The sequence below is a fragment of the Ptychodera flava genome, chromosome 8 (assembly GCF_041260155.1).
Source record: "Ptychodera flava strain L36383 chromosome 8, AS_Pfla_20210202, whole genome shotgun sequence".
Classification (NCBI taxonomy): Eukaryota; Metazoa; Hemichordata; class Enteropneusta; family Ptychoderidae; genus Ptychodera; species Ptychodera flava.
The window spans coordinates 1,906,810-1,978,898 of NC_091935.1; the positions used below are offsets into that span (position 1 = coordinate 1,906,810).

The 72,089-nt window shown below is 37.5% G+C and overlaps 1 protein-coding gene across 2 annotated transcripts; it reads left to right on the plus strand.

The window, feature by feature from the left end:
• Window positions 1-13,550: 13,550 nt before the first annotated feature.
• Window positions 13,551-52,710, plus strand: LOC139138166 (histone acetyltransferase KAT6B-like). Of its 2 annotated transcripts, none has more exons than XM_070706415.1 (8): window positions 13,551-14,196; window positions 24,499-24,679; window positions 24,991-25,103; window positions 27,653-27,734; window positions 31,764-31,895; window positions 33,874-34,096; window positions 44,327-44,507; window positions 49,579-52,710. In XM_070706415.1, the coding sequence occupies exons 1-8, from the start codon at window positions 13,678-13,680 to the stop codon at window positions 49,720-49,722; spliced, it is 1,575 nt and encodes a 524-aa protein (XP_070562516.1). In that variant the 5' UTR covers window positions 13,551-13,677; the 3' UTR covers window positions 49,723-52,710. The 2 variants fall into 2 exon arrangements, with proteins under 2 accessions (XP_070562516.1, XP_070562517.1); XM_070706416.1 differs by lacking the exon at window positions 13,551-14,196 and adding an exon at window positions 23,531-23,627.
• Window positions 52,711-72,089: the final 19,379 nt, after the last annotated feature.

The following is a 72,089-nucleotide window of genomic DNA, read 5'->3' on the forward strand; positions in this document are numbered from 1 at the left end:
ATGACCAATTCAAGGTGTCCTGCTTGCCAACACAGCCTGTGTATGTGAAATGACCATTGTTATTGTTGATTAATGTATTCTAGTCCGGACCTGAATACAAAATTTAAACAATAACAATGCAGATTATATTTTGAACTTTTGTTTATGATAACAAAAATATTTGTTGGATAATTGGCATGCCTTTAACAGCTGCCTATGTCAGGTTTTACGTCACTATACCCAGAGACGGAATTGTGATGCTGACATTGGATGTCACCGTCATGAAATTTGCGCAAATGATCTGTCAGTATTTTTGGGAAAATAACTGTCTGTAACATTTTATAACATTTCATTATTTATGTGATGTAGAGCAAATATATATTCTGCTTTCTGATGTATATTTAAATATAAAATACTATCTTTAGTGTGTATTGTATGTAATATTGTGTTGATAAATAAATTCCAGTCCGTATCAGAATTCAGATGTTAACAAGAACATTCGCCATTACTCACATACATGCATTCCGACATGATCTTTGGAGTTGAACGAGAAAACATACTTTATAAAAAGGGCAAAAACACGGAAAAATTCATGACAAGTGACAGGTTTAAGCGCTTGACTGCTAACAAGTGAAGAACATTTTGAACCTTTAGACAGAGTACACTTTGAATACTAAATCTTGAAGAGCCGTATCTTAAAAACATTATTTTCCGCTGATGTTAATGTTAACACTAATTATATTCATTTACTGGTATTGGCCGTTGTCAGCGTTCAAAACACTGCCTATCGCAATAAACTATAAATAACATGACAAACTATCTATAATAGAGTCATTAAGTTTACTCTAGCAATGGTGCAGGGGTTTATTAAATATGTATCATCTTCTATCTTCGAAGAGTGCCACCAATGTTTCAATTGGGTATCTTCGTAAGGGTTCTACTGATTTTCACAGAGGCACAAGATATATTTTCCGGTCAACCCTCGATCATAAGAACCGAACGCTAGCTAAGATAGGATAAGATAGGATAGGATAAATAATTTATATAGCGCCTAGTATCCATCAGCAATGTTCACTGGCGCTTTACACTAGGTCACAGGTTAGCTTTCTTGAAGAAATGAGTCTTAAGCATAGATCTGAAGGTGCGAATCATCCGGGGCTGATCGAATAGGAGCTGGCACTTAAAGTTTAAAATGTCCATAAAAACTAGATTTGGTTCAAGTCCGTGACATTGCAAAATAGAGTAAGTTTTGCAAGTTATTATGTATTAGTTTTACTTTTCATGTAAAAGCCTTTGACCTAGATGACGGCAATACGAGTGCACGCTGTCTTTACAGAGTCGCATGAAAACGAAGCATCTGCAGTGCGCATGTGTGGTGTGAACGCATGGGAGATTGTCAGCCGTAATCTCGCGACAACTCCACTGTTGTGAGAACTCTACTACATCGCATTAAAAAAGTTTTTTTTACTCACAAACTAGCACCAAGTCGAATTAATGCACAAAAAACCAGCAATAGCCGTCATAAAAGTCTATGTAATGAAAACCCAAACAAACAAACAAACAAAGGTGGATAAACTTGGGATTCATATTAGGACTCTGTGTTTGGCCTACTTTGCAATCAAATTGCACTGTCTTACTTTATACATTTGACTCAAACGCTACTAAAGTGCAACTCTTCCAACCAAATGACCACAGTTTGAGTTAAAAAAGATACACAGATTGAGCAAAAAAGAATTCAAATTTGAATCATCAAGTTTATGGTGGAGAAAGACTTTTCAAATATTCTATGGGATATCACTTCACTGTATAATATGTCAGTGAAAAGGTAGCGGGTTTACTGCTACTGCCACTGGCAAACGCCGCTGGCACCTTTGGAGAATTGTGCACCCATTCAAAGTATGTTTTCTCCCAAAGGGTGAGACGTTACATACAGATGCCGTCTAAATATTTGTTACTGTCAAGCACTTCATAACGAAAGTGTTCACAACAGTCTACAATATCGTAAGCAGCAAAATTCATTTATCAAGGACTCCATTGGTATTAGATATTACCGTGGCTCAACTACAGCGTTCGGCTATTCCGAGTTTCCAACATTTTTCTATTTCCAATCCCGAGTCATTCATGTTTTGAAATGGAAACTCCGCCTCGAAAAGCATGTTTGTCTTTTGTTACAATTCCAATAGTGTTCCACTGTAACAGAAAATGCATGAATTCTGATCTAAAAGTGTTAAAAGGTAGAACGCGCCTCTGGGAAAGATATTCAGGCTTTCAAATTTTATCAATTCTCTTCTGATATACATCTTGTGATGGCATCGATGACATGGGGCCTTAGTTAGTGACCACTACCTATCTGACTTATAGATTGATATATGGCGGGTGCCACATGTGGGGCAGGATGCGCTTACTATTTTCGAAACACCTGACATCACTTCTTGGTCTTCTGGCCAGAGGTCCATATATCTTTCTTTCATAAATATGACTTTGTTTGTGTACCGTCTATTTACTGTCTGTTCTGTGCTGTTTTGTGTCTATGTTTACAACTATTGTCTTGCGAATTCTGACCTAATGTCATTGGATTATGGATTGGTATGATTGTGATTATACATCTTGTGGGGGCTTATTTTAAAGTTCTTGGTGTAAGAAAAGTTTTCACCGTCTTAGTTTTTTGAAAGTCGAAAATTTTATTTTCCCCCATGAAGTTAAAACAGGGATCATGGCGGCCATTTTGAGTTTAAAATATCGAAAAATCATTGGTAATTTGTCTCTCTTGTACCAAATTTTGCGCGCGGTGACCCCTGATTTTTGTTCTTGTTTTGGTGAATGAATGATCGAAAGTTTCATTGAAGTAAGTTTGAGCAAAAGTTTAAGTCTTTCACTGTAGAGGCGCATATCATCTTAGTAAATTTCAATGTTTTGTGTCAAAGTGTTTGTCTGATCTGTTACTAACTTATGTAGGCTTATATTTATCACATTCCAGTGCTTGTCACATTTCAATTCATGAATTCTATCAAACGCCACCATGTAATGTGTTAGTGCGCGCCTCTGAACTGAAAGATTTAAACTTTTGCTCACACTTACTTTACGGAAACTTTAAATCATCCCTTTTCTAAATCAAGAATACAAATCAGCGGTGACCTGCCCGTGCGAAGTTTTGGTATCAGGGAAACAAATTACTCAATATTTACTGACACTTGAGATTCAGAATGGCCATCAGCCTTGCGTTAAATCTACGGGGAAAATATATTTTAGATTTTCACAGAAACGAACAATGCAAAACTTTAGTTTATCCATCGGCCCACTTGCGGTAGACTAGAACAATATGGTAAATGTTTGAGAGTTCGAATATCCAGTCATTGAGTCGCATTTTACCTCAAAGTAGAACGCGCCCCGGGGACAGATATTCGGACTTTCAAAAATTGTCAATTCTCTTCTGATCAACCACTTGTTGGGGTTTATTTTAAAGCTTTTGGTGTAAGAAAGGTTTTCATCGTCATAGTTTTTTGAAAATCGAAAATTTTATTTTTCCCCATAGAGTTGATACAGGGATGGCGGCCAATTTGAATTCCAAATATCGGGAAATCTTAGATAATTTGTCTCTCTAGTAACAAATTTTACACGGTGACCCCTAATTTTTATTCTTTTTTTGGGGGGGTAAGAGAATAATCGAAAGTTTCATTGAGGAAAGTTTGAGCAAAAGTTTAAGTCTTTCACTTTCGAGGCGCATACTACCTTAACAGAAACTTCCGATGAAAAGAAGGCTTTGAGTAATTTTCAGGGATACATTTTCACTACATTTTGACTCTCCTCCTGAAAATCTATGAGGATATATTCAGTGTGGCTGCATGAAACTGAATTGAATATACCAACCGTTCGAAATGTTTTTGTGCCAGCCTGTCATCCTGAGCCACAAACAGACAGCAGTTGTATTTTAGCGATTTTGTTCGTTGTTTTTGTTCTGTATATAAACTGCCGTATCATCAGCGCGACTGTCAGCTGAAGTATATCGCTTCACTTTACTCTATTTGATATCTATAAGCCCACACTGAGACTGGGGCAAGTTTTATAATCATGTTATAATCATAATCATCTAACCATGCCTTTCGAGTGGAAGAAGAAATTGTAGTTTATATCAAGAGGCAAAAATGGTGAAAAATATCAAAATGATAGCTACTATTACAGGTTATCTGCTTGTTATTGTTCATGTTATGTTGCCGTTCATTGTCGCTGTTGTTTCAATCATTGCAAATATATGTAAAGTAAAACCGCAATAACCAAGGGATATCCATGGCCGTATTTATCTGGAAGGTACCGATCGGGATGCCACGTACAGGGCCCACCGTTACAATCCTCCTTATATTTACACAGGGGTTATATAAGTCGAAACCCTTTCAGTATGACAAACTTTTGAAGCAATAAACAATGCCCTGCGCACCATACCAACCGATTCAAAAGTGCGATGCAGCATTACAGTAACATTTCATATCTATTTAAGGCTCCAGACTAGCAAACCGATGGAACAACAGCGATTTTAATATCGTATGCGGACATATTCTAATTCTAAATAATTCTGCTGAAATACAATTTATTCAAGTGCACTGCACTGAGCGCGTTGAATTTTCGTTCTGTGCGCTTACCGAGTGCGCTGAACGCGTTCCCCGTCTCCGTGCGACCGCGCGACTCAGTGTAAGCAAGGGCATTATGAAAACGCTATACTTTCGAAATTACCTGTATAATTCAATTTAAAATATATGTATTATAATAAGGTTATTTATAGAATAAATGTACCGGGATTTATGTCTTCTTACATCGTACGCATTGCTATTGTACTAGACGCTACTTGACGCGTTTCGGACAATACCTCCGCGGTACGATATAGTCGTAGGTACACATAAATCCCCGACACAAATCCCGAAATAAATCCCCGCATTGTGTGGATAACTTTATTGTGTGTAGACACAAATGAACTCAAAAACATAATTCTATTCTAGACGAGATGATCATTGAAATCTAGATCAACATGCGGCACTACTTAAGCAACGTTCCCTTGACGAAATAAACTCGAAGTGGCCAAAGCAATGTTATGTAATTAATTGTTACGATTCTGACCGAGTGTGAGAAAGTAGATATCTGTTTTGATATATGCGTACGACTGCGAACGCTGAAGCGAAACTTCATTTTCGTCCTTTTTGTTTTTTTGGCCGATAAATCTTCAAATTGGCAGTATTATTTATTCTTCAAGTCCACTTCTTAGCCTCTCAATATTTTCAAGTTCCCCGGAGCTTTCGGTTTATATGAGGTGTGTTCGGACTGATTCGGGACCTTTCCTTAATGTAATACCCCTTCCTACGGCATGACCCTGTGATCCCGGTTTTTTCCAATTAACTCGTAAAACAGACCTACCTGCTTTTGAATTTCGAAATGCGTGTATGACTTTAATAGTTAACTAGATACAGAAGTGATCAGATATCACAAATTGAGGCACTTCCCTCTACTTGGCATGAGCCGGTCGAGGGGAACGAACATCATGATAAGTAACGATAGGAGAGGGAAAATGGTGTTACCGGTAAGAGGGATCCGAAAATTTCAGAGAACAGTGAGGGGGCCTCTGTTTTTTATGCAAACATACAGATATCACACCAAGTGGGACCGAAATCAATCTTTCATAAGCCTGTTTTCCCAAGCTTTCAAAAAAAACAGGCCATATTTTAATGATTGACTGTCATAATTATGCGATAAAGGATCACTTCATCGCATCTCTCCATGAATCACTATCAGCATTGACCACAATTTGTACTTTGAGATCACTAACCATGAATCACTATCAGCATTGGCCACAATTTGTACTTCGAGATCACTAACCCTGACCATGAATCACCATCAGCATTGACCACAATTTGTACTTCGAGATCACTAACCCTGACCATGAATCACCATCAGCATTGACCACAATTTGTACTTTGAGATCACTAACCAGACTATCGATGTGTGTGTATGAGAAATGACGGCAACACTGTCTATCATGGCCGTTTGGGAGCACTGGAAAGGTAGACAATGGGCGGTAAAAAAAATCCATGCAAGATAATTCAATTCATATTCTCATGTATACCTTATGTTGGCACGCTCTTTGTTTGTTTCCACGTGACTTGGTTATTCTTCGGAATTTGCCATAATTCTTCTATTTATAACAGTTTCTTTCAAAAATAGGTACTACTATATGAATTAACCTATATTTGGAGCACTACCTACGTATGTGTATGTATACCCTACAGACTCCCATGTATGGTGAATTTCTAGTTTTAGGTGAAATAAAATGTCAGTCTCATATTTCTTGTACATGCATACAACTTCTAACCATCACTCTTTTTAAATAAATAACATTTACATCAATTGTCTTAAACACATACAAATTGATATAGCTAGTTTTGTATGAGAGAAAAGTTAGCAGCTTACTTCATAGACTCCCATGTATAGTGACTGATATTGGTGAAATTCAAAAATAAATTTGTTCTACATTATGCACTTCCAGTCACCCTATTTGAGTCAACCGTGACTACACTCATATTAATAGTCAAATATATAAATATACAGATATTGCTAGTTTGCGTAGGTTGGATTGTTTTAATAGTTTGCTCGTTAGGCTCCCTTGTATGGTGAATTGATATTAACGATTAATTCTAAAAACCTAATTCCTTGTACTCATATGCATTTTGAACCATCCTATTCCACTCAAGTACATTTGTTTTTTAAATTAGATATGCATAGTGGCTTGTTTCATTTGTGTGTATGGCCTTTATCAGTTCCCGCTGGGTGTGCATGTGTGGTGTACAAATGCAACATGTAACCACCCCCGGGAACCACACCCATCCCCCACTTGGGCTAAATTTGTAGCATGTCACCCTCCCCAGGGGGAAAGTTTGTGTTAATTGATCCCCCATGATTCCTCTGATCAACACTCCCGATATAAATGAAAGCTTCCCAATGTACGGATTTGATCAAAATTGGATTTTTCAGGGGGAAAGCGAAAGCCGTTCGCAACTACCCTCCTGCTTACGTTTTTAAACTTCCCTTCCGCTCACTACTGTTCCTCTCTCCGTCAGCTCAAGGCCCCCTCCTGAACCTGCTCCCCTTTTTATGTAGGATGTACTAAATACGTAATTAGTGCAACCCTAAAGCAAACCCTAACCCTAATTCTGAACCCTTTCAAGGTTGCGCCTGATATGCCCTCAGAAAAAGTCAACATTACAGTGATTTCAGGTATAAGGTAGCGAAAAGGAAGTCTGCCGGTAAACTCCTAGTAGGCTCTCTCCGATTACAAAATCTGCCAACCTAATGATATTGCCTTCCAACTCCAGGTCAAGTCGCTGTTCTAAGACAGCCGTCATTATTTACGGCCTTGAGGTCGGAGGAATTTCATCCGAAACTCCGAAATTTCGAGTAGACCCAATGCCAACCAGGATGAATTTGAGTAACACATCTCTCTAATTCAGAAATTTTTACTGACACCCCACTTAGAAAAGTTAATGCCGGTACATGTGTTCGTAAAATTTACATAATACAGCAATAGTAAAGACCTTCCAAATCCAAATGTACCCTGCTACATTAGCATCGGTTATCTCACGGCGATTGAAAAAGGTGAAACCAACAAAATAAAATTCAAAGTGACAACAAAATACAGATATAAAAGCTCACGCTATAACCAGTATCCAACCATAATAGTATTGTTTAACTTGGACGGGTATCATGACAGGGTTTTCACTAGGATGCTTGACTGGGCAGAATTTGAAAGTACAGGGGGAGAACACGCGAGAGGCTGATGGGAAAAGTGTCAGAGGAGGCAGTCCCCTATCTAAAAATTTTGAGAAATTAGTGTGCAATGGTGCATTTGGTGCAATCTGAGAGGTGTATTTAATTTACTTTAATTTAATTAAGATGTCTTTAATTTTTTTATTGAGTAAAACTGTTAGCACACCCCAGGAGGAGAGCACGAGAGGGGTCCCTCTCTCATATCGGACATTTTGAAAAATTGATGTGTGATAAGTTGCAATCTGAGAGGTGTTTCAATTTATTTTGCACTCGGTAAAATTGTTTTAAAATTACATTGAACACTGATATTTTATTACATTTTTTGCATGATCAGTGTTTAAGTCACAATATACAACCAAACAATGACAACGCATTTTGTAAAAGCAGTTCTCAGTTTGCCAGAGACTGAATACCAAAGAATATGCAGGAATGGAAAATCTGTGAACTTCTTGTGTCATTTCTCCTGCTGCCAGCTTCTAATCAAAGGCTGTATACGGCATGGTTAAATGTCAAAATGGTTATTGAACTGAAGTCAATGAAAATATATGTTTCTGTGATAATAAAGATGAATTCACAACAGTTCAGCTTTGTCCTAGATCCTGTGAAAAAATTGAGAAATTGATGTTTGCAATGGTGCAGTCTGCGTTTTCAATTTGTCTTTTACTTTTGAAACTGGTTGAATACCCCAAGGGGAGAGCACGGGAGGGGGTGTCCCCCCTCTCGCATCGAAAATTTTGAGAAATTGATGTGGGGAATGGTGCAATCTGAGAGGTGTTTCAATTTATTTCGCCAAAAAATATGAGTAATCCCCTTATTCCTCTCCACATTTTGAGCAACCCCCCTTTAAGTTTATAATTTTTTGAGTGACCCCCTCACATTCCTCCGACCCCCAGGCCGTGAATAATTACGGCTCCCTAAAGTGTCAGCTGAGCGCAATTTGGCAGTACAATGCCCCGCAGGTGCCGTCAACTGGTAAATTTCATCAATTTCGCAAAATCATCACAAAACATGTTTTGAAGGCTGATATACAGATTTTACTTATTTTTGACCTTGACATAAAATTTGGAGGGGAAACTAGAGCCGTTCGTAACTGCCCTCACACTGGTATACACGGAAAATATGCCCTCCCACTGAATTTTGATGCCCACTGCCCCCCAGTATCTAGGTCTGCCCGCTCCCCACTCCCCACAACATTTCAAGCTCCCCACTGTCCTCTCCTCACTACTGAAATTTCCCATTGCCCATCAGATGCCCACTAGGCAACCCAGAACAACGCAAAACATTGCTCCCCTCTGAGTTAGGCGCTTAATCTCCTCTGAGTTATTAGGCGCTTAATAATAGTCTTCCCTCAAATTCTGTCAACCACAGCTTTCCGCTTCCTCTACGTATTTCAGCTACCCACTGTAAAAAATTTTCTCCCGCCCACTGAAAAAAATGAAATTTCTTCCCCTCCCAAAGTGGATATCGATTTTTTTTTCTGATTAGTTTTGAAATTTGCCCGCCCTCTGAAAAACTGCGCAAGAACACCTTTTTTCACATCAGCTTAGTTGGCGGCACCTGTCCCTGCTCGCTGTTGAATAAAAAAGTGCTCGTCCGTCCTTTCCCGTTAGCTGGTATCATAGGCACAGCGCTCTTAGTGTAGTAGTACACTACTATATACAGGTACTACACAAAGCTCATGACAACAACAACAAAATTATGTGCCTGCATGCTTGGCGGATAGGTGTGCCAGGGCCTCCCCTTAGCCTTGATAAAGCTAATTCTTGCAGCATAAAACAAAGTAGATATGCTGTTGACAGTGCATGAAAAAGGACTGAAAATTATATCATTTCTTTACTTCAATCAGACGAACTCTCGGGGAACCACACTCGCTGCTGCTACTGCGACACATTGCGCGTTCGATTCTTTCTGCCTCCATGGTATAACCAGATCACTTGCAACTGTGTTACGCAAGACCGGAGTCGCTACTTGAGCAGTTGCCGTAAAGAGGTGATCGTGTTACGACGATTGCCCTTATGATACACAATGTACAGCGTTGAATTGTTAGGTTTTATACGGCATGTGTCTGATCATGCCATGGTTTGAACCCCGAAGCGATTAAGCTAGTAGGCGCAGTTCACGCAATAATGCATCCGACGAAAGAGGTGTGTGTCGGCGAAATTTATTATAAACGCGTTCATTCCTCAGTGACTGGCGAGCAATGTACATTCTCCAACAGCAACCCGGAACTAGCTAGCGGCAAACCTTTGATTGTAAAATGGGCCCGACATCCGTCTATGATGTTCGCATTCACCATGCTGTAAGGAATTCGGTCGGGCCTTCAACGGCCCATTTTTCTTGCATAGCTAATTGGTAACTCGGTTTTCATAGGGTTACTTTGTTTGCCGTCGTCAAATTTTCCGAGTGCGAAAACCTACCCTCTCGCTGAGGTTAAAAAAACTGACACAGAAATAAAACACAGCATAAATATATACCGGTTTCGCTTGATTTCTTTGTCAGGATGTAGGAAAGAATTATAATTTTTGATTTATATTACCTCAAACATGGTGATTGTTTTTCTTCATTTTACATGAAAACCTACCTATCAGTGGACGTGAAAAAACCTATCAGTCAGCTGACTGTGAACAAAGAATTTTATTATTTTAGTAAAGGCTCCCTAATCGATTGTACACAGGCCACTTACACATGGCTTTTGAAAAGGGAAATGTTAAAAAACCTCATCGCGCAATCGACCCGATAATTTTATCTTGGTTTAAATGTGTCTTTGGGAAAAGAAAACTCGACGACACTATAATCAGTGTCATTATAACACTTATTTCTACCTTGATTGAGCGCATGCCTCGTCAAGGTCAACAACGATGGCAATTAAAAGCATTACGCACATTATAGTAATCGAGACCTTCATCGACAGACCACCACAACTTTCATTGTCGTAATCAAATGCCATCCCCTTCATCATTAAGTTGATTCCAACCGAACACATTATCATCATCATCATCATCATCATCATCATCATCATCATCATCATCATCATCATCATGAGTTTTGACTGTGACATGAAAAGAGTGCAGGTAGATTATTAATCATTTTCTTTTCTATATATTTCAGGCATGCAAATTTCGGCACGATTTATCCCATTCAGCGGCTAAGTCTGGAGAAATGAATTAGTTTGATCGGGTTGCCGTAGAGAGAGGCGTATGTTTTGTTCGAAGCAGCCACGTCGCTTCCGTCACAAAAATAGCTGACCATAGTCGTTGTCGTCGTCGTCGTCGTCGTCGTCATCATCATCATCATCATCATCATCATCATCATCATCGCCGTGATTGTCGTCGTCATCCTCCTCTTCGTCATCATCATCGCAATCGAATCATCATCATTGCATCGTAATTTTGACCAGTAGCAACAGACTACAGACTAGCGCATGAATCCCACTAAGGCAGTGATGACGTCATGATGGCCAACCTCATGAGGTAAAGGTATTTTCTGGGGATCATTCGCAGATAGGAAAACAGTTAACATCAGAACAGAGGTAAAACCAAGTTGTTTATTGCAGACAGTGTCTGAAAGTTTGCATTGACCTTCCAACGTTCTGTTTTACCACGACCCCTCCCAGCGCAGTTTCCACCACTGCAAACGGACGAACATCCCCTATGCTATTACATATTCCTCCCTCTAGATGTAAAAAAAAGAATGGTTCACCGAAATGAATGTTCAGTAAAATACTAACGGTGGAAGGCAGCTAGCGAGATACTAATGCCAAAGGGAGTGCCACCGTCGTTGAGAGCATTTCCAACGATGTGAGAGCTTCATCCGTTGGTGAATACCATTCTAATTACACCATGATTAGACAGCGGACAAACACAACAACTGTAACTTCCTGTAATTTATTATTTTTAGTCAGAAAAATAAATACAAAATCTTTATTCTTCTCCTTAAATAATGTTTACAAAGTGTTAGCCTCTCGAGGCATTGTGTTCAATATCCGGTGTTATTGTTGACAAATTAATTCTGGTCCGGACTAAAATTCAGTAGTAAGCAATATCATTGTTGACATTCTCTTGATAACTCCAACACTGTACTTCACAGACGGAACAAAACATCTGAGTGAGAAATAATATTCAAAACAAAATTAATTTTAAAGTGAACCGCACATTTTCTTTTTGTCACCTCGGGATAATAGTTAGATCGCTCTATATATTATCACTACACTTAATATCAGTGTTATGTTGAAATTATATTGATTTGCATGTATTATTTTGTTTAAGCCTTCCGCGACGTCCTTATAGTTTGAGGTTGAGAAATATGGAGAGAGAGAGAGAGAGAGAGAGAGAGAGAGAGAGGCGGGGCAGGTAGACAGGGACATAGAGAGACAATATTTGTGACTATCGTTATTTTATTGTTTTTGTCGTCAGACATACAACTGGTCACTTTACACATAGGTATTTTGAAATTTTGACCTGCCCGCCAAATTGCGGCCATTACATCGACGCCCGCACATTAATACGTCACAACAGCTATTTACATGTTGGCGCGCTAAAATGAAGAGAGCGCTGTGAAACACCCGACGAGTCGCGGCGAAGAGCGTGTCCATGAAACAAGCTGAGGACTGCGGCTTGCGATCACCAAACAAACGCCTCGACGCTCTGTCAGCAAGGCATTCTGTTAACGACTGAACACGCCTCCGCGACAGTTCTACAATCTACGACAGTTTCCATTTCCCAAACATACAAGTATGACTGCCCACGGCAAGACAAAATGTTGCCGTCAGTTTACACCGACCCATTTACACACTTCCTCGAGTTTCATAGTACCAGTGTGCATGGCCTTCGTTAGATTTTGTACAACCGGAAAAGGGCATGACCATGCGCGACATGGCATCACGGACGAACGACCTTGTTTATCGAGTTCAGCGATAGACCGCACTGCGTGAACAAGCGGATTTTGTTGATTTTGGCAGGAGAAAAACGGATGTTTCAACATTTTCTGTCGTAGACTTTTTTCCGGGGAAACATGCGCATTTTGGTTTCGACGGACAAAGGGACATTATAGCGTTGCGCGTGCGCCAAAACACGTAATTTCAAACTGACCTGTCTGACTTTAGACGCAGCAAAATGACTGAGGTTCAGAGTGATGACGTCATCATACGTGATACGCTAAAGTCCACACTCGAACGAAAAGTTAATTTAAGGAGAAAAAGACTGTGCCAACATGTTTATTTGTTATATTACTGTTGACAAGTCACTTTGCGTATGGGATTTATTCGGCGAATGTACAAGTTGCATTCACGAAATGGACCGCGCCGATTTTCCGTCTCTCGTAGAAGCACTGAAAATTTCCCACAAAGACCTGGAGATGCCTTTTGTTGCGCGATCACCGTTCGCTTTGTCGCCCGGCTTTAATGAGTCGTTTTAAAAAGGATTGCAGACACATTCGAACAAAGTTAAGAGTGTGTTCAGAAGAGATATGACGCTCACTTTCATGGGGCCATGGCGGACAGGCGCATGTTGTTGAGAGCGCAAAACGGTCATTGAAAAGCCCGCACCCTCCGTCGCAGTACATATTCAACATTTTACAAGGTTTCATTTTACCGCCTTTGGCTGGATAACAAAAGAAAAATATTAGCCGATCTTGAGAAAATTTAGTTTTTCGAGGAAAGGAGTAATTATCTTTAATTTTCTGTGATTAAAGTTTTCGTAAATTCCCCCAATTTAGTAAACTCCCAGAGAGCACCGCGTATCAGTGCCGCTACGCATGCGTAGTAACGCGAAACCGCCTAATTAACTATTCGCGTTTTGCGCTGAAATTTCAGAGACTGGCCTTCGCCGAAAACCACCGCAAAATAAGGCGAGTTTTGCGTCGGGAATACAAGACGAGCTCTTCAATCGGGTACCAAAGATGGCTAACGCCAAGTACAAGGATTGGATTCTTGAGACAATCGACTCTCTTCGCAAGCGAAAAGCGCGACCCGACATCGAGCGTATCTGCCACATGGTCAAGCGCAAACATGGAGTAGCGGCCGCTGAAACTGAAGCAGAGTTGGAGCGCTTGGTCGACTCAGAGATCGTCATAAAAGTAGACTACAAAGGAAGTACAAGTTACCGCAATGCGGCTAAGTGGAGAAAAAGCCACCTCAGTGGCAATGTTCTGAACTCGGCTGAAGCGACGCGCATTTTGAAGAACGCCGTTAAGAAATTGACCGAGGAAGATGGCCGCAATTCGGGTATCGGGATTAGGGAAATTGAAAAGTTTTTGACTGCGCAGGATCACGGTACGAAATTTGTGAAGTCACATCTACAAGTAGCACTACAACGGGAAGTTGGAGCGTCTAGACTTCTTCGGTTGAAAAATGGAAACTACAGCCTATCGAAAGAGAGTGAATCGCCGAAAAAGGCCGGCCGGCCTGCCAAACGGAAGGTAAAGCTAGACTTCATTTGGGTTTGAAATATACAACCACGGTTTATTTGCATAGCCGTTGATTCGAGCTGCGCTTCAACCTTCAGCGAGGGCACGGCAGGCCGCGTAATCGCAAGTTTGATCCTGAAAAACTTGCTCCATTTTTCCGCCGCCTTCACAAAATTCTTAGTGAACAAGAAGGAGGGCTGGGTCTTAAGGACAGGCAGCTACTAGAATCTAATGTACCGTGGAAATGCGGTGTAATGAGAGAAAGGATAGCTGCAGTCCTTCTGCGCAAAAAAAAAAAAAATGCGACAGGCGGACGGTCGCACGACATTGAAAATACGTGTCGCGTGAATATACGGTTACTATTTGCATATAACTTGGGAGACAAATTTCCATGAAGACATATTTCCTAATTTCCCATCATACGAGAAGAATTCCCTCGCCCGTGTGAAATTCTGTCGAGTCTTTAATATTGTATGACCCCACACACAATTATCTCTACAGGGGTTCTTCGGCATGGAAATTTCCGGCAGAAAAAAAAAATTATGCGCGTCGCGTAACACTATAACAGTCTCTGTTTACGGTGTTGTCGACATTCGGGACGTCCATGTACAGTAGTCTGTGACTTTTGTGTGGCATCTAAATCGAAGGAAAGCGCACATATTTGTTACGTTCAGTCGCTTTGTGAACAGTCTTCTTCTCATTTATCTTGAAGCATTCGACAAAGACTCGTGCAGTGTGTGTAGTGTGGCTCAACAATGTTCGTACGTCTTTTTTTAACGCGTGGCTATGGCCCCATGGGGAGGGGTGACTTCAGGATAGCGAACGTCGACCATTATGCTTTGCGGGGGGTAGGGGAGTCGCGAGGAACTGAAGTGAGCGCAAAAGAGCGCGGCGCGTTTGACAGACCGACGCGTCAGTTTGCTCGTCGTTTTTGTGGATGACTTAGGCCAGGTTGATGTTGACAGCTTCACTTTTTATGTACGCTATCAGCCAGAGCATCTCGATTAGTTCTAAAATAGCGCTCACAGAAGATGAAGAAATTTTCTCTCAGTAGTCGAGAAATTTCCCGATAACATTATCAAATAGCATCTAATTAGAAGGACGATGCACGCGTCAAGTCAGCCGCAAATATTCCCCACTGTATCTACCTCTCGCTAATCCATTTTTGAACAATCAAACGTCCTTACGTCTGGCTTGTCGGAAGCGTGAAAATTTGCTATCGCATATTTTATGCCGCAGAATGTAGGCCCTTGCTATATGTGCGTGGGGAAAGGTGAGTCTCAACGAAGAATTCGTGGCGTGCGCACAATATCACACGCAGTCGGGTATCAGCCGCCTTTGAAAGTAGCTTTTGCGTACGTATGACCTTGACCCCAAAATTTTAGATCATGTGTTCAGACCGCTTGGTTGAATTACAATGAAGAGCAAACTGCGTGTTAAATTCAATAGCGCCCAACCCTTAATAAACCCCTAATAAGTAAATCCTCGCTAAAATATTCATTTTGGGAAGTTCACACGCGTTTTATCCGGGTATTTTCAAGCAGGCAAAGCGTTTCTTTTCTTCTCTTTTTTATGTCGTTCTGATGTGGATTTTCTTTCTGCTACTACCATGGTGGATAAGATGATGGAGAATTTTTTTCTTGTATGGCTGCAGTGATGACAATCGGGACCAAACTGATTAGCAGTTTAATCTTTAGATGTTGACGTTCTTGACAAGCATTTAGGAAATCCTGGAGCAGTTTTGACAGGGTGAATTACTTTCCACACATGTAATATCACTGGTAATCATGATCAAATATAGCGCCAGCAGCTAATTCTTAATAAAAAGTTTCATAGTACAAAACTTGTAAACTGCCTTTAGATCCTATAGTATGTTGTTCAGGTGAAAAATTGCTCAGCTTACCATAAATGCAGAGTCACAGAAAAATAAACATTTCAAGGTAAAAAAGTAAATTTTCAATTGCTGATCTGACATTTGACAGTTTGTAAGATACGATAAGCTTTTCTAATTTCCAGATAAACCTTTTTCCAATGGTTATAGAAGAGAAAGAAATTTTTGGCATACAAATTGATTCCTGAATTTTCAACAGTTTGAAAAGTCTGTACCATTTCCCAGTAGTTTTGAGTCAGAACAAATAGAATCAAAACCCTTCGGTTAATAATACTGTTCTAACCTCATTCAAGAGTTCGTTGACGTGAACAAACACTTGATCATTGCATACATGTAAATTTTAACTACATGTACACTATATAAGTATAGGTGGGTTGTCTTTCTGTCATTTCAAAAAGTTGTGAATAAACAAGCAATGAATCCAGTACTCAGTACCCTGAACAAGTATATACTGTAGTTGTTTTTTGATTTGGAGGAGGAGGAGGAGGGTGGGGTTTTTGCTATTTTCAATTTTCCAATCTGTAAATTGACAAATGCTGGCATTAAAAATTCATACGTATTAGCTTTGATGAGTGTTGTAACTTTGAAGGAAGTGCAATGTGGATCTCAATGTGTAAGTAGGTAGATGTGCAGAAAGTTGTAAATGTTACAGATGGATTGTAATGAAGAACAGTATGTATGCAACCGTCCCATGCTTCCATCTTGTGAGCAATTTTAGCCACCTTGTAAGACATGCATTATGAGAACCTGTGACCCCATCGCTCTGCAACTTAGTAGTGAGATTGGTGTATCAAATGTGCCTTCCTTGTTAGTTCATAATAAAGAGTGCATAGAACAATAATGCATGTGATTGTGACATATTTCAACAGTCTTGTGGGTCAGAAGTTGTTTGGGTCAAAGTTCACTGCAAGGGGCGTTGTGCAACATACTGGTAGTGCTGTCGTAGTGTATTGAACTTGAAGGGATGTTTTGAAGTGGCGTATTTAAAACTTAGCTTAGCTCATTTTAAAGAGTAATTGTAGAGAATTTGTTGACGTTGATATTGTTTTCTATATTATAAGTTGACAGCCTATACCACCAAGGGTATTGTTGAGTTCTTTTGTTGCTTCTGTCCATTTTGTCTCATAGAAAATTTGGCATTGGGTGAAAATTTATGTACCTTGAAGTTCATTGTTGTACTACGAACAGTCTGGGCAGTGACAGAACAATTGTCAGATTAAGGTAGATAGTGCAGATCGATGGGTACTGTAAGGTTGAAGTTTTGAATACCTGCCATTATCCTGTGTGCACTTTTCAGTTGAGGTGTGTTTGGCTTTGCTGCTTGGTATGTGTCCATGCAAGGCGTGGTATTCAAATGTGCTTCCAAAGTAGCAGACGTGCAGTACACAATAAAACAACAAGGCACACATGTATGTACGTGCTAGACCAAATGGGAGAAAGACTTCCGATCAGGAAGCGCCACCCTGAAATGTTACAGGTATCATTTGATACATCTGTCCTGATTTTGATTTTCTCTCTTGAAGAATCTTTTGATTGGGAGAACTTATCTTAGAAGCAAGCATGGAAAAAATAGCCAGCAGCCGGCAAAGACAACCAGCCGTTAGCTAAAAATTTGCCAGCTGTGAAAATCATTAGTTTAGTAAAAGATAAGGACATTTTGCACAATGTAATGTGCTTACACACTTGTAACTGACTATACTTTCATTTTTGCCACCAGTAACCAAATTTTCTACCAAAATTTTCCACAACACTGACATGTGTAATGTTAAATTTAATTCCCAGACATGAATTTGACGGTTGATCAACGCAGCTGAAATATACATTTCTTGTAAGCGAAAAGTTACTTTATCTCTTTTCTACAGGAGATATAATTGAGAAATATGCAAAGAAAGTTATGGTGAACTTTTTCAGAACAATGGTAAATTCACTTTCAAATTTGATAATGAACATGCTGGTAGACTTTTTCTAAATGAGCAGATATCCAGTAAATTGCACAGAACCATTCTTGTCAAAAGTCTCTGTATCAGGAGAAATTCTTGTGATTTCTGTAGAGAAAGGATGTTGTTTTTTCTTTTGATCAGGAGAAATTTCCAGATAGGGTGATTTTCTCCCATTTGGTCCAGTATGCCATAATTGCAGTAAAATTTCTGATTTTGTCATTACAACTTTGATGATGGAGATCAAGGTCAGTCTGACAATCTGTACAAGTATGTCTTTCAGAAGGGTGTTGTCATAGCAACATGGCAGAGTTTCCTCATTGCACTGCTAATAATCTTTTACCTTTTCTTTGAAAGATCCAGGGCATTCCCTCCCACTCCCCATGGAAAGATTTATGTGGGGTCACACTCCTAGATTATAACATTTCCAAGTATTGTCTGTGTTACACTGTGCAACATCCCTTGACAAAATGTTCCAATGTTAGGTTATGCAAATAGTTTGTGTTCCTGAATTCTTTCTGTAGCACAGCTAGAACCGGCTAGAACCGAACGTTGTGAGGTCAAGACATTATGATTATTTCTTGAGCTTTGCTGTCAATCCATTTTGTGCAAAACTGTAAAATGACTGCTTGATCTGTGGTTTTTCTAAAAATCTCCATACAGTTTTACACAGGCTATGGAGTTTGTAACCCAGATTTTCATCATTTACATAGATATTTTTACCCATGATGCACTGAACATGTTTACCCAGGGTACATTTCTGTAGCATGCAGTAGCATGTTAAATTATTCAAATACTTGCACCATGTAAAGTGCCGTTCAGTTTTTACGGCCGGGGGGGGGGCCGGCAAAATCCAGGGGGGGGTCATCAAAATTTTGGAATCCGCAAAGGGGGGGTCATCGCTTTTTCACTGGTAAGAAAGGGGGGGTCACCACATTTTCAAAAACATAATACCAACAATAAAGTTCACTTTATGCCATTGCCATGATCGACCCTCTTTACCGGCGGGCCGCCGTCGGCGGCCCACTACAATAAATATACATTATGTATTACCCATGACCCTCTTAACAGCCAGACGCCTTTGGTGGCCCACTCCAATTAGGTTTACTTCATGCAATGGCCATGATCGACCCTCTTTACCGGCGGGCCGCCTATGGCGGCCCACTCCAATAAATTGACTTTATGTAATACCCACGGCAATCTTAATGGCCGTGCGCCTTCGGCGGCCCTGTCCAGTAAAGTCTACTTTATGCAATAGCCATGATCGACCCTCTTTACCGGTGGTACCAGTGGCCCACTAGAATAAAGTTGACTTTACGTAATGGCCCATGACCCTCTTAACCGGAGGGCTGCCTTTGGCGAACCACTCCAATAAAGTTTACTTTATACAATGTCCATGGACATGAGTTGTCTATTGAAATGAAGTTAAAAATTGCCTTACAGTCGTCCTAATTAACAGACGTTTCAATGGATGTGGCTGAGAAGTTTGTGCACTGGCATCTCTGCTACACGAATAAAGTGCGCGGCGTACCGGAGTTCAAATCCAAACCATGCGGGTAAATTTGACGTATGGGTTTTAGTTATTTTTAAGCGGGGGGGTTTTAGTTATTTTTAAGCGGGGGGGGGGGGGGGGGGTCATCAATTTTTTCGTCTGACAAAGGGGGGGTCATCTTTTTTTCACGAAAAATGCAGGGGGGTCTATATTTTTTTGAACACCGGCGACAAGATTTTGCCGGCCCCCCCCAGCCGTAAAAACTGAACGCTCCCTAATTAGTGTCAATCGTTTGTTTATGTTTGTGGAAAACGTCAGACAACCAATTCAAACAGGATAACCAGACCAAGAAAATTCCATAGTGTTCATGTTGCAATGAAAATTCAACGAATATTCCAGTAATATCTCAAACTGTGCCAGGAATAGATACATCAACTCCTGTATCAGATTTGTCTATGCTTCTGTGCAATGACTTCTGTTTTGATTACTAAAAGTATTGTTGGTTTGAAATGAAAGCCAAACTCAGGGTGTGTTGATTTCATATTCAACTTGTGCTGTGTGGTCCCGAACTGTTCACGTTGTAGATCTCAAGTTACACTACTGAAAAGGATTTGACTGTTTTTACATCGTAAAGTGTGATCAACCATTATTTTTGCAAGTTACAAGCTCCAAAATGAAAAGTTTTCAATGCAGTTAAATGTACAGTAGAGCTTGGTAGATATATAAATTGTTATCGCAAACGGCAAACCTAGATCATCCAATCGAAAAAGGAACAACTCTAGCTACACTTATCAATATCAGTGTCATGCACTTTTCGACAGTTTTCTGTCAGACAGGTAATTCGCTATGGAAGTGTTGGAATAGTAGTGTCCTTTGACGATGTGTACACTATGTCAAGGTAGCCTGCACTTTAACTTGCTCTGTCAGTGTCATTGTATACAACCATTGGGAAAAATCCAGTGTCATTTAAATGAGTGTGCTATACATGGTATGCAAAACCACTGTTCCTGTGTATTTAAAGTATTGTGCACTTTCATATAGAAGTTCATTTACTACGGCAAGTTCAGCAACATAATTCCACCTTAACTCCTAACCTCCCTTCACCTTTTTTGTCTCCTTTTGAAATTTTCTGAAATTCCAAACTTTTCACTGCAGATGCAAAGAAAAGTGACAATCTACCTCTCTGTAAGACTCAGTGTAACCCTTTAACCACCAATGTTCACTTAGACTGTGCTGTTTTCAGTTGCCTGTTTGAATAGAGGATAGCATTGGGCAATTTTGCAAGAGCAGTCAAAGTATGTCTATGTGGGTGTAATACTCATGCGTGTGTGGCCACTGCCACAATCCTTCCAAATGCCAGGAAAAAAAACAGTTGCAGATTTTACAAGATGTAGTATATGTGTCTGATATTTTGACAAAAATCTTTGTCTGAATGATCACAAACAAAACTCACTGCTTTTAGGGGGGTGCAGTTTTAAACTCTATTTTGCTAAATTATGGACAAATTCTAACTAGTTAGCCACATCCATGTGCCAAAGCCATCGTCATTGAGAGAGCAAAGCTGCATTGATATTCGTTAATCATTCCTGTTATGTTGTGCAATGTTCGTTGCTAAGAGACCTTTCATCAGTTTAAATTTCAAACAATTCATGTCAGCATTTAGTATGTTACCTAGGGAAGTTAAAGTCATAATTTTGTGGTTAGATTTTGCACCCCCAATCTGTTGTTCAGGTGAGTGGACTAGATGTTGAAGATGCAAGAGGTCTTGTTTGTTGTGTGTTTGTTTTAATTTATGCACGATCCGGCAGTCCCTAAGTACATATGTATGGAATGAGACTACTGACCATGCCGGAGATTGGCTGTTATGTCTAGCCAGAATCTTCATCAGGGAAATTTTCATTTGTATGCAGTATTATGTAAATATTCAACCCTTTCACCACCATGGTTTGGCCCAAATCCATTGTTATCAATGGTGATTTAGGACCAGGTTACTGAGAATTGGGGATGAGCAGGTTGATAGTATTCAAAACATTCATCGGGATGTCCCCAACTAGCTGTCTTTAATTGTCCCCCAAGAAAAACACCCCAGGATACCACGCACTTTCAATGCGAATTTTTTTTTTTTCACTGCAGTGCTGGATTGAAGAAAATTTGATGTTGTACATGTAGCTTTCTTCACTAACACCACTAATGCACATATGGCAAAGGTCTTTATATTACTAGTCCTGGTACATTAAAACAAAATGTTTTATTCAGAAATTGCCTCAGTGCTGTTTTGTAAAAGAAGAAGTTTTTAAAAGACATGAATTTTACAGCTGAATGAAAAATGGAAGTCAATTCTTGTGTTTGTTTAGATCCATAAAAACAAAAACATGTAAGAATTTGTCACCTGTAAAGTTTATTTTGTAGAGCTTTCCAGGAAAATCATAGCAAGCAAACGCTATGTTGCAAAGTTATTAACCCTGCTTGTAGAGGTAGATTGGAAGGTCAAGTTGACAGGCCAATGTCACTGTCAGGGGATCATCCATCACTGTAAATGTTAAACTTCTGATGAGGGGCACTAATGTTTCTCTACTGTGAGTTTTGATGTGTGCATTTCTATTGTTTTAATATTATTTGTCTCTTGGCAAACAAGTTGACCAGGAATGCTGATTGATGAGTTTTGTCATTAAAGTCACTCAGTTTTGAAAGTATTAAAGCTTCGAAGAAGCATTGATGAAGGAAAGTATTTACTCCATGTATACAGTAACACCAATAACTCATTTCAAAACAGCAAACTCAGGGAGTGTATATTGAGGCAAAATTTACAAAATTAAAGTGCCAGTAATTTTAACTTTTGATAATTTTTTCATCATTTTTATTGTATATGTAGATGTAAGTTCTTATTCTACTTTCCAAAGAATGTTGAAAGATCAAGTATTTAGCTTGTCAACATCTATATGTGTAAAATGCACTATTATTGTTTACATTTGAATTCTAGTCCGGACTAGAATTCACTTGACAACAATAACAACACAGTTTACACATGTACAGGCTGAGTTGACAAGCTGAATAGTGCTGTGCGTATCAGCATGGTTCAGGGAGTAGAACATTAAATATAGAACATGAAATTATGGTTGACATTTAAAACAAATATCATGTAAAAATCATCAAAAGTTAGCATTCCTAGCACTTTATCAATTGCATATCTCATACCAACAAAATTGTTGTCAATATATTCACTTGGTTTCACTCAATGACATACAGTTCCTGTTTATACCACTCCCCCCCCCCCCCAAAAAAAAGAAAAAAATAGATACCATGGGCAAAAAAGAAAATTAGTTTTCACAAAAAATCCTTAAAGAGAAAGAGCTGTAGGGTTACCTGTGTAGGATCTACCATGGAGACATTTCAGTTTGGTTTGAAATTGAAGGAGATGCATTCTTTGAAAAGCATTTGTAAAAATTGTTTAAGAACAACAGATAATCATCAGTCCATCAAGAGAAAATATGTAAATAATATTCTGAGAGAATGAAAGTGAAAGGGTGATAACTGGCAAACGCTTTGAAATAATCTCTGTTTTCCACATTGGCCATAAAAGTAAATATATAGTTTCTCATTGATTCCCTCATTGATATCCCTTAGCAAGCTGCCTGTAGGTGGAAATGCTCAGAAAGCTCTTGACCTTCACCCTGTCATGGATTTCTCCAAAGTCTAGTTATAAAATCAGATCCTGAAGTCCAGCAATGAACCATGTAGCCCTGGCTGGTTGATGAAGTACCTGATGTCAATGTTTTCTTGCACCTCTTCAAGGCTGGACAGGTCTTAATCTACTGGCCTTGTTCTGTCTTGTTTGTGTAGGTCCTTTCTTTTCCTAATCAGCCCTTCCGATTTTTAGATTTCGTTTCTCTGGCTGTCAGCATTTTGACGGCCCCCTCCCCCTACCTACATATCAATGCACCATTCATCTGCTGATTAACCCCATAAAACCAGTGAAAGCTCTATTTGAGAACAACAACAAACAAACAAAAATTGGGTCACAGCGGTAGGAGGTCAAAGTTCATACATGACTCAACCGGCCATTGAAATGCTGCGTCTACTACAGAGCAGCTATTTCTCTGGCTTTGCTGGTCTGGTTCTGTCCGTGAGTGTTACATTTGTTTTAATGACCAATACTTTCAGGTCATAGTTTTTATAGCAGTGCCATCATCACCCGGACTAATTACATTAATTGTTGATCAGTCTCCACGCATTGAGTAACACGTCAAATAGAGCTTCCAGTGAGGGACATCACAAACGTGTTATGTAAGGTGAAAGAGGAACAGTTATAGGCTAATCAACTGTTACTTGCCTCTTCCTGTTTGTTAATCTCAGATGTACAGTCAACACAACAGCGTTTTTTTCCTATTTTCCATGTTTTATTCTCAAGCAAAAAAAATGTACACAAATCTGCCATGCAACTGACAATAGTATGCAATAGAGATACATGTAACAGTTACTCACAATAATGAAATATTAGCGTGATGCAATTTCTAGCAAGAGCTCTACCATTGCAAGCATCAGCAGTGAGCTATTGTGATCAACAAGGCCTTCAGCTTTCAGGACAAATGTGCTCTACCTTCAACAAACAGGCCATTGACAATTTATACACTATTTGGTATTTTTGCCATTTTTCTGTACATGTTTATACATGCACAAATTTATTATATCATCACATTTTCATTACTGTAATATCAATATTTGATGTTCAGTCTTTGTCTGTGTAAGCCTGGCACAAATATTGTAAATGCAGATACATGTACTTGTATTCTGCCTTGGACATTCTTCCATGTACAAGATACATACATTTTTACGTTGATAGTCATGATACTGTTCGGGATTACAAACAAATGTTTTAGGAAAATAAGGTAAAGAGGTTATTCTGAGTTTTGAAGAGGGTTAAAATGTTTGTGTTCAAGTTTTGGGAAAATGACAGCATGATTTCTTTATATTTTGAATTTTTTTTTACTTTTCAGAGAATTAAGAAAACACATGGACCTGAATTTGAGCAAGAGCCTATCTCCAAACCAAATAGCAAGGAGGCGGTGGAAGACGATGCCATGGACACCAAATGTGATTACTGCTTACTTACAGCGGAGTGCAATAGAGCAGGCGATACAGAAGACTTGCTGATTTGTAAAGACTGCAATGCAAAAGGTGAGGAACTGATTCACAAACAAACAAACCAAACACATGTTGCCATGGGAACAGAAGACATTCTCCAAGTGCACTTCCTGTTCTGAGGTGGATTTTATTAGAAATGTACGTGTGCAACTGTGGATGTAGTTTATGTGACAGCTTTGTGGTAATTTAAATCTTATGAAAAATTTTTCTGTTCATGTTTGAAATTGTAGAAATACAGCTTGAATCTATTGCTGATGAGCAGTTTGAGCATGCAGATTCCATATTTAAACAGTCATGACACGGAAGATTTCTGATATATGATTCACTGTTTTTGTATTTGACAGCACATCCATCTTGCATGAACTACTCTGCAAAATTGGCAATAAGAGCCAGAATGTCACCCTGGCAGTGTTTTGACTGCAAAACCTGCTTTGTCTGCGGTGATGCCGGTGATGCAGTGAGTACATCTAATCTTTCTATGTCGTTGCAGACTTTATCAACCTGTCATAGCCTACTCTGTGCTGTGATTCAGTGTCAATCCTTGATATTAGAGAGATACCACCATGCTACCCAATTAAAAGATGCTGAACTTGACTCACCATTGCTTATGCGCTCGCAGAGCTTTGTAGCCTTGACCTGATGACATCCTTGCATAGAAACTACAGGCTATCAGACACTCATTTGACAATGAAATATAAAAGCTATGATCACAAAATTATGAAAGAAGTACTGGTACCTTAGTGTATTACTTACTTACTGTTGTTTTAGTTTGCAGTTGTCTGTACATGCTTAGAGACTAGTTTTATGGTATAATTTATGCTAGACCATGCGGCTGGGAGCAAGATGACCTATTTTCCTTTATTTCTGGTTAAAGTTATGTTCAGTATATCAATTTGTTCAGAAATGAAGCTGATAAAAAACTGCCCTTTTTAGAAAAGACTCAGTGTGCATGTCATTGTACTGGAGTGCAGCTACAGAACACTCTGTTGTTTTTCTGTCCTGGTCTAGCGGTGTTAATCATAGAACAATAATCAGCATTATAGCACTAGTGTTAATTTGCATAATTACACAAACCATTGATTTTCATAACAAAAGAGATTGTCTGAGCTGTACATAGCATTAGAAGATTGTGTCATTGAAACATTGCTGCTAGCAGCAGCAGTGAAGGAGGTCATGTCTGCTGCCCTTTTTCTCAGCACTTGTGCTAAGATTTCAGAGGGGTCCCTGTGATCAGTGATTTTGCCAGAGTGCACGATTGTTGGAATCCCCCTTATCTAATCAAATCCTGCTTCAAATTATCACAAATGTACGACATTCAGCCCCCCTCTGCAATGAGGTTTAAGATTATGATTTCCACACAGCATTTATAATAGCATTCCACCTCATGATAACTGTCTATGATGTAACATCATACAGTTGATGTAATCCACTTTATGGTTACTGTCTATGATGTAACATCATACAGTTGATGTAATCCACTTTATGGTTACTGTCTATGATGTAACATCATACAGTTGATGTAATCCACTTCATGGTTACTGTCTATGATGTAACATCATACAGTTGATGTAATCCACTTCATGGTTACTGTCTATGATGTAACATATGATGTAACATCATACAGTTGATGTAATCCACTATCTGTAGCCACAGTATACAAGCTTCCTAAATACAGAAGGTTGTGATACAGCAGTGTTTCATCTAGAGAGAGCGAGGGGGAATTCCCCTTTGTTGACATGCTAGCACCCCCTAGTAATTTGTCAAGGGGGGACCAGGCCCCCCCCATGAAATGGTGCAAGTCACATGTTAGAGATACAAGTAGAACATATGAACTGGTGAAATCCCCCAAACTTTTCTTGTAAAGGGGGAAATCCCTCCTGTTGATGCCATCCTGGATGAAACGCTAAAACAGCTGAAAGACTGTCAACTAGAGTTTGCCTTGCAAAACTGTACTGCAACTAAAATGAATGAAGTTTGAATGATTTGTGTAGACTTCTAATTAATTCAACATTTACTGGATGGAAAAAATAAAAGAACATGAGCGTCTTTTATTAGATTTTTGACTAATGCTCTTTAAGTTATTTGCATAAGTTATTATAGTCCCCCTCAATCAGAACCAAATCTCCCTTAAATTTTGAAGCAGGGGGACCTCCCCCCTTTTTAGAAAAACCTAGAGAAAACACTGTATGATCATTCCATTGTACCCTAAAATGATTATATGAATATACCCTTGGGAGCCCGGGCAACTATTGGGAAACCCCTGGAAACTGGAGCTTGACAAAAGACTCTCAGCAAACGCATTGCATTGGTATATGGTCGAACCTGTGATGAATTGTGGGGTCAGGGGTCACGACCCTGGATAGGTCAGTGTGTGTGGGTATGCATGGCTGTGCGTTTAGGATAAGAAATACAGAGTGTGGATTAGATTGGAAAGGACATCATGAATTGCATTGCTATAGATTATTTTATGTGTTGATTGGGCGTGATGTGTTACCCACTGACATCATAAAGTATTAAAGGCCCAGTAGTCGTGACTTTTGATGACGTCTACTCCAGTCTGGACCAGAATTCACTTGTCAACAAGAACAATGTACCCTATTCATATGAAGGTTGAGTTGACAAGCTGAATACTGTGTACATCAACATGCTTTGGGGAGTAGAAAGAGAAACTGTTGATGACATTAAAAACACAAATTAAGAAAATGAACACAAATTATGAAAATGGTCATCAAAAGTTACAGCAACTGGCTTTTTAAGTGAAGGTCAATGTCAGATATGACTCTGTATGATATTCTACATGTATCAATCTCTTTGCTTAATTTGCTAAAGTACTTAAATCCTGACTAAAAGGGGGATATTTTCAAGCAGTTGACAAATATACCATAAAATGAAGACTTCTCTGCCAGGTCAAAGTTGAAATCTGGCCATGGTATATGTTGCTGCATGTACATGTATGTACATACACAGATGAGTTAAGCACTGTATGTTATCGTTTCTATATTCCAGGATAGTTTGCTATTTTGTGATTCTTGCGACAAAGGTTATCATATGGCCTGCCACAAACCACCAGTAATCAAAAAACCAACCGGTGAGTAGTAGAAAAAAATTCGACAAAAATTTTTAGATGATCTTTGCATGTTTTTCTGTGATTTATAAAAGCAAAATGAATAGCTCATTTCATCAAATTTATGCCATCATTGAGGTAGTATGCAACTGGAAAGTGAAAGACTTAAAACCTTTGCTCAAATTCTCCTCAAGGAATCTTTCAACCATTCTCTTTCAAAATCAAGAATAAAAATCAGGGTCACCGTGCTCATTTTGGTACTATAGAAACAAATTACTCTAGATTTACTGTTATTACAAATTCAAAATGTCCACTATCCTTGTTTTAACTCAATGGAGAAAAATAAAATTTTTGATTTTGAAGAAACCTAGACTGTGAAAGTTCCTCTTATTCAAAGAGCTTCAAAGTGAGATCAGAAAAGAATTGGAAAATTTCAAAAGAATTGGAAAATTTCAGAGTCCAAATACCTGTCAGTTGCATTCTACCTTAATACCACTCACAGTGGTTGGCAAACATGATACCTTGGCAAGAACGTTTACTTACTGTATCATTAGCATGAATGGTAGCATGCGGGTAGACTCTGGTGTGTTCCTGCTATCAGAAAGAACTGGTGAACGACAACAGTACTACTGTTCGTGTGTAATTATTTTGAAATTTGAAGACAGACAATGAAATTTGAGCACGAATATGCAGTAGTTAATGAAGTCATAGTTCAAAATGTAAAAAAGTATCAATGTGCACGTTTTCATTAGTCCTTTAGACGGTAAGTGCAATGGATAATGCCATGGTATAAATGGTCTTTCATATGCTGTGTACTGTTAACTGCAGACCAAGGTATATCAGAAACTGTTCAGTATTTTTTTAAAACTTGGATGGGTGGCCACTTGGACAAATATCAAAGGATTTCTTCACTCTCTTTTCATTGAATCATCCCGACATCATTTTCAAGTCTTGCATAAAACCACTCACTTTACCACCTGAATATTGGGCATGCTTGTCTTTAAGGTAGTATGTGCCTCAAATTGAAAGACTTGCTCAAACTTTCCTTCAAGGAAAACATGTAAATTGTTCTCTTTCAAAATCACGAATAAAAACAAGGGGTCACCATGCAGAATGTTGTGGAAGAGAGATAAATTACCCAATGTTTGCTGACTCTTCGACTCTTGCAATTCAAAGTGGCTGCCTTCCGTGTATCAACTTCATGGGGAAAATTTTTTTTTTCAATTTTCAAAAAAATAAGCCTGTGAAAACTTTACATACTTCCTAAGCTTCAAAATGAGCCCCACAACAGTATTGTAAAAGTTTGATATTTCCAAACATTTGTCCTTGAGGTGCATTCTACATGTACCTTAAAATGGAATAAGAGTCAGGATTGTTCATTTTGTGGCAATGCATATCTTTTTAATACTGGGTTTAAATCATATTTTTATCCAGTGCTGTTCAATTTTGACGTAGGTAAAAGCAATAATCGATATGCTAGCGCAGTTAGGCAAATAAGTGTGTACAGTTAGGCAAAAAAATCTTGCCAGGTTTTTGGCAAGGTAAAGTACAACGTGCGTTTCAAAACCAAACTGGCATTATTGGTATTTATCAATGGACCGAATTTGATTTTCGGTGTGATGGACAAGAGATTTGCTTGTAAGGAAGATTGCTAAGCACAAGGTCAAGTTTGATATCGTGTCAATAAGACAGTACAATTTGTTTTGTGTATCCATTTTTATCACATGTTTATCTAACTTTAGGTGGGGCTTGTGGTTTGGTTTCTACTTGCCCTGGACCTCACTATGAGACCATGATTTGCTGCCAAATTTAGGGTGACCTTTGACCTATTTTCACATGTACCAGCATTATTCATATGTGCCTGATCATGTGACATCTTCAGTTTTTACTGGGACATACAATGTAATAATGCACATTTGTTGTAGATAATGACATATGAGAAGTCCAAAGACTTTGATACCCATGCGGCCTATGGTTGTTGTATTGTGACGAGTATATGAAGATGTTATACTGAAATCTTTTTAATGCATTCATGTAGTGGAGTAACCAATCAGCATTTTACAATATTTTCACTGTGTGCACTTTACGGTTTCATCTGTGGTGAACTGCTGATTAAAACAGAAGCAATGTATTTTAATAGTTCAACTCTGGTAAATCTTGAAGTATACCCCTTAGTTTGCTCCCTTTTCTCTGTTAGATTCCCTAACTAAATGAACTATCTTTACTTCATACTGTGTACTATTCACTGAAAAGAAATGTTGTCAAGGCAGGAAACACTTTTTGATGAATTGCTAGTCTCTCAAAACCTTACGATTCTTTGTTGGGGAAGTGTTAAAAAAATTTAGGGTTTTACTGTCCTGCTTTTATGAAATCAAATATTTTTCTTGTTTACATAGACTTAAAGAGGCAGCGCTCAATTCCTGTTTCTTGCATAAGTGCTTGATGTTCACTGTTTATGTGATATCAGTCTTTATTTGCCCTTGAAAGTTGTATCTAATTATTCAATTTGTTAAGAGGTATAGTAAAGAGAATGAAAACCTGCCCCTTTTAATTCAGGGAATGGCAGCCATTTTAATTTCGAATACAAGTAAATTTAGGTGTAATTTATGAACATGTTATTGTTAAAAATATGCCAATGAGATTAAAAAAGAGGCACAATCCTGTAAATAGATTTGGTTGAAACTTAGTATGCAGGTTCCTTCAGATGACTTTAGTTAGATATGTTCTAATTGTAGTGAAATTTTCGTATTTGTATTTTTACCCAAAAGTTTTTCAAAAAAATCATCATCTCAGAAACTGCTTTGCCCAAATTTTTTGAAACTTGGTATGCATGGTCCAAGGGTTGACTTCTGTCAGATTTCTTCAAATTGTAGTGAAATTTTCATATTTGTATTTTTGAGACAATTTTTCCGTTTTTGGTCAAAAAATCATCTCCTTTGAAACTGCTTGTGTGATTGTCTTGAAACTTGATACACATACACATGTATCTCTATGGTCATACATAGTTTAGTGCCTTCAAATCGTGATGAAAGTTTTATATTTGTTTTTTTGGTCAATTTTTCCTGTTTTTGGTCAAAAAATCTATTCTGAACCTGATGTCAGATTGATTGATGAGGTTCCTTGGATTGACCTCAGTCAGGTTTTTTAAATCATGGTGAATTTGCATTATATTTGTATTTCTGGGGCATTTTTTTTCTCTGTTTTCTAGAAAAATATCTTCTTCTCTGAAATTGTTTATCAGATTGCTTTGAAATTTTATCTGATTGTTCCTAGGGCTGATCTGCCAGTATATCAGTTTATACAACTAGTGACAAAACCTGTAATGTTGTATTTCAAGGGCAATTTTTACTGTTTTCAATCAAAAATTCAAAAAATCTTCATCTCAGAATCCCCTTGTCTGATTGATTTTGTATGCAGGTTCCCAGGGGTGACCTGACTCAGATTCCTCGAAATTATGATAAGAATTGCACCTATATTTTTGGCAATTTTTCAGTTTTGGTCAAAAGTATTTGTTTGTACAGTTGAGGTATGGTTAAATGTTAGTACTCTGGCAAAGTGCGCCTCCTACAATCTACACTGCCATCAGTCGCAGCTGGCACAGATGTACATGTATGCAAATGATCTCTGGTTGGACTCTTTCCCCATGCCCCCCAAAAATCTACAGTATATTGAGAAATTTGCTGCTGATATTCAAATGTGTTCCATATTCATTAGTATTTCCTTAAGTGACAAAGCAGTCCACACCTTATATCTGAATTACCTTAAATATCACAGTGGACCGATATTATCTGCTAGGTAGCTCATCAATTGGTCCTGGTGACCTGATTGAACATTCTTTCCTTCCAAAAAACAAGATGAAATGTGAAAATGTCTGTAAAGGACATTCTTGAAACCACAAGAGAGATGTCTGTCGCAGAAAATATTTATGTACAATTTGTAACCTTGGATATCAAAAAGATGTTTTTATTGAAGTATGATGGTGATGATGGAGGTACTGTGAGAGGAGATGTCACTCTATCTCATGCTGTGTGAAATTGTTTCCAATCATGACAGGGAAATGGATGTGTGATACGTGTGTCAAAGAAGATCCCTCAAATCTGAATTCAGATTCAGCGACTCCAGCCACAGTAACCAGTGAGAGTGAGAGTGAATGTGTTGAAGACAACCAAAAGGACAAAGAAACAGGTAAGATTATAGCTTGGTTTCCAACATTGAAAGGATGGAATGAAGCTATTCCATTGGTAAGATATCATGGATAGTATAGCTTGGTTTCCAACATTGAGAGGATGGAATCAAGCCATTCCATTGGTAAGATATCATGGATAGTATAGCTTGGTTTCCAACATTGAAAGGATGGAATGAAGCCATTCCATTGGTAAAATATCATGGATAGTATAGCTTGGTTTCCAACATTGAAAGGATGGAATCAAGCCATTCCATTAGTAAGATATCATGGACAGTATAGCTTGGTTTCCAACATTGAAAGTATGGAATCAAGCCATTCCATTGGTTAAATATCATGGATAGTATAGCTTGGTTTCCAACATTGAAAGGATGGAATCAAGCTATTCCATTAGTAAGATATCATGGATGGTATAGCTTAGTTTCCAACATTGAAAGGATGGAATGAAGCTATTCCATTGGTAAAATATCATGGATAGTATAGCTTGGTTTCCAACATTGAGAGGATGGAATCAAGCCATTCCATTGGTAAGATATCATGGATGGTATAGCTTTTCCATTGGTAAGATATCATGGACTGTATAGCTTGGTTTCCAACATTGAAATCAAGCAATGCGTACCATTACAGTCCATAATGAGTAATGAGAGTGCCTTGTTGCTTTGTACAGCTGTTATCTTATGGTCAATCATACCAATATACACATTCTCACATTTCATTATGTGTTTTTTCGCATTTATAATCTTCTTCTTGTAACCTGAAGTATACACCAGGACTCAAGCGGTAGTACTGCATCAACAGACTACCAACTTTTCCATGGGGCTACCAAAGTCCATGAAATGATAGTCCACATGGATTACCAAAGAAATTCAGTCAGTACTTGGCGTGCCATGTCCGGTCTTTCACTTTTGGACTAGCTAAATGTCAAACCCAGCTGGTAACAGTAAGGCCAGACTATGACTTTGTTTTGCAAATTACAAAGACGACCGTGCGATGGAATTGCAACAAATATCTCAACTGATGTAGTTGGATGACAGGCACAGAAAATGATGGCCAATGAAAACGTATTCTCATGGCATTTTGATCAAAATGTATCAATCACAAACTCATCCCTACCACAGAAAGCCCATGGTTTGTTTTTAGCCCTGCTGAGAAGGTGGTGGTCATTGCCATGACGACTATCAAAATTGGTATGCAACTCTGAGAATGAAACTGGTTGTCAATACAATAATAGGTCACCAAACTTTTTAGTGTCACTGTCGTCAATTATACCAGTTTCCTTTGGGTAATAAAGGTGTGCAAGTAGTCACATCAAATGACAACAAATTCACTTCATGGGCAGAATCTTGAAAAATAGCTTAAAGTTTTTCTTCTCTTGGTCAGGAAAAAATCCCTAAATTAAAATTTGCATGGGCTACCAGCCATTGTCACTGGGCTACCAACTTCAGAAAATGGTAGCCCATGTGAACTACCAGGGAAGAAAGTTAATTTCGAGCCCTGTGCACTCTTTTGAAGTTTTTAAATTAAGATTTTCTAATCCATAAGTTTATCGAATGTATCAAAATTATGCAAATGCAACATGTGATTATCGTTGTGCTGTGCATTTCTCGGACGAAATAGTTAGCGTTTGCTGATTGTGTCTGTAAAGATGTAAAGGTTTAAATCAGTAAATTACAACCAGAAGTACATTTTGTCATGCTATGAATAATTATTTGTATAAATTGTAGTTAGTTTCAAATGCCGACTTTTTTGATTACGGTGATGTACAGTTGGTTGTCACTATTTTCTGAAACATTTAATATTAAACCGTTCGACCTTTGAATGCTGCACAACATCTGACCAAATCGTAATCAATAAAATTTATCACTGATCTTTTTAAAAACATTTAAAAGTGTTTCCAAGATGATTTGCAAACATTGTCAAGAAGGGGATGAGGCGATCCTAAATTTTAAAATGTTTGTGCTTTTTTATTTCTTCCTAAAGTGACAGCTGATGTAAGTGTCTTGCCAACACCAGCAGAAACTCCTGAGCCAGTGGAGGCAACCGGACCTGAACCCATGGAAGTAGATGAGAAGGATGCTACCGATGGAAAGAGCAAGGATGTTGCAGTCAAAGAGGAGGAGAAAATGGAAGAGGAGGCGCAAGAAGAAGCGGAAGAAGAAGTAGAAGAAGAAGATAAGAAAGATGATCCTAAGAAATCTGCAAGGTAGGATAAGCCAAAGATTGTGTGAAATCTTCAAAAGTGATTATCAAAGCTACTTTTCAATAGGCTTATGGTCTTCAATGTGTTCCTAGGATGAGACTGTAAGATCACTGCGCAAGGGTGCTCCATGCAATTTGTGCAGTTTGTGCCCCTCCCCCAGAACCAGTATCAAGGTTCAGTATTTGTCCAGCATTTCTTCTATGTTGTTGTGTTCACAAGTACTTACAGGTCTTTTGGATCCCTGGAATATCAGAAATCACTGATCTTAGCATGTCTCCATCATCAAGTTGCTGAATTTGCTCACAATAAGATTGGATAAAGATAAGTCCCAGTGAAATGACAGCATTTGAAATAAGGGGGTGGTGCATGATCTGTCAAACTATTTACAGGGACAATATCTGTGCCTTTAATGATATTTTCAATGAAACAACGAAAATACCAACAAAATGCATATGCAAACAATTAATTGGCAATGATGTCATTGACAAATAAATGCCAGTGTGAACTAGAATCCATCTAGTAACGACGCCATATAGAGATTGCATTAACTAGGTGAATACTATACACTTCAACATAATTGTGGGAGTAGAACAAGAAAATAGAAAGTAATGAAAAATATTAGAGAAGTTACACCTGATAGAGCTTTCAAATTACATGTCACAACATTATGACTCAATGAGGTCTCACCTTATTTGAAACATACTGTGGTTGAATTGGATTTTGTGCAGTATTTAGGAAACTCTCACTGACTTGAGAATGTTAATTGGGAAAACATTCTGAATTACCTGCAATTTGCATTTATTTTTTCCTGTCAATTGTTCTGTTTGTGAAACAAAGTTGTTTTATCAACACCAGAAATCATGTTGAAATCCCACTTTGCTCAACTTGTCAATACAACTTGTATTTAATGCCTAGAGTTGTTGTTGGCTACTGATGTTAAGTCTGGATTGGAATTCAGTTTTCAACTGTAAACATATTTTATACAAAGAATTATTGGTGTTACTAATGCTTTTTATTTCCTTGTACTTTTGGAAGAATGAGTATGTGAAAATGAAACTGGGTTATGGAACAAACTTTATGATTAAATTGACAGATATTGTCTCTGTAATTCATTGCAGTGTCTATACTAAAAGCTTCCATACTGAAAACTATGGCTACAACCGCACTCTTGTTGTTATTGTTAAATCATTTCCATTTTGGATTTTTTGAAAAGTCATTATTTTTGAAATTCAAATGTGTGTTTTTCATGGATTATTATCCTGTTGAATGTGTTGCCCATACTGTGTCACAGCGACGAAAGACATTTCTGTAAACATGAATTTTTAAGCTACTATAGACTATAGTCTATAGAAGCTGTCGGGATAGGTGTCCGTCCAGAAGCTATTGGGATGGGTATCCATCCGGCGTCTGTTGTCAGTCTGTATGTATGTATGTGTGTATGTATGTATGTCCGTTTGTGAGGCGTCCGTCCACTCATATATCTTGAGAACCGCAGTACTTACTGATTTGATATTTGTTGTGTAGATGAAAAATACGATTTTGCCATTTTTGGTCAGGCCATCCTGAAATGAGCTGTCAAAGATATCCACTTCTTCATCAATACATGTGTCACAAAAAGTTATTCTCTACATAACACAGCAGAGCTCTGTCGACTGTTTGGTGGCTTGTTTTTTCAAAACCGCTGGTCAGACAGCTTTAATATTTGGTTTACAGGTCCCTAGGATGACCTTAGTGACATAATTTCATACGGTCAGGAAATACTTTATTTTGTATCCATGTCTATAGTAGCTTCAGGGACTTTGGCCCTATGTTTAAGAAAACAAATAACATTGCAAATGATTGGTTGAAGCAGTTTACAGCAGCAGTCTTCAATCCCTGGCTCTTAGATAAGTGTTTGATGCATTGACTTTTTATGTGATTAAAGTTCTTTGTTCTGATTTGTAAGTTTTGCACAAGTAGTCAACTTTGTCAGAGATAAAGATGATAAAAATGTGTCCCTTTAAAGTGAAGTGCGACAACTTCGTACTAAAATTAAAAGTAATGCCATTTTCAGGAAATATTGCAAATACATTATTTGATATAGTATCATTTTAAAAAATGTTGGTCATATCCGTTTCCTTGGAAATTGATCCGAATAGGGCTCCCTAAGATGTGAAAAAATATCAATTTGAAAATACAGTTGATTTCAACATTATAAAGTATGGGCAACCTTTTGTGACTTTTTGATATTTTGGTCAATTCCATTTCATGTTTTGAAATAATGCTTTTCAAGCAAAGGTTTCATTCATACCACAATACAACTTAGCCTACTAACGTCAAATTCTTGAAAACTCTTAAATTGAAACATAACTGTGCACTTATTATTCAGCAAAATTAAAAACACGGTGTCACCATGTTAATTTTCAAAACATATCCTAGTTATCACTTGGCATGACTGAAAAATTGTGCCCAGTTATGATTTGAATGCCTGTATTAAAAAAACGAGTAACCTAGGAGGTCATAGTAGTGTGTGGGGGTCAAAGGTCAATGAGGCCCTTTAAGTAGACACCTAAGTGAAATGTCCACATAAAGTCAAACCTGCCTGTCAATTACATTACTGTCAACCTCAGGGTGGAACATACAGTAAGCATAGAGGTCTTTGGAATTTGGTGTACTTGAACTTAAAGAGAATCACTTCAAGGTGTTCAATGTTATGGAACTTTATCTAATCATTATAGATACTGCAAGAATTAGATCAACTTTGTGTGGAGGATTATATTTTATCTTCTTTTTAATTTCATTTTTAAAGGTCCAATGGCTGTAACTTTAGATAATTTTTTCACTGATTTATTTTTTAGTGTCAACTACAGTTTCTTGTGCTACCGGTACTCTCCAAAGCATGTTGAGATACACAGTGTTAAGCTTATCAACTCTGCTTGTACATGTGTAGACTACATTGTTATTAGTCCCCACGGACACCGTCCGGGGGGACTTATAGGTTTGGTCATGTCCGTGCGTGCGTGCGTGCGTGCGTGCGTCCGTCCGTTCACGCAGATATCTCAGAGATGCAAGGAGCGATTTCATTCAAACTTGGTACAAGGATTACTTCATATGTCATACAGATGCACGCCGATTTGTTTTGTGATACGATCCAATATGGCCGCCAGGCGGCCATTTTATTACGATTTTTTCATGTACAGAGCCATAACTCAGACATGTTTCAACCGATTTTATTCAAAGTTGGTACAAGGACATTGACCAATGTCATAGATATGCACGTCAATTTGTTTTGTGATACGATCCAATATGGCCGCCAGGCGGCCATTTTATTACGATTTTTTCATGTACAGAGCCATAACTCAGACATGTTTCAACCGATTTTATTCAACGTTGGTACAAGGACATTGACCAATTTCATAGATATACATGTCGATTTGTTTTGTGATACGATCCAATATGGCTGCTGTGTGGCCATTTTGTTACGATTTTTTCATATACAGAGGCATAACTCAGGCATATCTCAACCGATTTTATTCAAAGTTGGTACAAGGACATTGACCTATGTCATACATATGTACGTCGATTTGTTATGAATTTGTCATTGGGCAAAAGAGAATTTTGCAAGCATAAAAACACTGTACAAAATTCAAATCGGACATTTTCAAGAGACACAAATTTTTTCATGTACGCCATAACTCAGACATGTTTCAACCGATTTTATTCAAAGTTGGTACAAGGAGATTGACTAATGTCATACATATGCATGTCAATTTGTTATGTGATACGATCCAATATGGCTGCCTTGCGGCCATTTTGTTACGATTTTTAATGTACAGAGCCATAATACTCTCAGGCATATCTCAACCGATTTTATTCAAAGTTCGTATAAGGACATTAACCTATGTCATACATATGTATGTCAATTTGTTTCATGATATGATCCAATATGGCTGCATGGGAGCCATTTTGTTACAATTTTTTCGTGTCCTTAGCCAAAACTTGGGCATGTCTCAACTAATTTTATTCACCGATTTTATTCAAACTTAGTACAAGGACATATGTCATACATATGCACATTGATTTGTTTTATGATACAATCCAATATGGCTGCCGTGTGGCCATTTTTTGCTAAAGTGTTGACACACGTGAGCATATGTCGCAGCGATGCCTGTCTGTCTGTGTGTCTGTGTGTCTGTCTGTCTGTCTCTGTCTGTGTGCTCAATATCTCAAAAACGGCTCATCAGGTCAGACTCAAATCTGGTACATAGATTCAGTTTGCTAATGGTAAGAACTGATTAGTTTTTGGTGGGTGTGGCTTCCTTACTTTTTGCTCATTTGCATAATTAATGATTTTAGAAAAATCGGATATACATTGAGAACGATTGCACACAATTTGATGAGATTTGCTCCAAATATTGATCACATCAAGATATATCAGCTGTGAAAGTTATTAAAGGGGTGACGTGAAAGATAATTACTAATTTGCATATTTAATGAAATTTCCTAATTAGGCGTATATATCTGAATTTACTTGATCAAAATTGACGAAACTTGGTATGCATATTGAGGATACTATGATTTAACATTATTGAAAGTCATTAAGCATTTTACTTCATCCAAATCCTAATTTGCATATTTAATGACCTTTTGAAATTAAGGATATATATTTGAATTTACAAGACCAAAATTGATGAAACTTGCTATCATGTACATTAAAGATACTATGATAGAACATTATTAAATTAAGCATTTTTACTTCAGTCAATGCCTAATTTGCATATTTTATGAACTTTCCTAATTAGGGGTATTTATCTGAATTGACGAGACCAAAGTTGGCGAAACTGGCTATGTACATTAAAGATACTATGAACATTATTGAAAGTCATTAAGCATTTGAACTTTAGCCAATTCCTTATTTGCATATTTAATGAACTTTCATAATTAGGGATATTTATCTGTATTGACTAGACCAAAGTTGACGAAACTTGCTATGTACATATAAATTAAAGATACTATGATACGACGTTACTGAAAGTCATTAAGCATTTTTACTTAAAGCCCCTAATTTGAATATTTAATGAATTTTGAAATTAGGGATATATATTTGAATTTACATGACCAAAATTGATGACACTTGCTATTAAAGATACTATTATATAGGCTAACATTATTGAAAGGCATTAAGGATTTTTGCTTCAGCCAATTCCTACTTTGTGTATTTAATGAACTTTCCTAATTAGGGATATATACTTGGATTTATTTGATCAAAGTTGGCATAACATGCTATGTATATTGATGATTATACCAGGTTATATCAATATTAAAAGTCATTTCGCACTTAAGTTTTCATGTCAGCTAATTAATAGTTTGCATATCTAATGAGCTTTCAAAGTTTGGAATATATTGTTTGAAGGACTTGACCAAAGGCAATTACACTTGCTATATAAAGTGGTCATACAATGATAGCAGTCAAAGAAATTAATTATTTCTATTTCAGCTAATTGCGTATTTGAATACGTAATGACCGATAGAGTTTAATCTGTGGTGAATATTGTTCATTATGTTGATCATGATACTTTCAATGAAGTTGCAAAAATGTGGCAAAGGTTCAAATTTACACATAACTGCAATATACAATGAAGCACGTGAGCATTTACAGTTCATATCTGGTTTTTTCGATTTTTTCATGTCCGGAACCATAACTCAGACATGTATCAAGCAAATTTATTCAAAATTGGTACAAGGACATTGACTTATTTATACATATGTATGTCGATTGGTTTCATGAGATGGTCCAATATGGCCACATGGTAGCAATTTTGTTATGGTTGTTTCATGTCGAGAGCCATAACTCTGGCAAGTCTCAACTGATCTTATTCAAAGTTGGTACATGTACATTGACTTACGTCATACATATACATGTTGATTTTTTAAACAGTAAGATCAAATATCGCTGCATGGCGGTGATTCTGTACAATTTTCAATGTACAGAGCCATAACTCAGACATATTTCCACCAGTATCATTCAAAGTTGGTACAAGGACATTGACCTATTTCATACATATGCTCGTCAATTTGTTTCATGTCATGTAGCAGTAACATGTCAATTATTGAAGTTTCGTAAGTAGGCTGATATGTCAAGAAATACGTACTGCATCAAATTCATGAAACTTTGTACAGATGTTAACTGATGTTAAGCTCACATTGCTTTAACATTGAAAAAGACATTTATCAGTGTCATTTTTATTAATTTGTAATTGCATAAGTAATGAACTTTCCTAATTTGGGTGATATAGCCACAAATTAATACAACGTCAAATGTGATGAAACTTGATACAGATGTTGATCTCATAGTGTTGTAAATACTGCATCAAACTTTATTAAATATGGTACCAATGATAATCTGTCAAGTGATAGAATTGTATAAAAAAATGTTTTGCAATATCCTGATGATTAATTCCTAGTTGACTCATTTTATGAACTTTAGGATGGTGGCCTACATTGGTTTTATGTTTTCATCACCATGGAACTCATTCTTGGCCATTGAGCGCCATCTGTATCAAAGTATTTTTATCACAGACCTAATTAATGAAGAGGACTCTATCCTCTCTGAGGACATGTAATCAAAGTACCCATTAACAAGTGGGGACTGTGTCATCAACGATGACTTGTTTTTACGCTCCCATATATGCATATGTATATATGCAAATGGGAGGTATTCGTATAAGGTGGCAAAATGGCGTCTGTGTGTATGTATGTAAGTATGTATGTATGTCTGTTAGTCCGTCCACATCAAAAACTCCTAAACCGTAGCACCTACTGTCTTAGTATTTGGTGTACAGGTGCACCTAGGGGTGGAGATGTGAATTTGTTCAAATGAACATGTCAGTGCCAAAAATATGCAAATGAGGAGAAAAAGGAAAAATCCTGCAAATGGCTAAAACTCAGTAAGCATTGGTCAGATTTGGTTGAAACTTGGTATGCAGATTTCTTTAGGTATTCTAAATTATGTGTGCAAAAATTGGGATGAAATTTGCATGTTTGTATTTTTAGGGTATTTTTTCCGTTTTTAGTCAAAAAATCTTGTTCTCTGAAATGGCTCGTCTGATTGCTATGAAACTTGATATTCATGTTCCTCAGAATGACCTCAGTCATGCTTGTACAAATTGTATTGATATTGTCATATTTGTAATTTTGGGGCAATTTTCCCAATTTTTGATAAAAAATTTTTAATCCAAAAACTACTGATTTGATAGCTTTGATATTTGGTATACAGGTATCTAAGATTAATCTCAGTATAATGTATTGAAGGTATGTTGAAACTGGCAATTTTTATTTTTATTTTTGGGGCAATTTTTGCCTTTTTTGGTCAAAAATTTTTTCTCATAAAACCACTGATCTGGTAGCTTTGATATCTAGTGTACAGGTTCCGAGGGTTTATGTTAATTAGATATATTTAAAATTAGGATGAAATCTGCAATTTTGTATTTTGTGGGGCAATTTTTCTCATTTATGGTCAAAAAATTTGTTTCTCAAAATTTACCAGTCTGATTGCTTTGATATTTAGTAAACGGTTAGGGTTTTTGTTAGCTACTATAGACTATAGTCTATAGAAGCTATTGGGATGGGTATCCGTCCGGCGTCCGTCGTCAGTCTGTATGTATGTATGTATGTATGTATGTATGTATGTCCGTTTGTGAGGCGTCCGTCCACTCAAATATCTTGAGAACCGCAGTACTTACTGATTTGATATTTGTTGTGTAGATGAAAAATACGATTTTGAGAAACTATTTTTTCAATTTTTTGATATTGTTGAAAATAGGCAAATTAATGCCAAAAAAGGTGTTTTTGGTAAAAAATCTTCTTCTTCATAACCGCTGGTCAGACAGCTTTGTTATTTGGTATACAGGTCCCTAGGGGTAACCCAACTTAGACTTGTTCAAATTGTGATGAAATATGCAAATGTGTATTTTTAAGGAATTTATTTGTCATTTTTGGTCAAAATTTGACTTACATTGTATGTAATTCTTGTACTGTATAAACCCTATCAATTCACCCAGAAAAAAATAATATGATTTTAAATAATTGAATTAATTAGGAAATCATCAAAGCCAAAATAATTTTAGTGTCGGGAATTATCAGAAAGTTCAACTTTTTTTGACATTTCATAGTGAAATGCTTACCATCTTGGAGGATTAAAACATGTAAAGGCAACTTTCCTGAATCCCAACTTTGACATATTCTGAACCGTCATTTATTGTGCCCTGTATGTTATCTAAAAGAAATTGCTCAAAATAGTCAATAGAGATAGAGATAGAGATAGAGATAGAGAAAGTTCTAATTTCCATTTATGGTTGACTTGGTAAGGATAAAATAAAATTACTTTTTGAAGAAAAAAATAGAGTGGTCAATTAAAAGAGTGGTCAAAGTGATAGGGTTTTTATGGTAAAGCTTGGCTGTATAAAGATTCCTCATGTGCTATTTATAGCAATTATGCAATCTGTGAAACAGTGCAATGAAAGTGTAACATGATTCCTTATGATGCTTTTGATGACCTTGAACTTCTTAAGTTTCAAACCTTTGTCTCTTCAGTGTGCTTTCTCTGAGTATGTACAGTCTCAACTTATTAAACAGAACTCAATGTTAATCAAAGATATCCACCTTCTTCATCAATACATGTGTCACAAAAGGTTATTCTCTACATAACTCAACAGAGCTCTGTCAACTGTTGAGTTGCTTGTTCTTTCAAAACTGCTGGTCAGACAGCTTTAATATTTGGTTTACATGTCCCTAGGATGACCTTAGTGAGATAATTTCATACAGTCAGGAAATACTTAATTTTGTATCCATGTCTACGGTATAGTAGCTTCAGGGACTTTGGCCCTATGTTTAATAAGATATATTGAAATTAAGTTGAAATTTGGAATTTTGAATTTTTTGGGCAACTTTGCGAAACTTTCAGTTTTACTGGGATATCTTTCATTTTGTATTTTTAAGATTTTTTGGGGTAATTTTATACCTACTGGAACTAAGAGTATATAATGTGGTGATTTAGTAAGCATTTGATATGGTAAACTGTATTTGGTGTTGAAATGCGGTAAAAAAATCCTGGCAGATTTTGAAAAAATTCCAAACAAATGCCAATAAAAAATTCAGCCAGAGAAGGTTTGACAAAAAGAAAAGGTGGGAGAGGGGGAAAAAAGAATGTACAATGAATCGGATAAAAAAGATAACGTACCTCATAAATCTTCCAGACACCATCCTTATGAAATGGTCCACCCGGATGTATTTTTGTGCACAATTAACCATGCAGTGTATTTGAGTTTAAGATGTCAAGTTAGGTAAGGATTTGAAAGGAATAGTCAAGTTCACCTCAGTTTAACTTTATCTCTTGTGTCATCATCCTTGTGTAATTGGTTAAGTTTGTAAGTTGTTCCAGATGTGGATGTACCAGCTGTTCTGGAAGAAAACAATGTTTACTTTTCCTGTAGGGTTTCTGAGTTGATGATTGTATGTTGAAATTTCTCCATGTATCTGGTGTATGGGCAAAGTGTAAACATTGGTTGCATGTTATGTATTTCAGTCTATGTCAAATATTGTAAATGAAAAATCAAGAACAGTTTACCGTACTGTGTGCTTGTAAAAGATAACATATTTGTCAATACATAAACTGCCTTGCAGATTGATTGTCTTAAAGATTATCACAGAAGTAGAAAAGGAAAAGAAACTAATCAAATTGCTGTAACATATTCACTCTCAGTGCCTGTATAGGCCTATACTTAACTATTTTATCATTACATGCGCTGTTTGTTATATCTTTATCACTCTCCATGGGCCAACGCACACTTGGGGTCAATGTCATCACTCTGTGCCAGTCTGTGTATGTCAGTCTGTCTGTATATGTATGTCCATGTTTCATACAATTGTTGACTTGTTTTGATATCTATATGGGAGCGAACAGTGATGTTGTCACTATTTTTTACAAGATGATTCTTGTCTGGAGTAGAATACAAATGCAAACAATAACAGTGCATTTGAAACATATAGATGCTGTCTTGGCAAGCTAATAATACCGGTATTGTTTTAATATTCTTTTTTGAGTAGAACAAGTACTTGTTATTGACATAAAACAAAAATAGTGTAAAATAAACATCAAAAGTGACAGCCACTTGCCCTTTAATACTCAAGTCATTTTTTCCTCAAAATGTAACATTGACTTTATTCCTCTTTTGATTGACCATTCTATCCATGCAGTCCCAAGTCTGATAGTAGTAGCCCAGATGTTGCCACGCCAACTGCTCAAACTGCCAATCTTCCAGAACAGTCTGCAAAGTCCGGTGTTCCCAGTGATCCGGCCAACTGGACCATCAAGGATGTTTCCAATTACTTCCGTAACCAGGGCTTCCCTCAGCAGGCCCATGTCTTTGAAGAACAGGTAATAGAAATATTTTTCAGTTTCTAGCCAATCAAAAGACTTTTCAGTTAAAGCCAATCAAAAGACTTTTCAGTTTATAGCCAATCAAAAGACTTTTCAGTTTATAGCCAATCAGAAGACTTTTTAGTTTATAGCCAATCAAAAGACTTTTTAGTTTATAGCCAATCAAAAGACTTTTCAGTTTATAGCCAATCAAAAGACTTTTTAGTTTATAGCCAATCAAAAGACTTTTTAGTTGATAGCCAATCAAAAGACTTTTCAGTTTATAGCCAATCAAAAGACTTTTCAGTTTATAGCCAATCAAAAGACTTTTTAGTTTATAGCCAATCAATAGACTTTTTAGTTTATAGCCAATCAAAAGACTTTTCAGTTTATAGCCAATCAAAAGACTTTTCAGTTTATAGCCAATCAAAAGACTTTTCAGTTTATAGCCAATCAAAAGACTTTTCAGTTTATAGCCAATCAAAAGACTTTTCAGTTTATAGCCAATCAAAGACTTTTCAGTTTATAGCCAATCAAAAGACTTTTTAGTTTATAGCCAATCAAAAGACTTTTCAGTTTATAGCAATTCAAAAGACTTTTTAGTTTATAGCCAATCAAAAGACTTTTCAGTTTATAGCCAATCAAAAGACTTTTCAGTTTATAGCCAATCAAAAGACTTTTTAGTTTATAGCCAATCAAAAGACTTTTTAGTTGATAGCCAATCAAAAGACTTTTTAGTTTATAGCAATCAAAAGACTTTTTAGTTTATAGCCAATCAAAAGACTTTTCAGTTTATAGCCAATCAAAAGACTTTTCAGTTTATAGCCAATCAAAAGACTTTTCAGTTTATAGCCAATCAAAAGACTTTTTAGTTTATAGCCAATCAAAAGACTTTTAGTTATAGCCAATCAAAAGACTTTTCAGTTTATAGCCAATCAAAAGACTTTTCAGTTTATAGCCAATCAAAAGACTTTTCAGTTTATAGCCAATCAAAAGACTTTTTAGTTTATAGCCAATCAAAAGACTTTTCAGTTTATAGCCAATCAAAGCCTTTCACCACGAAATTTTGGTGCGCACTTTAAGTTATTACATTGTATTTAGCTGTAGTTAGTAATAGAGAAGCAAAGGAAAGTAGAATTGATAGCAACTCATCATCCTAGTAACAAACTAATCACCATGGTAGCAACTCATCGCCATGGTAGCAACTCATCACCATGATAGCAACTCATCACCAATGGTTCTACTATGGAATAAAAGGGATGGGCCGTACACCTGAGAGATCACATGACTGCAGCACAAACGACTAATGTGTACAAACACATATTTCTATGTGACTTTGTGGACATGATTTTATTTGTATCATTATTAAGTCCAATTCCAGATTTAACCCATTTGGCATCTGTTTCTTTCTTACCTTGTAAAGTATTTATAATTGGTCCCTTTCAGGTGTAACATAATGTGTTCATTGTCAACACATCAAATATGCCGATATAACATTCCATCACAACTCTCCATAGTATGTGTTTGTGCCGGTATAACATTCCATCACAACTCTCCATAGTCTGTGTTTGTGCCGGTATAACATTCCATCACAACTCTCCATAGTATGTGTTTGTGCCGGTATAACATTCCATCACAACTCTCCATAGTCTGTGTTTGTGCCGGTATAACATTCCATCACAACTCTCCATAGTCTGTGTTTGTGCCAGTATAACATTCCATCACAACTCTCCATTGTGTGTGTTTGTGCCGGTATAACATTCCATCACAACTCTCCATAGTCTGTGTTTGTGCCAGTATAACATTCCATCACAACTCTCCATAGTCTGTGTTTGTGCCGGTATAACATTCCATCACAACTCTCCATAGTATGTGTTTGTGCCAGTATAACATTCCATCACAACTCTCCATTGTGTGTGTTTGTGCCGGTATAACATTCCATCACAACTCTCCATAGTATGTGTTTGTGCCAGTATAACATTCCATCACAACTCTCCATAGTATGTGTTTGTGCCAGTATAACATCCCATCACAACTCTCCATAGTCTGTGTTTGTGCCAGTATAACATTCCATCACAACTCTCCATAGTATGTTTGTGCCAGTATAACATTCCATCACAACTCTCCATTGTGTGTGTTTGTGCCGGTATAACATTCCATCACAACTCTCCATTGTGTGTGTTTGTGCCGGTATAACATTCCATCACAACTCTCCATAGTATGTGTTTGTGCCGGTATAACATTCCATCACAACTCTCCATAGTATGTGTTTGTGCCAGTATAACATTCCATCACAACTCTCCATAGTCTGTGTTTGTGCCGGTATAACATTCCATCACAACTCTCCATTGTGTGTGTTTGTGCCGGTATAACATTCCATCACAACTCTCCATAGTATGTGTTTGTGCCGGTATAACATTCCATCACAACTCTCCATAGTCTGTTTGTGCCAGTATAACATTCCATCACAACTCTCCATTGTGTGTGTTTTGTGCTTGTATAACATTCCATCACAACTCTCCATAGTATGTGTTTGTGCCAGTATAACATTCCATCACAACTCTCCATTGTGTGTGTTTGTGCCGGTATAACATTCCATCACAACTCTCCATAGTATGTGTTTGTGCCGGTATAACATTCCATCACAACTCTCCATAGTATGTGTTAGTGCCAGTATAACTCTCCATAGTATGTGTTTGTGCCAGTATAACATTCCATCACAACTCTCCATTATGTGTGTTTGTGCCGATATAACATTCCATCACAACTCTCCATAGTATGTGTTTGTGCCGGTATAACATTCCATCACAACTCTCCATAGTCTGTGTTTGTGCCGGTATAACATTCCATCACAACTCTCCATAGTCTCTGTTTGTGCGGGTATAACATTCCATCACAACTCTCCATAGTCTGTGTTTGTGCCGGTATAACATTCCATCACAACTCTCCATTGTGTGTGTTTGTGCCGGTATAACATTCCATCACAACTCTCCATTGTGTGTGTTTGTGCCGGTATAACATTCCATCACAACTCTCCATAGTCTGTGTTTGTGCCGGTATAACATTCCATCACAACTCTCCATAGTCTGTGTTTGTGCCGGTATAACATTCCATCACAACTCTCCATAGTCTGTGCTGGTGCCGGTATAACATTCCATCACAACTCTCCATAGTCTGTGTTTGTGCCGGTATAACATTCCATCACAACTCTCCATAGTCTGTGCTTGTGCCGGTATAACATTCCATCACAACTCTCCATAGTCTGTGTTTGTGCCGGTATAACATTCCATCACAACTCTCCATAGTCTGTGTTTGTGCCAGTATAACATTCCATCACAACTCTCCACTGTGTGTGTTTGTGCTTGTATAACATTCCATCACAACTCTCCATTGTGTGTGTTTGTGCGGGTATAACCTTCCATCAGAACTATCCATAGTCTGTGTTTGTTCCGGTATAACATTCCATCACAACTCTCCATAGTCTGTGCTTGTGCGGTATAACATTCCATCACAACTCTCCATAGTCTATGTTTGTGCCAGTATAACATTCCATCACAACTCTCCATTGTGTGTGTTTGTGCTTGTATAACATTCCATCACAGCTCTCCATAGTTTGTGCTTGTGCCAGTATAACTTTCCATCACAACTCTCCATAGTCTATGTTTGTGCCGGTATAACATTCCATCACAACTCTCCATAGTCTGTGCTTGTGCCAGTATAACATTCCATCACAACTCTCCATAGTCTATGTTTGTGCCGTATAACATTCCATCACAACTCTCCATAGTCTGTGTTTGTGCCGGTATAACATTCCATCACAACTCTCCATAGTCTGTGTTTGTGCCGGTATAACATTCCATCACAACTCTCCATAGTCTGTATTTGTGCCGGTATAACCTTCATCACAACTCTCCCATAGTCTGTGTTTGTTCTGGTATAACCTTCCATCAGAACTATCCATAGTCTGTGTTTGTTCCGGTATAACATTCCATCACAACTCTCCTTAGTCTATGTTTGTGCCGGTGTAACCTTCCATCACAACTATCCATAGTCTGTGTTTGTTCCGGTATAACATTCTATCACAACTCTCCATAGTCTGTGTTTGTGCAGGTATAACATTCCATCACAACTCTCCATAGTCTGTGTTTGTGCCGGTATAACATTCCATCACAACTCTCCATAGTCTGTGTTTGTGCCGGTATAACGCTCCATCACACTCTCCATAGTCAATCCTGATTATTATAAAAGAAGGTTTATGTTGTCATCGGCAGGCATCCCAGTTAAAGGTACACTGTCACCTGTTCCAATTTTGCCACAGTTACCATGGAAAGAGAAAATCTAACCAATCATAGATTTTATGTGGGTGGCTGCTTTTTAAAACAACGCCCTCACATGGGCATTTTGAATACCAAGGAACGTCCCTTTGACCATGTATGGGCATATTTAGATTACAGGTGACTGTGTACCTTTAAAGTCCAGTGTATTTGACTAAGATTACACAAACCAGATCACAAAGTAGGGCACTACAGTAATATTAAAGAGTAATGTGGGTGTTTAATTTTGTTTATGTGTGTGCTGTTTATTTGTTATTGGGTATGAAGTCAAGTTCATGTATATGGGAAAGAATAGGCAACAGGACTGTGTATATAGGAAAGAATAGACAACGGTGCTGTGCGTCTATATGTATATAGGAAAGAATAGACACAAGTGCAGTGTGTCTATAGGAAAAAATATACACTGGTGCAATGTGTATATAGGGAAGAATAGAGATCGGAGCTGAGTTTGTATAGGAAAGAATAGACAGTGATGTTGCTACCCTAAAATAGACAGTGGTGCGGTTACTCAATCTTCTTGTCACCTCAATTTCTATATTATTCTCTTTTACAGTGATTTAGAAGGTTCACAGTAGAACTGAAACAACAAAAAGAAAATACCGGTACTCATGTTCTTCAATTTCATGACCCAATAACAGCATAAACAATAACATTAAACACCCAGATTACTCTATTCGCTAAGTGATATCAGTCATGTGACTGATCACATGGTTCATGGTAGTCACCTGACTGACATGGAGTATTGATTTTTACAGGAAATTGATGGCAAGTCTCTACTTTTGCTCAAGAGAAGTGATGTCTTGACAGGATTGTCCCTCAAACTTGGCCCTGCACTGAAGATTTACAACTTTGTTAAAAAGCTGCAGACGTTGAATCAGCCTCCATCAATCTACACGTGAGACAGGAACACAAAGAGAGATAGACAGAGGGTGAGAGAGATAAACCGACCAACCCACACTGGGAGGTCTAGGAACTGAAGTGGACCTAGCTAATTGAGTACCCATCAGCTGATTACAGCTGATCAGACACAAAAAATGAACAATGGTGTCTCACCTGTAAGTTAATCCATGCAATGCCCATTGAATAAGGAAGAGGGTACAGGATGCATAATTTTTTTTAATGAAATCATGACAGTCCAATTTACATGTTTTTTTATAAACTCTCAGTAGCCTCTTTGAGTTTCCATAACTGGGGCCAAAATGTGAAATATTTGCTTTAAAGCTCGCAAAGTACAATTTCTTTAGAAAGTGTGCTAGAATATTGTGTTGAAAGAATACTGGCACGTGTCTTCCCAAACAGGAAATTCCAATTAAAATAATGGACAGCACTTTTGTCCGTGGACTTGGCAGTGAAAGATAAGTCCATAAAACTTTAATGCAAATTATTTTTTAGATGTTAAATGAAAGGTTTCCCTTAGATGACCTTTGAACTGTTGTTTCCTACAACATTAGAGAAGGTGCAGTATCTAACATAAGTGACCCATTGACTCTGTGTGTGTCAGATGTTGTGTTAGATTCTGAAAGACTATTCATGGCCAGAGAGCCAAGACCATTGTCAGAGAGAAGCCAGGCCTTGAACTCAGCCAATGTAATGAGAATATTTTAGATAGACAACCAGCACTGACAATCACCAATGCTGAAAAAATAGCTAAGGAGCCTTGCGGGAGCCGATTTGTATCTTTATCTGTCGAGGATGAACCCCCTACCAAACTTTGTCACTTTAGCACCACTAGGAGTGGCATTCACAATACATTGCAGTTAATACTGTGTTTAGTGTCATCACTATGGACTAAGTTTGCCATTTTTTTATGGCAGGTATGATGTCATCAGTTTGTGGCGATACCATTTCTGTAATGGTGCTGTCACTTAGCTTGTTACGGCCTGATGATCACATATGTGAATCTGGGCTTCCCGTTGTATCACAGAGATGATCAATAACTGCAAAGATCGTGTCAAAGAATTTGCGTGTGTGCCCTCAGAGTTGAAATAGTTGCCTTCCTTTGTTTCTTGAGGTGCTGCCATAAGCATAACAAGTCAGTAAATGCTTATCTTGACAATACAGTACTTAGCAGGGTTTCTGTCATCTCAAGATGAAATGTATTGCCCAAACTAAATCTGATCTATTTGTTGTGTTGGATATTTGGATCAGTTTGTGTATCAGATCTAAGGTAGGGCTTGCTGTAATGTGTGAAGGTACTTTGTGATACCACAAAACATGTTACCTTGTACATTGTATAACACAAATTAAACGGCTGGCATTACCTTGCTTCAGCCATCCCTAAAAAGTAACACATTTAAATAGTTTAACTTATGATCATATTTCTATATGCCGATATAATAACAAGCAGTCATTTTATGCTTCAGATAGGGGGTCTGCAAAGACGCTGTTCAACAGATGAAGAGACTTTAAAGCAGGGGTCTGTAAAGACACTGGAAAGCATGTTGGGGGTCCTCAAAGACACCGGAAAGCAGATAGGGGGTCCGTAAAGACACTGGAAAGTAGATATGAGTCAATAAAAACACTGGAAAAAAGATTGGGGGTCAGTAAAGACACTGGAAAGCAGATAGGGGGTCAGTAAAGACACTGGAAAGCAGATAGGGGGTCAGTAAAGACACTGGAAAGCAGATAGGGGGTCAGTAAAGACACTGGAAAGCAGATAGGGGGTCAGTAAAGACACTGGAAAGCAGATAGGGGGTCAGTAAAGATGCTGGAAAGCAGATAGGGGGTCAGTAAAGACACTGGAAAGCAGATAGGGGTTGCCAAAGACACTGTATAGGGTCTTGCACTGAGTATGATTGCAGGCAAAGACTGAAGGAAGTTGAAAAAAAAACAATTATTAAACCAACAGAGTGTGCTAATTGGTTAGCTGTATTTCATTTTGGTGTGCTATATGTTGTCCTTTTTCCCTAGAAATATAATTTAACTACTTACCTTTTTGGGGTGAACCACATTCACCTCTGTGATGACAACAAATGGTTTCTCCCATACAAACAAGGAATCTTGAAGGCTACCCAATAGGGCATTACCACTCATCAAATGGGTTGGATAGTTGCGCATCGTCAATATTTTTCTGTGGTCGTCATCCAAAGAAATACTTTATGTCAAGCATCCAGTTTGTGTATTTTTTATTATAATGAAGTTTTCATATACAAGGCATTTTGGCAGCTTTTTTGGCCATTTTCAGATGGAAAATATGTGGAAAATTTTCCAGCAAAAATCTCTAGGAAACATGGTAATTCTTAACAGAATTTTTTTTTCTGTGCCAGGGTAATGTGATTTTTATAAGACACCTGTAGATGGCCTGTATTGTTTGTACATGGTATGCTTGCTGCTGTCATAACCATTCTGCCATTTCAGCCCTGTATATAGCAATATTTGTATTTTCCTTTAAAATGTAAATAACTGTGATATGAAAAGATTTAAGATTTGTTATATTTAAAATGTCTTGCTCCTGTGTTGTCTTCAAACGAAGTAGAAAACAGTTCACGAATCAAAATGTGACTTATCAAGAAATGCTCAGCATTGGGGAGACTAAGTTGAGTGCTATTCAAAAAGTCTTTTGAAAATAGTATTAGAAACAGTGTGATTTCCCTGCAGGTTTTGTAGTGTGAAAATACATACACTGTATAGCAGTTTATCAAACTTCATCCAAAATCATTTTAATTTGGCAGAAAGTTTTTTTTCTGAACAGGCATTATTTGAGTGTCACTGTGCTGTAGGATTTCTGATCTCAAAAGTGAAACAAAATATGTTTTGTGGAAGTATATTTTCTGCTTTACAATTTTGTCTTCCACTGGTAATGTCTTTTGTATTTGTATATGTTCTTTGTTTCAGTCTTGTAACACGTAGATTTAGCCAAATAAAAGCACTGAATACAGCCACTACAATCATTGTATCGCTGAGACATTCATTCAGTCCTGTCTTTGCTTTGTTTCCACTTGTTTTCAATTTAATGATGTACTAGTCAAGTCGTTGGGAAAAACTTACAAGTCAAAATGTTTCATGGAAGCTTTGGACTGAGCATTGACTGTGTTTATTCAGATTTTCACTGCAGTGCAACCACAATGAAGAAATAAGTATTTGAAATGCAAATATTGCCACTTTGTCGTATATTGCCACTATTTTGTCGTTCTTGGAGGTTTTGCAAAGTCATAATTGAAAGCTGTTTATTCCAACAGGCCGCTGCTCTGCAAAAGCTTAATAGAGCCAGTACTATTAGAACTGTCTTGTCTCTTTGGCAATTTATTATATCAGATTTATTATAATTTAGAAACTTCTTACATCTTGTCGTTTTAACATCACCGTATTTGAAACCACTGTCATTAGTGCTCTGATAATTATACTAGAAGCCGCTACCATCAGTACTCTGATAATGACAAGCCACTTTCTGTGCTCTGATAATTACACTAGAAGTCACTGTCATCAGTACTCTGATGTCAGAAGTCACTGTCATCAGTACTCTGATAATGAGAAGCCACTGTGAGTGCTCTGATAATTACACTAGAAGTCACTGTCATCAGTACTCTGATGACAGAAGTCACTGTCATCAGTACTCTGATAATGACAAGCCACTGTCAGTGCTCTGATAATTACACTAGAAGTCACTTTCATCAGTACTCTGATGACAGAAGTCACTGTCATCAGTACTCTGATAATGACAAGCCACTTTCTGTGCTCTGATAATTACACTAGAAGTCACTGTCATCAGTACTCTGATGACAGAAGTCACTCATCAGTACTCTGATAATGACAAGCCACTGTCAGTGCTCTGATAATTACACTAGAAGTCACTGTCATCAGTACTCTGATGACAGAAGTCACTGTCATCAGTACTCTGATAATGACAAGCCACTTTCTGTGCTCTGATAATTACACTAGAAGTCACTGTCATCAGTACTCTGATGACAGAAGTCACTCATCAGTACTCTGATAATGACAAGCAACTTTCTGTGCTCTGATAATTACACTGGAAGTCACTGTCATCAGTACTCTGATGACAGAAGTCACTGTCATCAGTACTCTGATAATGACAAGCCACTTTCTGTGCTCTGATAATTACACTAGAAGTCACTGTCATCAGTACTCTGATGACAGAAGTCACTGTCATCAGTACTCTGGTAATGACAAGCAACTTTCTGTGCTCTGATAATTACACTAGAAGTCACTGTCATCAGTACTCTGATGACAGAAGTCACTGTCATCAGTACTCTGATAATGACAAGCCACTTTCTGTGCTCTGATAATTACACTAGAAGTCACTGTCATCAGTACTCTGATGACAGAAGTCACTGTCATCAGTACTCTGATAATGACAAGCCACTTTCTGTGCTCTGATAATTACACTAGAAGTCACTGTCATCAGTACTCTGATGACAGAAGTCACTGTCATCAGTACTCTGATAATGACAAGCCACTTTCTGTGCTCTGATAATTACACTAGAAGTCACTGTCATCAGTACTCTGATGACAGAAGTCACTGTCATCAGTACTCTGGTAATGACAAGCAACTTTCTGTGCTCTGATAATTACACTAGAAGTCACTGTCATCAGTACTCTGATGACAGAAGTCACTGTCATCAGTACTCTGATAATGACAAGCCACTTTCTGTGCTCTGATAATTACACTAGAAGTCACTGTCATCAGTACTCTGATGACAGAAGTCACTGTCATCAGTACTCTGATAATGACAAGCCACTTTCTGTGCTCTGATAATTACACTAGAAGTCACTGTCATCAGTACTCTGATGACAGAAGTCACTGTCATCAGTACTCTGATAATGAGAAGCCACTGTGAGTGCTCTGATAATTACACTAGAAGTCACTGTCATCAGTACTCTGATGACAGAAGTCACTGTCATCAGTACTCTGATAATGACAAGCCACTTTCTGTGCTCTGATAATTACACTAGAAGTCACTGTCATCAGTACTCTGATGACAGAAGTCACTGTCATCAGTACTCTGGTAATGACAAGCCACTTTCTGTGCTCTGATAATTACACTAGAAGTCACTGTCATCAGTACTCTGATGACAGAAGTCACTGTCATCAGTACTCTGGTAATGACAAGCCACTTTCTGTGCTCTGATAATTACACTAGAAGTCACTGTCATCAGTACTCTGATCACAGAAGTCACTGTCATCAGTACTCTGATATGACAAGCCACTTTCTGTGCTCTGATAATTACACTAGAAGTCACTGTCATCAGTACTCTGATGACAGAAGTCACTGTCATCAGTACTCTGATAATGAGAAGCCACTGTGAGTGCTCTGATAATTACACTAGAAGTCAGTGTCATCAGTACTCTGATGACAGAAGTCACTGTCATCAGTATCTGATAATGACACTAGAAGTCACTGTCATCAGTACTCTGATGACAGAAGCCACTGTCATTATTACACTGATAATGGCTGTTATCCTTGTTCAGTCCGTAGTTCAATCCCACTATCAAGACTATTTTGAGCTCATATTTTGGAAACTATTGTAGTTGGTGAACACTATTCATTCCAACTCCACAACTTTCCATGGAAAGTCTAGTTCCATCACAAATAGGGGTGAGAGGTTTTATAGAATACAATTTACAAAGTAATAACAGAGACTGTAATGGTGATACCCTCTCCGGTTGACACATTCACTCGAACAAATGGCTTTTTAGAATCAGTTTTACATTTCAGAGAAAGTTCTTGTTCTTGATTTACGATTCAGCCAACTTGGCAATTGGATCTAGAAAGCAACGGGTAAACAGAAGAAATAAATTTTGAATATTTACATGATGTCAAATCAAGTAATTGAACTGAAGAATAATATTTCATCCAAGATTGCCGCTGGCATTTAACGTTCCAGGAGAAACTTATCATTTGTATGCAGAGGATTTCAAATGTCCGAAGACCATAGCATTTCGGTCACGCACAGTGCAGAAAAAAACCCAGAAACATATAAAATCTGTCTGGTTCGGCATAAGCCTCTTTGTTGTCAAGTAAAATTAACAAAAGTTGCTGAAATGGTTATTGTACAACGTGAAAAAATCATTTCATCGTATTTCACAGATGTTAATATATGTCTGATCGGAATGCACAGAACGAGAAACTATAAATAGAAACCTGACGGACCTGACATTCCATAACAGTACCTTGGTGATTGATATAGTCATCGGAACAAGGTAATTAGGAGGCTCATTACCGCAAATTAGGTTTTGAAACTAGCGTAAAAAATATCGCCATTATCTTGACCTTAGTTGAACTTCACTATTATGCTGTTCCATCTGCAGTCTGTATTTTTGATATAGGTCACTTCTCAATGAATGGGTTTTGTCAGAGTTTATAGAAGACAGGTGTTTTTTGGCTTCAGCAACAAAATAAAATGGTGTCTGTATAACAGTAGCAATGACAATTTGTCATAATGTAAAATTTCCCTTCTTTAAACGACAAAACGATTATTGTTATGAACAACTGCTTATAATTTGCAATCTCACTCACATTCCAAAACCCGACAACCCATTTTATTCACTGGTAGCAGTTCTCCTACGTTTAGTCAGACATTTTGCCAATAAATAATAATAAATGAATAAATAAGTAAGAAAGTGAATAAATAAATAAATAAATGAACAAATATCAAATTAATAGATAAATAAATGACAAAAACTAAAATAAAGACTTGTGGTAACGGCTTCTTTTTTTATTTTAAGTTCCAATTAAGTCAAGGGGAGAACCTTTTGATTTCGGGGGAGGGTGAAAATGGATATTGCACAAATTTTATTCCGTCATAGTGACAGGATTTTTTTAAAATTTCAATTGTTAGTCTTTCATCAAATTATTTTTGTCGTATGCAAAAGCTATATGCGTTTCTGAACCTGTGTGGTTCACAAAAAACTTTATATGCATTGTTAGAAATACCTGTATGTCTGTTTCTTAAATAAAAACATAGAAATATATTTAGAGAATAATGTATTGCTCTAAAACTATTTTATTGAATCCTGTCATGTGGTTTTTTTTAATATACACTGTTTACAGAGCAAGTCAATAGTCTCCCTTGATGTAAACATTGATTGAACACCCAGCAATGTTTTCAAGGTCTGTCATTGCAATGAAACATTGTGAGCAATGATTTTAAACTAGACTTCAGTATCATAAATGCTGGCAAGAAGGGCTTGCTGACAAGTATTGGAAATATTATCGCCCCCAGTGAGTATGAGAGAATCCGATTTCCAAATTTGCTTATTTCTGCACTTTGGCGACAATTCTTTTTGTACTTCTGTCCATTTGAACTTTTTTATCTTTCACCAGCCAACAATTGTTTTTTTGAAACATCCCAACCCTTCAGAAATCAAATAGTTCTCCCCTAACCATTGATTTTCATGTGTTGTTTTTGTAATTTTGGTTTAAAGGTTTTTGAGTGCGGGCCAAGCCTTTCAAGTTGTGAGTGCTCTCAGGTGAAAACCATGTTTTTTAGAAGACTTTGTTTGGTTTTCTTAAAAGAATTGATTGAAAGCGATGAGCATCTTACGAACGGTGCGTATGTTCCAAAGTATTTGACGAACACATTCCTCCTCCAAACGTTTTCTGCCAAAACACCAATTTCCGAATTTTTCAAAGCGATCTACAATATCAAAGTCAATCTATTTTCCTTCGTCGATAACACATACATCATGTCGATTAATCATAATCAATCATTTTATGTATTCTGTTTATTTCGTAGTGTTTGATTTGAATGCCAAGTGTACAGATCTGTCTCAAAAACATTCACAATGACATAGTACTTTGATGACGGGAATATTTGTGCACTGTATTGAAACGTGTCGATTCATCCTGAATAAAATTCCCTGCATTACTGTATAAGGGTAGAGAAACTATCATTGTGCAGACTACGACTTGTAAAATGTTTATAGCGTTACAATGCATTGTGTAAGTGTTTACTTAAATTCATCAGAAATAACTGATAAGAGAGATTTTTTCTTCTTCAAATGGAATAAGTTCAAAACTACAGTGAATTAAATTTGCCCCAAAATTCGGCCATAATAGCAGGACGGAGAGATGGTACGTCGTATGCATGTAACAACATTATGCGCGCACGCTTCTTGCAAAATAGCCGCGGACGGCGGAAAAGATAAAAAAATCCCCAAATCATGTAACGAACCAAAAAAGTTTAAAAATAAACGCCAAAAGAATAAAAATAAATCTTAAAAACCAAATTTCGTTGATTGGATTTTAACCCCTCCCTCAAAAAGATCCATTAACCCGAAAGTCTTTCGTAATATTGAAAGTAATGATGATTTCCTTGCTGGTAGCTTTCTTGATATGATCAGAATTTCTATGCATCACAGAGTTCCCACCCTTTAAAATTCACACTCTGCTATGTGTCTGCCCTGGAACGTCTAAAATTACGGATTTTGTCTTCAAACTTAAGCTCATGTATACTATAGTCAACTTCACTATGACAAAACATCACTGGTCAAGTCAAACTGGGAAGACAAGTATTCCAGCCAGTCCTATTTCTAATGGACTTTGAAAGTCCAGTTGGCCCACATCGGAACAAAGATGTAAAGAAAAAAAAGGAATATCGCGCGAACTGTAAGGGTGAGCCATGCTATTTCTAGGTTTATACCTTATAAGCTGTGGTCCAGTCCGACTTCCACTCCGTTCTTCCGCCATAGAGGGCGCTGTTGAGGGCACAACGTTTTTTTTTACTTCCCTTTTCGTGTGTGATGTTTCGTCAGTGAGGTCTCAAGCAATGTGGAAATCCTGTTAATTCGTGTTACATTTCTGTAGTCAGGCGACGAATCGACCACAAAAGACGCATATCATAATAGCAAACGCCAAGGGCGACTTTGACTTGCACACCGAAGATAGTAAAACTATAATAATTGTGTTATATATGTGCGTCAGTGACTCAGGCGTATGAAATTTTAATTATTTAGGACATGTCGTCCAGCTGCACGAAACCGTAAATATTTAATACTGCTAATATATTATGTTCTGCAAGTCATTAAATAACCGACTAGGCGCTGTTACTGCCCAGTATTTACCATTTATGAGAAGCGTTCATTAAAGAGCCGATCATATTTTTCTCCAGGCGACTAGCAAAATAAACTGTTTCATCACCGACGCGACACGATTTTGGCAGGCCTGACAAGTCCATGCTAGCCAATTTGTGTGATTAAAGCTCATCAATAAGCGGATTTTTTTAAAAAAAAGAACGGCAGTATGTAGCTCAGTAAAAAATGAGGATACTTCTAAAATTCTTGTTTCCGAATGAAATGTTAATGCTAAGTAGCAGAGTATCCAAGCTTGCTGATGGGTGATACAGTATAAATCTTCTAGAAGATGCCATAACCATTTGGTGTTGTCTCACCGCTAGTCCCATGGTGCACCGCTCTTTATATCTGATGATCAGGCTTTCGTGACCAATTTACTTAGATATTATGATCACCAACAGAGCACTTTGAGTCACTGGGCCACACTTCATCTTGTTGCAGCGTCGAGTGAAAATCATCTCAAGCGAAACTGTTTCACTGTTTACGACGCTCTAGCCTGATGCAACAGTACAATGTGCTCAAAACGTTTCATATTAAATTTCCCGGTGTTCCTGGCGTTCGTCGTCTACGTGCCGATAGGTGGAGTTCCAGTAATTGCAACGTCAGGTCAGAGTTCTAGCAACTTTCAGTGTCTACTAGTTCTCTTGTTCTTCCTTACCTGCAACTTTTTTTATGTCCAAAGCGTAAATGTAAATCTGAATTGTATAGTTCACTGATAACTGTATCGTTCACAAATAACTATTTTATATGTAAGCATGATACTTTCCGTACGTTTTGCAGTTTCATTATATCAATATCCGTCTGCTTTGAATTTATTTCATCTCCTTTCTTTTTTTCGCCCCCTGGTTATTATTTGAACATAGTAATATCCTCTCGCGTTCTTTTTCTCCAAATAGTTGACAGCCCCCAGCATCAGCTGACGGCCAAATTGATGTCCGGATACAATCAAAATATTCGACCAGTTCGCAATGTTTCGCAGACAACCATTGTGACATTACGAATGTCTCTGTTACAGATCCTTGATGTGGTAAGTCACTGATACACAATAATACACACTATAGATCTCAGACGTTTATCTCGTGATCTTAAAAGTCTGTCTGCTAACTAATGTTTCCATCGACGGTCATAAACCCTTTGAGGGCTATCATTTTCTCCCGCCAAAATTTTAGTGCAAAAGTTTACCAACTTTTACGAATTTTTCTGTAATTTTTTTTTATTGTTTTTGGACAAAATGGACATCACATTTCATTTGCCACAGTTTTTTCTCAGAATTTTGGCAAAAATCTGAGAAAAATTGACCGGGGTTTATCATATAAAGGGGACAAAAATAGACTTTGGCGCTCAAAGGGATAAGAAAGTCATACTACTTTAGCAGTCTATTTGAATATATGCTTCGATATCTTCCAACTGTTAACTACTTAACGTGAATCTTATATGAACGCCTCCTTTGTGATCTTTGGTACTTCATTTTCAAATGAAAACAAATATAAAAGTTGCTCTAAAGATTGGAAGATTTCATGATAATAGGTGTAAGTATGCAAATAGTAGAGCGGAGTTTTGCAATGAATGTTCAACGACATCTCGATACAATAGCCAGTGCTTTATTTTTTGATATCACCGTTACGTTTTAAGCGGTGATTTGAATGAGAATGTAAAGTATTTCGTTGTGCTTTAAGAATGTAACGTATGCTTTCAACATTCCAAAATTGTGCTGATGTTATGTCTTCACATGTTACCTTTTAAAATTTACAAACGGTCCAAACAAATTATCATTCAATAAATCCCGAGGATGGCTTTGTCTCCATCATTGAGACAAGTGCTGTCACATGCGTTAACTTTGTATATATATTCTTCATTCAGACGCATGCGTATTTTATGAGCAAATATATGCCTATAGTAAACCGCAATAATCTCCCCAATGTCTGACATCGTTGACAAAGTGCTATAATGACTTCTATTATACATGTTTTCGGTAAAATACTGACCAGTTCAACAGATGCATACTATTGAACGATGATTTTCTCTGTTTCTTATCAAACATTCTACCTTTTTTATGAACAGAACATGAAAGATTTTCAGATTAGCTTGAACATGTGGATGACATACGTAAGTAGTAATAAAACATATAGTTCCGCTATACGTACTGACCCATCAAATACACTTGAATTGGAGGGGGGCGGCTACCCCGAGCGAAGGTATGACTCCGAGTGTACAACCCTGTGATTTTTTTCACTAGTAACGAAATCAACGGATTCGCAAGAGTCGTCCGGACGGGCTCAACGCTCACTTTATTTCCAATAACGACCTTTTCATCCCGTTGGTGTCAGCACCTCTATCAAGAAACCTACATGTATATTAACACAGAGATAAAGTTTTGATAGTTGATAGTTGATTTTATTTTGACACGTGCGTTATGTGCGTGCATAAGCATAGGCGTGCATATTATGCATGCTTCATGGCACTTAATCTGTTTGCATGGTCTGGGTCCTTACTGCGATGACTTATCTCTGTTACTGGACCAGCTTTCTGTTCTAGAGCCTGCAGTAGAGGTAGAAATGTAGCCCAGTGGTTTTGATTTTGACTCACACAACGTAGGTACTGTAAATGTACGTACCCAATAAACCTAATATTTAAAAGTAAAATCATGAATACCTTATCAACAGTTTAAAGTTACACTATTGACACTATTGACATATTTGGTACAGAGTATTCGTCTCAGTGGAGTTAGAGGATATAATGTTACCGATTTCAAAAACAGCAACTTGTTTTGCAATTTTTTTACTGTATTCATTAGGCTCTACATTTTCGAAGCCGCTCCCAGATTCACTCATCGTTCTTGTGACAGGCGTAAACAGGTGCAAACCTATTCTTGCCGCTGATGGCGCTGTGCTCACAGAAGCCCTCAAGCGATAAATTTGGCAGAGAATCAGAATTGGTGATTTAATTGGTCTTCTGAGTCAATTCATCATCACAAATGATGAGAGAGATGGAGAAGTTGCTGCATATTCATCATTACATTTTTTTTATTTCTCTGTGTTTGTCGTTTTCAGAGTTGGAAGGACGAGTTTCTTGGTTGGAATGCCTCTCTATACGGTGACATAGATTACATTTACATCCCAATATCTGAACTGTGGTTACCGGATGTAACACTGCATAATAAGTAAGTTCAAAGATTTTTCAAGCGAAATGTTGAATTCGAATTCGGAGCTCTCTACAGTAAATAATGCCCTTTTTAGTCTGAAAATGCAACTGCCGATCAGCTTGCGTACGTGAACACCACAACCATAGTCAGTGCACTGATACATATATACATTTTATTCCTATTTCTTTGAATCAGACTTCTAAAAGTAGGATATTTTAGTTCGACGCAGTTTTCGATATTCAAACATAAGATACGAAGATTTGCGATCAGGTAGAAAAATCACGAACCTCTACACTGTTTCTGAGAATTGACAATTGCAGGTCTCCATGTTTCAGTTTAATTTTTCTTGTCAGTATCTTAGACCACCGTCAAGACGACATATTTGCAAATGTCGCCATGAATGGCACGGTGTCCTATCGCACTAACGACGTCACCAGCACAAGCTGCCAATGGAAGTTGCTGTATTTCCCGTTCGACCGTCAGCAGTGTCAGCTTACCTACGGCTCATGGGCTTTCAACGTTTATCACATCGACACCATACCTGGCATCGACGCCAACGACACATCAAATTTCATCAGCAATGGGGAGTGGGCTCTGACAAGTCTTACGGTTGAATACGGTATCAGGTACTACTCCAGATTCAGCGAGCCATTTACTTTCTCCAAATTCACCGTGGCAATCGAGCGTCTTCCGCTTTTCTACATCGTTAACCTTCTCATACCAAATATCCTGTTGTCCCTACTGATGCTTTTGGGGTTCTGTCTCCCCCCAGAGTCTGGGGAGAGAGTGACTCTTGCCATCACGAATTTACTGGCATTGGTTCTGTTCCAACAGTTGGTAATGCAGGTACTGCCTCACTCTCCCGACGCCATACCCTATATTGGTGAGTACAGACTGTTTCCTCTTGCATGCACAATCGTGATTTTTACTTGCTGGCTATTTGTAAGCATTTTTTCCTCCGAAAATGTACAACGCCCTCTCGTGTATCTTGGATCTTAGCTGTTCTTTCCCTTATGTTTGGTTCTACTCATCTTTGTAACTTTAATTTTTGTATCATCTGGTCAAAACGTTCCCCAGCACTTTTTTTCACAGCTTCCTTCACTGGAAAATCTGTGTATAGCCGAAAAATGATATTTCTTATTTCTTTAATTGTCTTTCAGTGTACTACTTTGTTTCAATGATTGCGATAAATGCGTGTTCTTGTGTGGCATCCGTGTGGATCCTGTCGCTATTTCACCATGAGAATCACCCGAACAAAGTTCCGAATTGGGCGCGTCGCTTGGTTTTCGATTTCATCAGGCCTTGCCTATGTATTGAAAAGAGAGACACCGGCTTTGATTCCCGTTTTAAAGTCGTGAATCGTCACTTTAAGACAAGCAGTACGTCATTCGAGACTTGTAAAGCTACAATCGATGGTGTCGACGAATCAAACGTAATCTGTAACCTGCATTTTCGAGTCGACAAGCAGACAGAGGAGAAAATGAAAGAAAAACCGACATACCGCCAGCAACAACTCGGTATTCGCACTTCAAGAAACATAGAGAGTTTACTTGAACACGTGAAGAAACTCTTGGCGAGATATCGCGAGGAGGATGAAACAGCCATCATCGTAATGGAATGGAGAGAATTGGCGCGAATCCTTGATCGTCTGCTGTTTCTCACTTTCACTATTATGCTGTTGACAGCTATCTTACTTTTATTATTGGTAGAGTTGAGCTACTAACGCCTTATTTTCTGCGTTCTTTTATTTGAATTTGAGAATCTTGAGTTGTGTAATGTTACGTAGGAAATTTATTCCCCTATGACTTATCCTGCACAAACGTTTATACATATGGCGGTCGATTACTCTGTCAAATGTTCGTTGCCTGTTACAACGCGCTCACCAAATAAAAAAGTTGTAAACCAGATTAATAAATGATAATGAGATTGACATTGTAGTTGGTGACAGTCTAATTACACATGATATCGTACAGACGTGATGTCATTGCCTTTATTGTCTGCAGATAAAAACCGCATGTATGTATGCATGAAGGCATCTTTCATCTTTTATTTCAAATATTTTGGACTCTTGGTGCCAAGTCCTTATGATAGTGTTTAAAATCCCAGTTTTCTACAACTTGGCAGACAAATAACGACCCTGCGCTCGCTTTACATCAAGCCAAAGCTAGACAGGGGAGGAACTGCCTTGGGCGATGTCGTCTGTAAGCTTGTCGTCCACCAAAATGTCTCATGCAGTTAATACTTTTAAGATTCCGAATACCTCCGAGCAAGCCAAACGAGCAAACCCGAAGGAGAAGGAGAAGCCAAGTCCTCCTCAAATGATCACCCGATTTATTTGGACTGGACTGCTATTGACATTTTCTGTAGAGGAGGGGATTTACTAGTACTTTACAATCCTTTACCAACGATATCGTTTCGTTTTTATATTATTTGTTAAAACATGCGTTTGATTTTAAAGCCATTCATAAAATTTGCAAAAAATGATGAAATGTTGTTCATCTTCTACACATTTGCTATCGCAGAGTTCACAAACTCTTTTAATATTGATAGCAGAAATGTAACTTCAAGTTTAATACTTGTTAAAATATTTTGTGTATTCTCAATTCATTTTATGCATCTTTATTGGTTCTTTCATCATATTGGATTTCTCTCTCCTACAATTCAACATACGTGCATTCATATGAATAATGTGTGGAGTTGCTTTCTTATTACAAAGATCAATATTTAAGGGCTAATTCCTCAATTGCAACGACAGAAATAGATTTATTACATTCATGGTTGATAAGTATTACATTTATGGGTGTTTTTTATTACATCTATGGGTACCATTTATTACATTTGTGGTTGGTGTTTTTATTACATTTATGGTTGATTTTTGTTACATTTATGGGCGATATTACATTTATGGGTGCATTTTATTACAATTGTGGTTGATATTACATTTGTGGAGATTATTACATTTGTGGAGGTTACACATTCAAGGTAGTACGCACCTGGAAAGTGAAAGACTTATACTTTTGGTCAAATTTTCCTCAAGGATCTTTCGATCATTCTCTTTCGAAATCAATAATAAAAATGGGGGGGGGGGGGGTCCCCGCGCAAATTTGGAACCGGAGAAAACAAATTACCCAAGATTTTTACCGAAATTTAAAATTCAAAATGACCGACATCCCTGTGTTAACTCTATGGAGAAAAATAAAATTTTCGATTTGAGAAAAAATAGAAGGTGAAAAGTTTTCTTGCACAAAGAGATTTAAAACGTACACCCATAAGTGCTAGATTAGAAAGAATTTTAAAAGTTTGAGAGTCCAAATATCTGTCCCCAAGGCGTATTCTACCTTAAGTTAGCAATACATTTAGATAAGTGTAGACCTGGTGATTATATGGTTTGTATTGATAAGTTGCATATCCCCGATGCTGGTACAGATTGACTCAATCTTGTCGTATCACTTTCTTCTTAGAATTTTGTGAACAAGGAATGCCTCCTTTAACACAGAGAGTGCACTATTACATGTCGATTAAAGTATTTCATCGTCTTTTTTTGAATAAAAAATTAGATTGGATATCTACCGAGTAGTGTGTGTCTTGATAGTCCCAATTAGAAACAACAAAAGCTGAGATATACCGTCTTCTATTGCTGATGCGCGGGTACACTCGTTACCCAATACCTCACAACTGTAAAAACGAACGAATGGGTCGGATAAGTTTATTTAATGATGATTGTGCCAAGGGGACATTTAGATTTCTACCATTTGTTCTTTTTAAAGGTACATTACAATTTCTTATTACGATTTTCCTAATTGTTGTATTTTAAATTTACTATTTGCGCTTATAACCAAACCAAACCAAACTAAGGTAGTTAAATTGTTTAACTACTATAGTTCATTTCCCCTAATAAAACCAGATATGAACTGAAAATGCTCATGTATTTGATCGTATATTGAAGTTATGTGTAAATGTGAACCTTTGTCATGTGTTTGCAACTTCATTGAAAGTGTTATGATTGAAAGTGTTATGATCACTATAATGAACTATATTCAACCACAGATTTAATCCAAATCAAAGTATTCGTATCAAAGTATCTTTAATGTACAAAGCAAGTTTCGTCAACTTTGGTCTTGTCAATACAGATAAATATCCTTAATTAGGAAAGTTCATTAAATATGCACATTAGGAATTGGCTAACGGCAAAAATGCTTGATGACTTTCAATAATGTTCTATCAAAGTATCTTTAAAGTACATAGCATGTCTAATCAAATTTGGTCTAGTCATTACAGATAAATATCTCTAATTAGGAGAGTTCATTAAATATGAAAATATAGGAATTGGCTGAAGTATAAAAGTTTAATGACTTTCAATAATGTTGTTTTATAGTCTCTTCAATATATGTAGCAAGATCCATCAACTTTGGTCAAGTCAATTCGGATATACATCCCTAATTAGGAAAGTTAATTAAATATGTAAATAAGGAATTGACTGAAGTAAAACTGCTTAATGATTTTGTTTCGCCCTGCTTAATGATTTTCACTCACTTGAGGACTGAGCATGCGCGAGTTGGTGCGTTGTTTTGTAGGTGTTCTAAAGCAATTTTTCGTCCAAATGACTTCTACCGGCTTGGCAAAAGTGTCCCAGGGGAAGAAAAGCGGCAGAAGTTAAAGAAAGAAGGGTTGACGAGATGCTAACAAGAAGTAGAGAAAGAGTGCAGATCCAGAGTCAGATAATTCAAGATGACGACCTTACCAGAGCACTACAGCTGTCACCTGAGGAACGGACTACAGCTGTCACCTGAGGAACGGAATGAAGTCATTTTGAAGTTACTTTTCAGATAAAAGAAGAAACTTCGAAGGTGGAACCGGTAAGAAGAAGAAAGTATTGGAGATTAAAAGTAAAGTTTCGGAGGTGGAAAAGTCCTTGGACCATGCATATGAACGTATTGAGGAAACGGAAAAAAATCAACAACACTTGAAAAATTCCGAAACACTTGTTCATGAATTGAAAGTGAAAATGGATGAAGTGGAAAAGAGAATGGAGCAAATGGAAAAGAAAGAAGATGATTTGGAAAATCGAGACCGTAGGATAAACTTGAACTTTAGAAATTTCCCAGAGAAAATAGAAGGAGAAAATTGTGCGAGTTTTATTCGTAATTTTGTCTCCAACCACATGAAAGTACGAGGGCTGCCCGAACACCTGGCCATTCAGCGTGCACATAGAATTCCGGCTCTCCCTACAACAGATGGTAAACCCAGAACTATCAAGGTGGCTTTGTCAATGCCGATGATGCAAGGAAAATTTATATAGCAGCGCCAGGATGCTTGAAAGGAAACAAATTTGAAGGAAATCAGATTTACGTGACGGACGATGTCAGTAAGCAAGTACATGCCGAAAGAAAGACATTGCTGCAGTATGCTAGTAAGATAAAGAAAGAAGCTTCGACGAAGAGTTGTTACATAGCATGGAAAGTGCCAGCAACGTTAGTTGTCAAGTATGAAAATGGTGACAAAAAAGAAATGAGAGTGAAAGACATTCCTGCATTATGAATTGATAGTACTTGATTATCTTTTGTTAATTATGTGTTCGATGAGGTTAATGGTAACATTGTAGGCATTTTTTAAAATCATTATTATTAATATTCACCTCCGACACAGTAAGGGTTTGATGTTTTTGGATTTGTTTTTTTTTTGTTCCGTGATTTGCAGTCCTTCCATCGATTGTTGGTCTCGTTGTATGTTTTGTATGGTTGTATGTTTTCTTTCTGCAAAATTGGGGAACAACAGCGTGTTTCAATTTTTTGTTTTCAACGTTTCTGGTAACTGGCATGAAATATTTTACGTAGTTGTGTTTTTCAAATTGACTTTTCAGCATTGACATTTAACGCCAGAGGTCTTCGAAACTTTAAAAAGAGGAAAACAGTTGCCTCTTGGATAAATAGTAAAAACCCTACTTTTACTTTTTTGCAAGAAACTCACAGTGTAAAAGATGATGTCAAGTTTTGGTCATCTCAGTTTAGAGGCAGATGTTGGTATTCACATGGCACTAATAACAGCAGAGGTGTTTTAACAATCATCAACCATCCTAATGTTACTACGAATAATACAGTTCTTGATCCTAACGGTAGATTTATCCTCATTGAAGCTGAATTTGACAGCGCTCCCTATATTCTATTAAACGTTTATGCACCTAATATTGAAAAGGAGCACACATCCTTTTTAGAAGAAATTTATTGTTTGCTTGATAAAACATTTGTAGACCCAGATACATTCGTAATTCTAGGTGGTGATTTGAACTTCGCTCACAATGTGGAGCTCGATAGGTCAGGAGGAAATCCCAAACCCTGGGAGAAATCTACCATTATTTTGGATAGAGTTTCAGATATTTTCAATCTGTCTGATATTTGGCGCATTCGTCATGGAGTCAAACGTGGCTTTACATGGAGAAGGCGTCGGCCCAACGTTATGCAAAGTAGATTAGACTATTTTATAATTTCAAATGATCTTCAACAACATGTGAGCAAGATTCAGATCATCCCTGGAGTAGCATCTGATCACTCGGCAGTTTTCTTGGTCTGTAACTTTTGTAACTTTAAGCGTGGTCCAGGTTACTGGAAATTTAATGCCAGTTTGGCCTATGACAGTGTCTTTAGAACTGAGCTCCAGGAAAACATTGATGCTTGGGTCCAGGATACTAATACATTAAATGATGGTGTTCTTTGGGATTATATAAAATTCAAAATTAGAGCGTTTACAATTGATTATAGTAAAAAGCGCGCCAAAGAACGGAAACAGAAGTTGCAGAATTTAGAGAAGACAATTAATTTCTTTGATGTTCTTTGTTCAAACTATCCCTGCGATATGAATTATAAGCTTCTTGAGTGTGTAAAAGCCGATTTAGAGAGAGAGTATGATTACATTACTGAAGGCGCAATCATTAGATCCAGAACAAAATGGTATGAGAAGGGGGAAAAGGGTAATACATATTTTTGAGTTGGAAAAAGCGAATAAACGTAAGTCAAGTATTAAAAGCCTCAAAGAAGACGAGCATACGATAGTAGATCGCCCTCAAGATGTGTGCAATTAAGAAGTTTTATTCAAGGTATTCTAAAGGGATTTGTAGTTCAAATGAGGATCATAAATTTCTCGATTTAAATTTACCGTCTCTGTCTGAGAACGATAAACTCTGTTGTGAAGGTCAGTTGACCTCTGATGAAGTGCTTTCTATTGTTCACTCCCTGCCAATAAACAAAAGCCTGGTAATGATGGTCTCACAAAGGAATTTTATGTGGCCTTATGGCCACTGGTGGGACATCTAGTTGTGGATTCGCTGATGAATTTTGGATATAGACATGGTGAATTCTCCAACTCCCAAAAACAAAGCATCAATACCCTGATTGAGAAATCTGGCCGGGATCAACAATATTTGAAAAGTTGGAGACCGATCTCCCTTATGAATGTAGATATGAAACTTGCCTCAAAATGTTTATCTAAACGCATGGAGAAAATTTTGCCCCGCCTTATCGGCGAAACTGAAGCAGCCTTCGTCAGAGGGAGAAATATTGGTGATTATATTCGGTTAATTGATGAAATTTTTCATTATACTTACACTGCAGATTTACCAGCTATACTTTTAGCCATTGATTTTGAAAAGGCTTTTGATACTGTTAACCTCGAGTATCTGTATTCTGTTTTATCCAAGTTTAACTTTGGAGAGTCATTTATTAACTGGGTCAAAGCGTTATATTTTAATACTGAAAGTACAGTGATGAACAATGGCTATAGTACGGGTTATTTTAAGTTGGAAAGAGGGGTGCGCCAAGGCGACCCACTTTCACCATTGTTAGTTATTCTTGTTTGGAAACACTTTTACATTCAATTAGAGAAAAACAGCAAATTAGAGGTATCAAAATTGCAAGCTTGGAGATAAAAGAATCTGCATTTGCATTTGCTGATGACATGACTTGTTTTCTCAGTGATGAAACTTCGGTACACATTCTTTTTGTCATCCTGAAAGTTTTTCATAGTGTTTTTCTGGTTTAAAAGTTAATATTGATAAGACTGAAGCTGTTTGGCTTGGAAAATGGAGACATAGAACGGATAGGGCGTTTGGGGTCAAATGGCCCACCTCCACTATCAAGATTGTTGGGATTCATTTTTCAAATGATGAAAAATTAGCACAGCATCAGAATGTAGAAAACTCCCATGGCGAACCTGAAAAGAGCACCTTAAATATCTGGAAAGGAAGGAATTTGACTATCATTGGGAAGATTCAGGTGATTAAGTCTTTAGCAATTTCTAAACTGATGTATGTTCGTTCACATGGAATCTTTCCCAGTGAAGCTGTAAATAGAGTTCATAGAATAATTTACAATTTCCTTTGGAATGGGCATGATAGAGTTGGGAGGAATATAATGGTAGGGGAGGTGGGCCAGGGGGGCCTAAAAATGCCTGATTTATCAGTGATGAAAAAAGTACATAGAATTTTATTGATTAAACGCTTGCTAAATGTGGAGTTTAAACACCCTTGGAAACATTTTGTCTTTAAAAATCTAGAAAAAATCGGAGGAAATCTTTTATTTAAGTGTAATTTCTGTACTAATCTTTTACCAGTTAGATTTTCCAGTTTTGTGAAAGAATGTCTGGATATTTGGTCAGAAGTCAATCACACTTCAGACAATGCCGATCAGATAATATGGAATAACAGAAACATTCTGATAGGAGGTCATTCTGTTTATTACAAAGACCTCTCGGTAGTTGGTATAAATTATATTTCAGACCTGTTTACAGGTTATATGCGAGTGCCGTGGATGGAACTCCATCGGAGAGGTCTGAATTTAAATCATAAATTAAAGTGGTTGGGTTTGACACTTTCAATTCCTAATGATCTCAAAAATCGAAATGTTTCTCAATCTTCTAATGAAGTCTGTATTTCTGTAAATAACAATACTTTCATTTTGGAATCCTTGACAAAAAAGTGTTTGAAGAAAAATGTTATTGATGTAATTGTTGATGTACCAAAAAGTCAGGCAACTTTAGAAAAAGCTACAAACATGCTTGACTTAAAGTGGAAAAAAATGTATGAGCTTATATATAAATTAGCGATTGATAGTAAGTCTAGAGCTTTCCAATTTAAGTTACTCCACAATATTCTGTATACAAATCAACAGTTGAATAAGTTTAATCCACAGAAGTTCACAACTCCATATTGTACTTTGTGTGATGATGAAATAGAGTCTCTTGAACATTTATTTTATTCTTGTAAATGTACTGTTGCCCTCTGGAGAGATTTACTTTTTATTTTTGGGAGACCGCTTAAACTAAAGCAACCACCTTCTAAACTGTGCATGATTTTTGGTGATCCTAAAGAAAATATTATTGTCAATTTCATTGCTTTGCAAGTGCGTATCTATATATACAGATGTAAATTAAATAACCCGTCTTTAAACATCACAAGTTTTATTATATAGCTTAAAAATGTACACGAAATAGAAAGAAAGATTGCAACAACGAATGATAAAATTGTTGTACATATTGGTAAATGGTCATCCCTAATACCTTATGTAACAAAATGATGCTTCCTAAATATTTTGTACTGGAAATGTTGAAATGTGTAATTGTCCTTTGTATTTAATGTATTTTTTTTTTGTTCTATCCAAATAAAAAATTTTGAAAAAAAAAATGATTTTCACTCACTTTACACATGGGTAGGAGCGTCAAGCGGCTCTTTATCACGCGTCTTTCGCATGTCAATGTCAGTTAAACAAGAAATTCTGGCACTACTTTCTTTACGGACTACCTTCCTGGGTAACCAAAGCACTCCGCTAGACAGTCAACTCACTCATTTAGGCTGCGTTCACAAATAACGATAAGGGGGGGGGGGGCTGGAGGAATCTCGATTGAAATCTTATTTTTTTTTCAGATCCCCCCTAAGTACCCTATAAAATTTTCAAATGCCCCCCCCCCCCCTCTATATGGTCAAAATTTTTCGATCCCCCTCCCCCAACTATCACATCCCCGCATATTTGTAAAGGATGTGAGCGCAGAAAATATAAACATGTATTGCACCATTCTCCTCACAGGTGTTCAACGCTACCTGTATTAGC

Coding starts and splice junctions, on each gene's coding strand:
- LOC139138166 (XM_070706415.1), top strand. CDS start 13,678: ATGGCTAACGCCAAGTACAAGGATTGGATTCTTGAGACAATCGACTCT. Junction 27,735..31,763: donor AGTAATCAAAAAACCAACCG/GTGAGTAGTAGA, acceptor CAATCATGACAG/GGAAATGGATGTGTGATACG. Junction 31,896..33,873: donor CCAAAAGGACAAAGAAACAG/GTAAGATTATAG, acceptor TTCTTCCTAAAG/TGACAGCTGATGTAAGTGTC.